The sequence below is a fragment of the Phoenix dactylifera genome, chromosome 4 (genome assembly GCF_051530095.1).
Source record: "Phoenix dactylifera cultivar Ajwa chromosome 4, Ajwa_hap1_PhDact_Kaust_v1.1, whole genome shotgun sequence".
In the NCBI taxonomy this organism is placed as follows: Eukaryota; Viridiplantae; Streptophyta; class Magnoliopsida; order Arecales; family Arecaceae; genus Phoenix; species Phoenix dactylifera.
The window spans coordinates 39,617,727-39,689,815 of record NC_143193.1 but is presented as its reverse complement, the minus strand read 5'-3'; the positions used below and the strand labels follow the sequence as shown (position 1 = coordinate 39,689,815).

Sequence of the window (72,089 nt, the reverse complement as noted above, 5' to 3'; positions counted from 1 at the left end):
CCCCAATGTGGCTAAGCCCTAATCTAATTAGGCTTAGTCCAAGGGGAAACCAAATTGGATCCAATCTAGGTAAGTCCTAATCCAATTAGAACTTAAATCAATTTTGACTCAATTGAACTCTTCAATCCTAATCCAATTAGGAGTCTTATTGATTCATTAGATTAATAATTAATTGTGACTTAAGAAACCCTAATCCAAATTAGGATATATTTAATTTTAGTCCTAATCCAATTAGGACTCTATTTGAATCCGAAGTCCTAATCCAATTAGGATTTCTAGGAATCCTATTCTAAGTAGGAATCCAAAGATGAATTCAAAATCCTAATCTAATTAGGATTGTAGGAATCCTACTCCAAGTAGGAATCCCAGTCCTACTCCAAATAGGATTCCCAGTCGTAATCCAATTAGAACTCTAGGAATCCTACTTCAAGTAGGATTTGTGTTTTAAGTCCAATTAATCAATTCCCATTCCTTCTTCAACTTCTTATCAATCGAATTGATTACTCGTGATTCATAATCACTTTTCAACCATCGGATCGGTCAATACTTCTAGTGTGTGTGACCCCATAGGTTCTATTCTGACTGGTAGTGAGATATATTGCGATCTCTATCACAATATCATTGAAAACTCCTTTCAATGGGTTGGAACGATTCCAACTCAACTCATTAGGGTTTATCAATCATCGAGACAATCCCTATGAGTCCCACCATCCACCAGTGACACCTAGCAGCATGTAGTGGCTACCCAGTAGAATAGAATGGTGAACCTCTAGGTGCAGTTATCGTGTGATACAGTCCTACTATCGTGGATCCCTACAGGACGGAGGTCATGGATAACTCGTCAAACCCCTTCGTCTGTCATATATCAAGATTTATTCGACTTAAGTTCGAGAGTGAAAAACTCTTTCTCCACTGTGCATACTGCCCCGGCCGAGGTCTTACGAACTCAGTCTTATAAATCACATAGGATCTCTCCTTATCTATCAAGGTCGATAGATTCCTTATAGGTGCATACCCTACTCCTACAGTAAACTTACTGCAGCCAATCTACACTGCATGGACCCATATGGCTAGAGACCATGTATGTGTGCAGTCAAACTACAATAACCTCACTGTGAGTAGCCGAAGCACCGCAGGTCAAAGGACCAGTCACACTACTGCAACATCAAGCAAGTCACTGACGAGTGGATAGACATCCAAGTGACTTTTTGTATTGGTCACGCTCAGTACCCTTGTTCTTAACAAGCACCTGCACTATTACTTCAGTGTCGCTACATTGTGGACTCGAGTCTCGTCCATCCATAAGGAAAGTAATCTGTGCACTGATCTCATCGAATCGATCACCGTCCTCGTGATGATCCATCGATCAGGAGCGTTTAGAAATTAATCACTAATGATACATGGCTCAAATTCTCAACTCTTGAGAATATGCATCATCATCTTATTAATTCCTTGGACGATTCATAGACACAATAATAATATGAATGAAAAAGATGCCTTTCATTTATTCAATAATAATAAAGTCAAGTACAAATTATGTCCTAGAATTAATAATGTGTCAGCCAAAATTGGCTTCTAGGGCATACATCTAACAATCTCCCACTTGCACTAAAGCCAATCAGTCATAAACCTAAGCCCCATCTTCTCAAGATGCGCTTTAGTTTTCTGCCGACTTAGCTGCTTAGTGAATGGGTCCACCACATTTTCTGTGGAGTCTACTCTCTGATCCTCTACTTATTTTCTTTCGAGGTAGTTGCTTATTAGGTTAAACTGCCGCTCTATGTGCTTCGATTTCTGGTGAGACCTTTGGCTCCTTAGCTAGTGCTATGGTGCCTTTGTTATCGCAGTAGAGTGTTATGACATCTGATGACATTACACCTAACTCTGTAATGAACCTTTTTAAACCAAAAGATTTCCACTGCACCCTTAGAGACGGCTTAACATTCAGCTTCTAAGGTAGAATCTATAATGATCGGTTGTTTGGAACTCTTCCAATTTACTGAACCACCATTGCACATATTCTGATGTAGACTTTCTATCATCAATATGTGTGCATCCTTCTACCTTCAACTCTGATCTTCTTCCAAAGATCAAGAACATATCCTTAGTTCTTCTCAAGTACTTAAGACTGTTCTTCACAGCTATCCAGTGCTTTTTGCCTGGATCTGATTGACATATGCTCGTGACATTAACAGCATGTACTATATCAAGTTATGTACATAGCATGGCATACATGAGGCTCCCTATTGCTGATGCATAGTGGATCTTGCTCATGCGTTGAATCTCTTCAGATGTGTTGGGGCACATCTTCTTGGAAAGATTAATTCCATGCCTTAGGGGTAAGCGACCCCTTTTAGAGTTTTCCATGCTGAACCTCTTCAGCACCTCCTCTATGTACATCTTCTGTGAAAGGTCAAGCATCCTTTTAGATCTATCTCTATAAACCTTTATTCCCAAAATATAGGATGCTTCCCCAAGGTCTTTCATGGAGAATTCTTTTGACAACCAGACCTTGACCGAGGTTAGCATGGAAATATCATTCCCTATCAGGAGGATGTCGTCCACGTACAGTACGAGAAATACGACAGCGCTCCCACTAACCCTTTTGTAAACACACGGTTCCTCTTCGATTTTGATGAAATCAAACGTTTTGATTGCGTCATCGAAACGAGTGTTCCAACTCCGAGATGCTTGCTTTAGTCCATAGATGGACCTTTGCAGCTTGCAGACCTTGTGATCTCCATCACTGGAAGTGAAACCCAAAGGCTGTTCCATATAGATGTCTTCATCAAGATATCCATTCAGGAAAGCTGTTTTCACATCCATCTGCCAGATTTCATAATCATGAAATGCTGCAATGGCAAGCAATGTTCGGATGGATTTTAGCATGGCTACAGGTGAAAAGGTCTCTTAATAGTCAGTGCCCTCGCGCTGACTATACCCTTTCGCCACAAGCCTTGCCTTATAGGTCTCTACCTCTCCATCCGAACCTATCTTTCTTTTTGTAGATCCATTTGCATCCAATAGGTACAATACCTTCTGGTGGGTCTACTAAGGTCCAGACTTGGTTGGAATGCATGGAGTCTAATTCTGACTTCATGGCTTCCAGCCATTTCTCGGAATCGATATCAGATATCGCCTCGTTGTAGGTTTTGGGATCCTGTATATGATCCCTATCTTCCACTAGGAACATTTCCTCGGTATCCTCTTCTAGTATACCTAAGTATCTATCGGGAGGATGGGAGACCCTACTAGATCTACGAGGTGGTCGAGGGACATCGTGTACTGGCTCTTTATGAATGGGTTCTATAGGATCCATGACTCGTTGCTTTTCAGAGACTTTCTCTTCAAGCTCAATTTTCCTCCCACTGCCTCTATCAAGGATAAACTGTTTTTCCAAGAAGATGGCATGACGGCTCACAAACACATTGTGATCCTCTGAGACGTAAAAATTGTATCCTAATGACTCTTTAGGATATCCTATAAAACGAGCACTTATGGTCCTAGCCTCTAGTTTGTTCGCCTGTAGTCTCTTGACGTGGGCCGGACATCCCCAAATCTTGAGATGACCCAGACTTGGTTTCTTACCATGCCATATCTCATACGGTGTGGTAGGAACTGATTTAGAGGGAACTCTATTCAATAAATAAATCGCTGTGAGTAAGGCATCTCTCCAAAGAAACATAGGTAAATCAGTGAAGCTCATCATGGACCTGACCATATCCAATAGGGTCCGATTCCTCCTCTCTAACACCCCGTTGAGTTGAGGTGTTCCTGGAGGTGTCCACTGTGAGACTATGCCATTTTCTTTGAGATAGTCCCGGAATTCTCCACTAAGGTATTCTCCTCCTCGATCTGATCGAAGAGCCTTAAGAGGTTTTCCAGTTTGTTTTTCTACTTCATTCTTGAACTCTCTGAACTTTTCAAAAGATTCAGACTTGTGTCTCATAAGATACACATACCCATACCGTGAATAATCATCGGTAAAGGTAATGAAGTACGAATAACGTTTTCTGGCTAGCACATCGAATGGGCCACATACATCTGTATGTACTAGGGTAAGTATTTCAGTGGTCCTCTCCCCTTGTCCTACAAAGGGCAATCTAGCCATTTTTTCTTGAAGACAGGACTCACAAACTGGATATGACTCGGAAGTCAATGAGCCGAGAAGCCCATCTTTATCCATCTTGTTCATCCTATCCTCTCCAATATGGCCAAGTCTGAGGTGCCACAAATATTTTTAGTTTATCTCATCTCTGGATCTCTTGGATCCTTTGGCACTCACTTCTTGCTCGGTAACATTCATAGATACATCCATATGTAAATGATAGAGACTGTCAATCATAAAACCACGTGCTACTATTTTATTTCTGAAATAAATAGAACAGCAGTCTTTGTCAAAAGTAAAAACATGACCTTCCTGTGCTAGACATGAAACAGAAATCAAATTTCTGCTAGCAGCAGGTACATAATAGCAGTCTCTAAGTAATAAACTAAAGCCAGACGGTAGTCGTAGATGGTAGGTGCCCACAGCCACAGCAGCAACTTTTGTCCCGTTGCCAACCCAAAGGGTTACCGCACCTTCCGCCAACCTTCTACTTTCCTTTAGACCCTGCATGGTAGTGCACAAATGAGCACTAGAACCAGAATCTATAACCCAACTAGAAGTAGAAGAAACCGTTAGATTAGTTTCAATTATGAGCAAGTCTATACCTTCTGAAGGTATGTCACCTTTCTTGTTCTTCAGGCTCTCGAGGTATGAAGGACAGTTCCTCTTCCAGTGGCCGTCGACATTGCAGTGGAAACATTTTTCTTTGTCGTTAGCCTTTTTTTTTTTGAACTTCCTTCTTTGGCTTTTTGTCTTTCTTCTGCTTCTTAGCAGGCTTCTTTTTCTTCCAAGTAGACTTTCTCTTGGAACCAGAAGTCAACTCAGCAGCAAGGACATTGCCCCTTGAACTTTTCAAGGCTCCCTCAGCAGTTACCAACATGTTTATCAGTTCAGTCTTAGTGCATTCAATCTTATTCATGTGGTAGTTTACTATAAACTGACCAAATGAATCAGGAAGGGATTGTAGGATCAAATCCACTTGTAATTCCTTGTGCATGTCCATACCGAGCTTCTCAAGCTCCTCTAGGTCCTTGATCATGGTCAGACCGTGATCATGGATAGACTGCCCCTCGCGCATCTTCGCTTTGAAAAGCCTCTTGGATACTTCAAAACGAGCTGTGCGACTCTGCTCACCATACAACTCTTGCAGGTGTGCCAGTATGTCCCTAGCAGTCTTCATATTTTCATGCTGGCATTGGAGTTCATTTGACATGGATGCCATCATATAGCATTTAACTCTAATGTCATCATCCATCCACTTTTGATGCATCTGACGCTGAACATCAGTAGGACGTGTTGGTAGTGTGGGGCTATTTGAATCGAGTATGTAGCCTATTTTCTCACAGTCCAAAACAATTTTGAGGTTTCTGAGCCAGTCCTTGTAATTGGTTCCGGTCAGTCGGTTGGTCTCAAGAATACGGATTAAAGGGTTTGAAGCTGACATTGTAACTGCAGAGAGTAAAGATTCTAGTTAGACTTTTGTACTTGATCCTAATCTGTTCTAAGGTCTTTTAGAACAAATGTAACTCCCACTATTTTCTCGAATCCCTCACACTCCCCTGGTAGGAAAACAAAAATCCCACACGACTAGGGTTTCTAGTGGGTACTGCGGTCCCACCAATTTACATGCCACCTCACCTAACAGTTATTGGTGACACATAGATTGATGAATGTACAACTCTTGTACAATGCTTCTCAAGCATGTTGCAGTGTAACTTGGTCTCTAAGCCATGAAAACCTCACCTAACAGTTATTGGTCCCATTTCTTAGTTAAGTCAGACCTACCGTATAACCGTAGGAATAAAGTCGTCATTGGGTCCTCACCTAACAGTTATTGATGCCCAACTCCACCTTTACCCTACAACATCTCATGTCTATAGAGAGGTCCAGCCCCCCGATGCAACTTGATCACTGTGTCCAGCCGAGACAAATCAACATCAGAAAGATCTTAGCAGCTCTACTACAGTGGAAGACCTATTGACTTAATATTGGTTAATCAGGTCTTAGTGTTTGCAACTTGAGCCCTTCATAAGAGATAATCGAATAATTGGCCAGGTAAGCAGGTGGGAGGCTCCCCTTACTCAGAGAGTAAGGTCCTAATTAAGTAACCACCTTTCATGCTTTCCTAGACACCAATTAGATCAATTAATCTAATATGACTTGCTCATGTCGGTTCACTCTCGACTTGATTGAGGAGGTTTTAATTTAGGTCTCAATTGGGTTTGCTACATCACATGTAAACCTATCTACCCGACTCGCATTCATATCACATGCAAACGGCACATCACAGGCAGTTATAATCGCAGCAATAATTAAAGCTAAACTTTAAATGGGTGATGATCATGGATTCTAATTAGGTCGTATTACAAGCACATGCACGTCAATTGATCAATTGGTCTTCAACTTTTGAATTGGTTCCAAGCCTCCTTGATTCGATCCTTGACCAACTCTTGATCCAATCGCCATCAACCGCTTAGACCCCTGTTCATCTCATGCCTTGTCTTCAACTTGATCGTTGACGTACATCACATCACAGAAATACAACCAGATGTAAAATAAAAATAATAATAAATTACATGTTCTTTTAGGAGGCACGCAGGCCTCTCAAAACATCAAATAAGATGCATGCAAGCATCTGAAAAATTACATGACATTACAGATCACATCGCAGGTCATTACATTTGATACCAAAAAGGTTTGAATCCTATGATCATCACCATATGCAGCAATTATAATTTTCAGATCTGAAAACTAACTGATTATCTCATGACATAGGTTGCTGATCATGCTAATCATGATTCTAAACTTTGTAATCCCATTAACAATGCAATTAGAATCATCTTTTTATCACATAAAAATCAGCATGTAAAAATCAGCACCCTAGGAAAAAATCTGCATGCAGAAATTTTCAGCATGCATGATCATTCAATTTTCAGATCTAATAAGCCTTTAGATAATTAATTCTTATCTTAATCTACGATGCCTAGGCTCTGATACCATTGTTGGGAACCTGCCCATGCCGCTGATATTTCAAAAAAAATTAGATGGCAGCGGAAGAGGCATGTGCAGGATCGACGTTCATCGCATGAACGTTGTTTCATGAACCGTTCGTAGTTAGATAAGAATTAAAACTTTTTAAATACATTAGAAGATCAGATCTTCACCTTGTGCGGGTAGATGATCACCGCAAATCTGAGTTCATGGTTTAGGAAGAGGGTTTGCTTGAAGCCATTCAAGTGTCCGGCCTCTACGGGTATCCACACGAAGCAGAGATCCGATCAAAGCTCTCTAGTCTTCCCGGGGTGCTAGCTTCCTTGCAAAGACTCCTTTTGATGGCTGATTTCCTCTCTTTCTTTCAACTCTTGAATGTATTTGAGAGGAGGAAGAAGAAGGATGAAGAAGAGAAGGAGGAACGAACCCCACGCAGCCTTCTTTTCTTTTCCCTGCGTTGGAAGGAAGAAAGGAGAAGGAAGAGGCCGCCAAGGTTCTTTTTCTTCCTCTTCTTGCTTGCGGCTGAACCAAGGGAGGAAGAGGGGGGGCCACGGCTTGGAGGAGGAGAAATCACATTCATCTAGGGCGCCGACCCCTTGTCCTCTTTTATAGCCATCTAGGGCTCCTACAAATTAGGAGCCCTAGACAAGTTTCCAAAGAGGGGGCGCCGGCCCCCTCTCTTCACCCTTCTCCACATGGAAAAGGGAGGGGCATATCTCCCTCCTCATGGTAAACCCTAATCCACATTAGGTAGGGTTTGGTTGCCCCAATGTGGCTAAGCGCTAATCTAATTAGGCTTAGTCCAAGGGGAAACCAAATTGGATCCAATCTAGGTAAGTCCTAATCCAATTAGAACTTAAATCAATTTTGACTCAATTGAACTCTTCAATCCTAATCCAATTAGGAGTCTTATTGATTCATTAGATTAATAATTAATTGTTACTTAAGAAACCCTAATCCAAATTAGGATATATTTAATTTTAGTCCTAATCCAATTAGGACTCTATTTGAATCCGAAGTCCTAATCCAATTAGGATTTCTAGGAATCCTATTCTAAGTAGGAATCCAAAGATGAATTCAAAATCCTAATCTAATTAGGATTGTAGGAATCCTACTCCAAGTAGGAATCCCAATCCTACTCCAAATAGGATTCCCAGTCGTAATCCAATTAGAACTCTAGAAATCCTACTTCAAGTAGGATTTGTGTTTTAAGTCCAATTAATCAATTCCCATTCCTTCTTCAACTTCTTATCAATCGAATTGATTACTCGTGATTCATAATCACTTTTCAACCATCGGATCGGTCAATACTTCTAGTGTGTGTGACCCCATAGGTTCTATTCTGACTGGTAGTGAGATATATTGCGATCTCTATCACAATATCATTGAAAACTCCTTTCAATGGGTTGGAACGATTCCAACTCAACTCATTAGGGTTTATCGATCATCGAGACAATCCCTATGAGTCCCACCATCCACCAGTGACACCTAGCAGCATGTAGTGGCTACCCAGTAGAATAGAATGGTGAACCTCTAGGTGCAGTTATCGTGTGATACAGTCCTACTATCGTGGATCTCTACAGGACGGAGGTCATGGATAACTCGTCAAACCCCTTCGTCTGTCATATATCAAGATTTATTCGACTTAAGTTCGAGAGTGAAAAACTCTTTCTCCACTGTGCATACTGCCCCGGCCGAGGTCTTACGAACTCAGTCTTATAAATCACATAGGATCTCTCCTTATCTATCAAGGTCGATAGATTCCTTATAGGTGCATACCCTACTCCTACAGTGAACTTACTGCAGCCAATCTACACTGCATGGATCCATATGGCTAGAGACCATGTATGTGTGCAGTCAAACTACAATAACCTCACTGTGAGTAGCCGAAGCACCGCAGGTCAAAGGACCAGTCACACTACTGCAACATCAAGCAAGTCACTGACGAGTGGATAGACATCCAAGTGACTTCTTGTATTGGTCACGCTCAGTATCCTTGTTCTTAACAAGCACCTGCACTATTACTTCAGTGTCGCTACACTGTGGATTCGAGTCTCGTCCATCCATAAGGAAAGTAATCTGTGCACTGATCTCATCGGATCGATCACCGTCCTCGTGATGATCCATCGATCAGGAGCATTTAGAAATTAATCACTAATGATACATGGCTCAAATTCTCAACTCTTGAGAATATGCATCATCATCTTATTAATTTCTTGGACGATTCATAGACACAATAATAATATGAATGAAAAAGATGCCTTTCATTTATTCAATAATAATAAAGTCAAGTACAAATTATGTCCTAGAATTAATAATGTGTCAGCCAAAATTGGCTTCTAGGGCATACATCTAACAAGAAATCCTTGAGAAACACTGACTTCTATAACGAGAGCACACTACATAGGATGGAATTTCACAAGAAAAATAGGTCTTGGGTTAAGGTCTGTAAAAGAAAATCCCAAACTGTAGAGCTTGAGATCCATCATCAGGAGCCTGTCCACCTCTCTCCTCCACATAGCCCTATACCCTTTACTGATCATATGGAGAGCTTTCCTTTTTCTGATGTACCTTCTAGCTCGGCTGGACCATCCACTTCCATGCCTCCTCCTCCAGTTTGTGGATCGACTCTCTTGTCGGATGAGCAGATGCACACCCTAGCATCCATGGTGTGCCAGCAAATAAGGGAAGAAATGAGATCAGTGATTTCTGCTGAGATAGCTCCCATCCGCACTTCACATGAAGCACTCTTAGAAGAGTTGAAAGAAATCAGAACTCAAATGGAAGCTATAGGGTCAGAATTGGTTTGTGTGGCATCAAACCAAACTAGAAGATCATGTGAGATACAAGCTGAATTGAAGATCATATCGGATAGTCTTAAAGAGCTGACAAGCCCTGAAGGCAATTTGGGCAGTGTGGCTGCCCAGCTTAGAGGGAGGATTGATAGGGCAACCCATGAAATTGAAGCATTAGTGACAGCACTCAATCAGTCTCAGGGCGATAACTTTAGAAGTTTAATGGAAGCAATAAATAGGTTTGTGGAGGCTGCTGCTGCGGCTATTGAGCGTGCTCGCCGATGAGGCACATTTTGTGGACATCTAGGGTTCATCTTTTTGTATAGCCCTAGGCTTATATGAAACTCCTTCTTTTGTGTTTGCAATCAATCCTTGTAAGGGCATCAAATGTTGTAATACTATATGAATGCCATATCCCTTCTTTTTGAATCTTGGAGTATGTTTCTAATATTGTGATGTGCCATGGAAATGTCATAATATACCTTGAATGTTCAAACTTGACAATGTGCAACCATTTCACTATTTTGCCTACTTGACAATGCATATGAAATAGGGGGAGCACAACTTGTAATAATTAAGTTTAAATGGTCTGAAATGAATTCCAAAACAAAGGGGGAGTAAAATTCACCTTCCCAAATCATTGAATGTTTCATGTTAATATGAATGCTGAATTCTAATATGCAAATCTGAAAAAGGAAGTAGAACCATTCAAATAGGCATCGCGTTTTGGGGGAATAGGCAAAATTTGTCCCCTTCATTGTTGATGACAAAAAGGGGGAGTAGTATGGAATGCAAAATGCAAAATGAAAAGATAAAATTGAAGAATATTGACTTAAAGACAATTGTCCTTCTGGAAAAGAAAGGGGGAGTCAAAAGTATTTGGCTTTTGATTGTCTTTAGCATCAATATTTCATCGATTTACACTTTAACTTGATTCAAATCTAAAAGTGATAGATGATATGCCAAAATTGCTCAAAGAGCTACTAAGATCAATGCTTATGCATAAGGATAGAACTGACAGTTGACTATATTGATTTATGCATACTGTATCTAGCTCTAACCAAAACACAATACTTGTACATCTGATCAAATACTGTGTATATGTTTAATTTTAAATTTTGCATATACTCAGTGTTTTGTCATCATCAAAAAGGGGGAGATTGTTGGCCCCCTAATGAATTTTGATGAATACAAAATAGTAGAGTATAATTTCCGTTATATTAACAATTTACTTAAGCATTTCAGGTGTTTAACTAAGAATATTGTTAAGGATTGTCAAGGCATGTTCCCATATTTTTCGGTGGATTTATTGAAGATTTTTGAGATGAAGAAAACAGATCAGGGGCAGCCGAGACGTCTCCGGTTTGTTCCAGAGACGTCTCTGGCACGCAGAGAAGAAGCTGGGACGTCTGGAGACGTCCCCAGCACCTGCCGAGGCATCTCGCAGGGTCGGAGTCGACTCCCGGCTTTTCAGAGTCGACTCTCTCAGAGACGGCAGAAAGGCCGATTTCAAGGGATGCGCGCGAGTCGTCTCCGAAGGACGCGGAGCCGACTCTCTCAGGGATTCCAGAGGACCTGCTTTTTGGTTGAGAAAATGTCGGAGCCGTCTCCGACGTCACGGAGTCGTCCCCACGCATAAAGCACAAAAATTCCGAGACGTCCCCCGAGGCATGCGAGCCGACTCTCTCAGAAAAATAGAAAAACAAGAAATCGAGCTGTTCTTCATCGGAGTCGTCCCCAGAAAGCGCTGAGTCGACTTCAACATTATCAAAAGATTTTTTATACAGCCGAGACGTCTCTCGTTCAAGCGGAGACGTCTCCGAAATGCCTGGGACGTGACTGACACATTTTTGCAGGTTTGTTTGAAATTCTAACGGCTATATTTTTGTGTCTAACGGATCTATTGCTTGTAGAAGTATAAAAAGGAGCTTTTAAGTGCATAACAAAACACTTCTCACCAACCAAACACAAGAGCATTCAAGAGAGAAGAAAGAGAAAGAGTCTCAAGGGAGTTGGTGCTTTCAAGAGGAGAAATCAAGTGCATTCAAGTCTACTTCATCTGATTTCGTGCTCATCTACTCACTCCCACTCAGCAATCAAAGCTCGCATTCAAGCCGACGTAATCCACATCGGAAGAACCACCATCATCCACGCTTTCAACGACAAAGAGGGTTCTTCTGGTTTTGTTGTTCTTCATCATTTTGTTTGCTTTCATAGAAGCTTTTAAATTCTTGTAAAACACTTGAACATTGTGCTTGTTCCAGTCAAGAGACTTGGAACAAGGGTTAGGCATCCCAAGCCTAGTTTAAATTGGGGGATTGTAGGATTCGTTGTTAGCCCGGGTTAAAACAACGAGTTGGGTAGTTCACTCGAAAAATTACCGGACTGTAATCGCCGATTATAGTGGAAAATTTCCAAAGGTATTTGGGGAGTGGATGTAGGAGCAGTAGAAGCTCCGAACCACTATAAACCTCTGTGTTTGCGATTGATTGTGCTTACCACTTTAATTTTACTTTTGCACCTACACTTGTGTGTATTGTTTAATTAGACAAAAATTTTTAAAACACCCAATTCACCCTCCTCTTGGGTGACCATCTCTGGGCAACAAAAGGTTTAGAGGTTACCAAAGAAAATTTCCCCAGCAATTTTTTTTTTTATTTTTTTAAGGCAAACCTCTACAGCATTCCTTTTCCAGCAGTTCCCTTTTTGATCGTCCCAGACTTCCTCTTCGATTTTTGATCAAATAATACCAAGAGAAAAATCAAAAATTAGTAAGAGAGAAAAAAAAGATAAGGAAAGTAACAAAAATAGAAAATATTATGATGCACCTACCACAGAGACTAGTGATGATGAGGATTGGCAGGACTGTGTTAAAGAGAAAAATGAAGCATCTACAATGGAGATCGTGAATAATCTGGATGAGGAAGATATATCTGTAAGATGCCAACTGTTGTCGAATTTCTGTTTACCTAAAAATACGCTAAACAGATCGTTGTTAGAACCGACAAACAAAGTTTAATTTAATTATACTCTTACCTTTTCTACTCGAAGAATAGTGGTCGTAAGAGGTCGATCCACAGGGAGGCGATTGGAGTTGCATAAAAATTAAAACGTTCACTCGGTTTCGAAATCGATTCTTGAATAACAAAAGAAAAACATTAATTCGAGGATGTTTGAATGATTCTCTGGGCTACCAGAAAATATTTTCTACTTAAAATTGATAAAAAGATAGGTATTTAAATTCTAAAAGCATTTATATATTTAACTAATCAAAGAAAAGCTTTGGCATAAATTAAAATGGATGAAAACAGTGCTAAGAAGATTGAAACCTGGAACATAAATTGCATAAAAGAAAATTTTATATATTGCATGAAAAAGAAGAAAGATTATAGAATTTGAAGAACGGAAATTAAAAACAACAGAAATTACAACTTTAGCATAAATAAAACTCTCTATTAAAATAAAACTAAAAATCCCAAAACACGTGCTCTCAAAATAAAACTCTTAATAAAACTAAAAACTAAAAAATCATATTAGAACATGCTCTGTTTTCAAAAGAGAAAACAGTGCATTTCCTTCTTCTTTTTTTTTCTTTCTCTCTTCTCTCCCAAACCGAACCCTCTCCCCTATTCCTTCTTGAACCAGCCGACCTCCCCTATTACTTGGCCCCAATCCCAGCCGACGACTTCCCTTGGTATCTGCCCTCCTCCCTCTTAAATAGGTCGTCCACCCCCCTTGATTACGTTGAGAGGATCGTCCGGGCTGCGCAGTCTTGGGATGAATCGCGTGATGCTGGGAGACTGAAACGGAATGGTTGGGAGGAGGACGTGGATCCGGATGAAGAGCGCCGTGGGATCGACAGGAGGAAGGAGAGGGCGGACGCATGATCGCTGGGAGGATGAATGCCGATGGACTCTTGGGCTGCTGGGAGGTGCCGATCACGACCGCGGTGGAGGCTGGGATCACGGAAAGAATCACGGGCGGCTGGGATGCTGCAGATGGGATTCGCTGGCTGAAGAAGAAATGGACGTGGCCTACAACAGATGGAAGAGACGGAAGGGAGGAGACGCAGAAGAGGCGGACTCGAACGGGCGCGTGAGCTTCGTGGGATGCTAGGAGGAGCTGATCCAGAATGAAGAGTGTTGTGGGATCTTTGCTGGGAGGAGACGGATGCGGCTGGATCACGGCTTGCATCACGCTTGCAGTCCGGGTGTGGGAGGCTGGATCATGGAAGAGACTGGGACATGGGCGTTGAATGCCGACGGCTGGAATGGAGCTGGGGTCTCCTGTGATCGCATGGACTGGCTGGACTTGAATTGAGCTTGGGCTGCCGCGATGGGGAAGGAAGCTAGGATTTTGATGTGGCTCGGACGCTGGAAAATTCTGGGAGCACATTGAGTTTGAAGGCTGAAGACCGTTGATGACGGAAGAGATCCGGTTGCATTGTGGGGCTGAGCTCCGTCACATGAAGATGCTGGCTTGACTTGAGCTCGGGCTGCTGGGCATTGGGCTCAAACCCAATGTTGATTGGTTTCTTGGATTACTTGCACTCAAGCACAAATACAACGTTAATTAATTAATTTTATTATTAATGATTAGCTATAATACTAATTAAGATGGTATGACGATTGCACTTTTGTGCTCTCATCACCAACTATAAAACTAGGTGAGAATGCTTTCCACCAATGGCTAGGGATGAAGCACATATATATGAAGATAAATATCGAATATTAAATTTTTGATTAAAGTATTTGTGAGACCCAAGCCTTTCGGCCTCACGTGCGTCGCACGTGAGGGCACATGATGAAGGGGGATTCATCGCAATCGCCCGAGGAAGATGGGAACCCCTATTTTTTTAGGATTTCTTCCTCCTTCCATTGAGGCCACCCGAGGAAGAGCCGCCATGCCCCAGTTTTCCTCAGGTTGGAGCTTCTTCTTACTCACGTTGCCGTCCGTGAGAGAGGGAGAGAGAGCCAAGAAGCCACGGCACGGGTGATCCTTTTCCTCCACTACTGCCGGAGAGGAAGAAAGCCGCCGAACCTTTGTCGGGGCTGAGGTAAGGCCTTCTTCTTCTCTATTGGTGATTAGCCATGGTGTATGGTGGTTTTGAGTCGGCCGATCGCCGGAAATTGGGGTCGGAAGCTCTTGCTACCGGCCTTGTTCGCAGCTGCCGGGGGTGGTCGGGCTTGCTCCGCCGCCTCCTGCCGCCGTCGGGGCCGGCCACTCGGTCACCCCTAAGCCTGACTGAGAGGGAAGAAGAAGGGGGCAGGGGGTCACAGATCCCCTGTTTCACCAAAGGAGAAGAGAGGAGCCGGGAGAAGAAGGGAAAAGAAAAAAAAAGAAAAGAAGGAAAAAGAAAAAGAAAAAAAAGAATAAAGAGAGGGACCCGAACTCGGGGTGCTAGGCACTTCTACAGGGTCAGCCATGGAAGGATATTAAAATTTAAGTTTTTGTATACATATATTGTGATGAATTTTAAAAGAAGAATATGATTTTTGGATATTAGGTTCTGCGAGGGATTTGTGGAATTAATTGGATTTATTGTGGATCGTGTTTGCAAGATAAGTAATGTAACCTCTTTACTAGATTTATCGGCAAACTATATATGTTTTACGAATCGAATTATTCTTGATTACAAATTTGATGCATGGGTTATATGTATATTTTTAGAATATTGTATGACTCTGATTGAACGTATTTGCTTATGATTTGGATTGTGTTTGATTGCTCTGATACCACAAAAGTTGTCACGCCCCCGGCCCGATATCGCGAGCCGGGGGTCGCGCCAACCGCCGCACACCTATAGGAAACTCTTTCCCCGAGCATGCAAGGCATCTTAATTAAATATCTCAATTATATAAATATAAAATAATTCAACTAAATAAATGCAATCTTATTCCATTGACTAACTTAAGTTATAAAATTTCACAGTTCTAAATATGAAGCGGAACAATAATTTACCAACATGCAAAACTTAGTTCTTATAATTATAAAACCTTGCAATGTCCAACAATTATAATGAATGTCCAAGATAACAGTTCAACTTAAATAACCCTATCTAAGATAGCTTGCGCCACAATCCTTCTAGTCGCTCTCCCATTTTGGAACCTCAATAGACTAGTTCTCGGAATCTGTAAAATCACAAGAAATTGTATAATGAGCTAAACAGCCCAATAAGTAATGAACACTCTAGCTAGATAAATCAAGCAATAATATGTAGAAAATATATATATATGCAATTCCAAGGTACAAGTCAAATATTTCTTAAATTCTTAAGATTCTTTTCACGGTTTCAAGATTCTTTCATATATTCAATTCGTCTTGTCGATCCGGAACTATGACCCTGCCATAGGAAACATAGGTTTAAGATTACTTGGAAATCATGATTAGTCATATCAGAGCTTAGCTTTTAGGATTCTAAGTATTTGTCGGAAAGTTTGAGAGATGGGGTAAGAAGATAAATATCTTTGTTTACTTTTGTTAGTGGTAAATTTGTGTTATCTTATCTAAATTTTGTGATACTGAAATCAGAATGCTAGCTAACTGTGTTTATAGCCAAAGTATGAATAGACTATTTTGAGAGTTTTTTTGGTGGAGTAATTTGTATTTCAAGATATTATTAATTGGATTTTGACTAAGTTAAGTGAAAGAGTATTAGTCTTGGAATATTATCGTGCAATGTAAGTATTTTGGATGTTCAAATTGATATCGGGTACTATGATGTTACTTCTAGCTTGAAGTTAATTAATTCGGTGACAAGTTAAGGTTCACATATGAAATGTCATTTAAGGTTTGGGCCAAAAAAAATATATTTGATGATATTCATTAAAATATTCTTCGAGGATTGAAAACTGTATGTGGATCATGTATGAAACTCCTGTGTAGATGGAGAATATATTTGAGATGAAATTCTAGAATTATTCTTTGGCTTTATCTAGAATTTGAAATTTTAGATCTTTCCAAATTACAATGCAGATTGGGATTTTGATTGAAAGTGATTTAGTAAATTATGAGAATATTGGTTGTTTAAATTATTTTAAGATGGTCAATGATATTAACTCTGTGATTGAGAAATATTTTTTGATGGATTTTCTTGTTAAGGAGAATTTCGTTGTCAAAGAAAAGAACAATGTTTTTGATTTTGACTGATATGGATATTATCGTGTTATTAGTAGGTTCTTCTATTTGCTGTAAAAAAAAAGAGATAGAAAGAAATCTGGCATCCCAAGTCTAGGATTAATTGTTCCTGCATTAGCTGATCTTGGATTTGGAATGTTTTAGCATAGATCTCTTTAGTTCTTGATACAAGATAGTATTTTGATCAAAAATTATTAGTGAATCCAGAGAATTTTTGGTAGTTTGAATCAAAGTGTGCAGTGAAAGCATAGCATTTTGAATTGTTCTTCTAAGTTGGTCAAAAGTATTATCTTTTTAATTTGGCAGGTTATAACTTGATCTATTTCCTTGTGTAATAAGATTTCTTTGATAAAGAAAAAAAAAGAAGAAAAATGTTCTGATTTTTAGATGTTGCTGCACTATCGTAGGTTCTCTAATTTTATGTCGTGCTAAGAAAATTCTTAGTATCTTGAGACTAGAATTAATGGGCTATCAATCTTGACCATCGGTCTAGAATATCTTGGTGTAGACCTCTTTTCTTCTGTATTGGAAGCTTGAACTTCTTCAATTAATATCAACCCTTTATCTGATTAAAAAGAAATCGAGGTTATCCATTGACTTTGATGAATATTCTACAAGGAGTGGGTTAGAATTGTTTATGATCTAATCTTGCGATTGATCGGTTAATTAAGAGCAGTTGATATTTTGACAAAAAAACTTGATGTTCTTATTCAAAATTAAGACGCTGATTTTTATTGATGAGAGACAGAAGTTTGATTTACAACATCCACAAAAAGAACCAAATTTGGAGGTATTGGATCTTTCTTATGATAAGATGAAGTTGTATTGATAAGTAGAATTATTGGAAGACTTAAGTTAATTTTCTAGCAGTGAAGAATGTTGTTGATTCTATGAATAATCTGGAGGTAGCTATGTAATTTTCACCCGTGGGTTTTCTATTGTTGACAGTGCTTGGAAGAATCTTAGGCATCCTAAATTTAGCATTAACGGATTGATGGTTACTTGATTGGACTTAGATCTGGAATACTTTAACATGGATCTCCTATTTCTAATTCTGACATTATTAATCTATTTGAAAGGGCTTGAGGTTTTTCTAAGACAAAGGTTGATCACTATTTCATGGGAAAAAAAAATGAGGAGCATTTGATGCTAAAGCTTTCTCCTACTTACATTTAACCGATTAAATTTCTATGTAGAATTAATCAAGAGTAATTAATTGCTTCGGAAAAAGAATTATGGCATTTTAATCCAAAGATGAAAGATTAGTTTTAATTCAAAAGAGATCAAAAGAACTTGCTATGAATCGTAGATGGAAAGGACTGAGTTTTGAGATGCCATATTTTTGCCAAAATTTTGTGAGCTTGCATTTCGAGATGGGGATTGTTTAGAAGCTCGGGAATGATATGATGTTTCCATACTTTCAAAATTTGAAGCCTTAAGTGAGTTAATTTCGAGGACGAAATTATTTTAAGAGGGGAAGAATGTGAGACCCAAGCCTTTCGGCCTCATGTGTGTCTCACGTGAGGTCACACGATGAAGGGGGATTTATCGCAATCGCCCGCGGAAGATGGGAACCCCTATTTTTTTAGGGTTTTTTCCTCCTTCCATTGAGGCCACCTAAGGAAGAGACGCCATGCCTGAGCTTTCCTCACGTTGCCGCCCGAGAGAGAGGGAGAGAGAGCCGAGAAGCCACGGCACGGGTGATCCTTTTCCTCCATTGCCGTCGGAGAGGAAGAAAGCCGCCGAACCTTTGTCGGGGCTGAGGTAAGGCCTTCTCCTCCTCTCTTAGTGATTAGTCATGGTATATGGTGGTTTTGAGCCGGCTGATCGCTGAAAATTGGGCTCAAAAGCTCTTGCCGCCGGTCTTGTTCGCCGCCGCCAGCCACTGGGGGTGGTCGGGCTTGCTCCACCACCTCCTGCCGCCGTCGGAGCCGGCCACCTCGGTCGCCCCTGAGCCTGACCGAGAGGGAAGAAGAAGGGGGCGGGGGGTCATGGATCCCCTATTTCACCAAAGGAGAAGAGGGGAGTCGAGAGAAGAAGGAAAAATAAAAAAAAAGAAAAGAAGGAAAAAGAAAAAGAAAAGAAGGAAAAAGAAAAAAAATGAATAAAGAGAGGGGGTGGTTTACAGGTATGAACCCAAACTCGGGGTGCTAGGCACTTCTGCAGGGTCAACCATGAGAGGATATTAAAATTTAAGTTTTCGTATACATATATTGTGATGAATTTTCAAAAAAGAATATGATTTTTGTATATTAGGTTCTGCGAGGGATTTGCGGAATTAATTGGATTTGTTGTGGATCGTATTTACAAGGTAAGTAATGTAACCTCTTTACTAGATTTATAGGCAAACTATATATCTTTTACGAATCGAATTATTCGTGAATTTGATGCATGGGTTATATGTATATTTTTAGAATATTATATGACTTTGATTGAACGTATTTGCTTCTGATTTAGATTGTGTTTGATCGCTGTGATACCACAAAAGTTGTCACGCCCCCGGCCCGAGATCGCGAGCCAGGGGTTGCGCCAACCACCGCACACCTGTAGGAAACTCTCCCCACAAGCATGCAAGGAATCTTAACTAAATATCTCAATTATATAAATCTAAAATAATTTAACTAAATAAATGCAATCTTATTCCATTGACTAACTCAAGTCATAAAATCACACAGTTCTAAATACGCAGCGGAACAATAATTTACCAACATGCAAAACTTAGTTCTTATAATAACAAAATCTTGCAATGTCTAACAATTATAATGAATGTCCAAGATAACAATTCAATTTAAATAACCCTAATCTAAGATAGCTTGCGCCACAATCCTTCTAGTTGCTCTCCCATTTTGGAACCCCAATAGACTAGTTCTCGGAATCTGTAAAACCACAAGAAATTATATAATGAACTAAACAACCCAGTAAGTAATGAACACTCTAGCTAGATAAATCAAGCAATAATATGTAGAAAATAAATATATATGCAGTTTCAAGGTACATATCAAATATTTCTTAAATTTTTAAGATTGTTTTTACAGTTTCAAGATTCTTTCACTTATTCAATTCTTAAGATCCCTACGGTCATAGATCAGGATCGGCAAGATGAATTGAATATGTGAAAAAATCTTGAAACCATGAAGAGAATCTTAAAAATTTAAGAAATATTTGACTTGTATCTTGGAACTGTATATATATTTATTTTCTACATATTATTGCTTGATTTATCTAGCTAGAGTGTTCATTACTTACTGTGCTGTTTAGCTCATTATACAATTTCTTGTGGTTTTACGAATTCCGAGAACTAGTCTATTGGGGTTCCAAAATGGGATAGCGACTAGAAGGATTGTGGCGCAAACTATCTTAGATTAGGGTTATTTAAGTTGAACTGTTATCTTAGGCATTCATTATAATTGTTGGACATTGCAAGGTTTTGTTATTATAAGAACTAAGTTTTGCATGTTGGTAAATTATTGTTCCGCTGTGTATTTAGAACTCTGAGATTTTTTGACTTGAGTTAGTCAATGGAATAAGATTGCATTTATTTAATTGAATTATTTTAGATTTATATAATTGAGATATTTAGTTAAGATGCCTTGTATGCTCGTGGGGAGAGTTTCCTACAGGTGTGCGGTGTTTGGCGCGACCCCCGACTCGTGATGTCGGTCCGGGGGCATGACAGTATTATGAAAAGTTTAGTTTAATTAATATGTATAATTCAAATTTGTGAAAATTTCTGCTGGTATGACAACTGCAAATTTTAGGTGTTGTACCTATGCATAGAATGATACCTCTGAAGAATTGAAGATTATTAATTCATTAATTAAAGGGTTGTCGGTCGAATAAATGCAAATACTGGCCGGGGAATGTGTAACTTGGGGTGACACACGTGGAGCATCAAATTCTATCAAAAACAAAAAAGGCAGTAGGAACATCAAAGGGCACACGTGTGGCACCAGGAGTTTCCCCAGCAATATAGGTTTATCCCATTATAATTAAGCTTAAAAACGGAGTACGGCACATAATTATACGATAAGAGAATGGACACCAAACCAAGCAAAACAATAAGAAAGTAGTCCTGGTTCACCTTGAAGGAGCATTTTTGCACCACCATCACCATTCATAGATGAACATCTATCAGATATAATATCAGTAAGAAACAAGGCATCAAAGCATATGTAAATTATGTTTATTATTACACAGCATGTCCCAAATTCACCTTGGTCTTCTGGTATTAGCATATTATATTGATATATCACACAAACCTTATTATTGCAACAAAGCTTATTCTAGTAATATCCTCTATCCAGAAAACCGCAACCAGTGCATAATTATTAAACTCATAGACGTACCACGGCCATAGATATTGGCCAACCCGATACCAATGCTCGCACTACTAAACCTTTATCACTTTTTTGAGAGCAAGTGCCAAGCCTTCATATCATACCTGGAGTAATCCAAATGAGAGACCTAAGACCCGTCTTTGCTCCCAGGTTGGGACCAGTGCTGATGCTTCTGTCTTCCAGGTCAAATACGCGCCAAGCAATGCTGTCGTCAGGTTCTATGAAATATATGCAATTGCTTCGGCAACCAGCAGTCTCCACTGTAGCAGCCACTGACGGCAAATCCCCCAGGAACAGTGCATGGTTCCCCAGATTGTTCACTTTCACCAATGACTTCTTCGAAACATCCAGCCGGAAAACCTTGAAGTCATGACAGGTTGCAAGCATACGTCTCTGAACTCTGTACCTTGCGAAAACTACCAGCATGTCAGTGCCGCACTCAACCAAGTAAGTAGTCACCAATCCTCCCCCACGCATGTAGGGTTCTGTGTCCTCCATTACAATTCTGAATTTGATGGGATTAACTGAGTGCACAGCAAGCAGACGTGTGCCATCTTCGATATAGAACTTCCCTTCTGAAGAGGAGACGATTTCGAAGGGATGGGAGATGACCCTTCCATCTTCTTTGGTCCATTCTTCATCCCCTGGTCTACAAGATAGCAGGCTCATCCTGTCATCGATGATGCTTCTTGCTAAACCCATGCAATCAGGTGCTGTAGGGGAAGATGAGAGAAAGACAGACACAGAACCGTCTTCGCGCCATCGTGGCAGTGCAACGCGAGCTCCTGTGACCACATTCACCATGCACATTTCATCCGTAGAGGGGTACCTCATCACCAACCAGCACTTATAGGCACCGCAGCACTCACCAATGAGCTCAGGTCGCCTGATCAAGGAACACTTCTTCTCTGTTACACTTATTATGCGATGGACGCCAGGTTCCACCGCGCCAATGTGCAGGAGACAGGGGCTCCGTGGTGTTTTCGGGTTGTAGCGCTGTCCTACACATCTCCACATCTTGCTCACTTCGCCGAGGCTTAGAGCTTCAGGCCAGCTCATGCGATTGAGGATCCCTTCAACTAGGTCCTCTGTAGGTTCAGGACACAATAACAATTTCTCTGGATCATTTGTGTTGCTGCTTTCTCCTCCATCGAGCTCAAGTTTCCTCGTTTTATTGTTGTTAATCATGTTCTCTTTCATGTCACTGTCTTCTAAATTCTCAGCAGTCTTGACCGTCTCTGAAACTGAAGTACTTATTGTTAGTACTATGATAAAACAAGGAACTCCATATTATTTTTGCGCTCATGCCCCTCCTTCCAGACTTGAGACTCTAAAGAAAGTTTTGTTTGTTATGGAGTGAATTCTCAGTTTAGGTTGGATCACTTGCATGAAAGAGGGAAATTTCATTCTTGAACTAGGGCATCTCCTCTAAAAGATAGAATTTACTCACTTGGTTGGCACCAGTCAGATAAAATGAGATTTTTGGCTCAAACTATCCTGACCTACTTGGAGATCGGTCGATGATGATAACTTTGATTGAGAGATACAAGAACAGGTTCAGACTTGAGCTCCGGTAAGAATATTATGGACCGGCCAAAGTTTCATAACTTTATGAATGGATCTTCACTTTTTTTTAAAAAAAGAAGAAGATATCTGTTGAACAGACATTGAACCAAATAATTCTTCATTTAAGTCACGAAACTAATTATAGAGATCTGATATCCTGTTAGATAGTTTTGCCTCAAGACAGGGCATTGTCAGAAATCAGAAAAATACCAATATCTGATCTAGAAAATAATTTGAAGTAAAGTATTTGAGAATTTAGGAGCCCATAGGACTTAAGAAGTGAGAATTAAAAGAAGCGAAGGAATAATTATAAGGAGATGTTTGCCAATTTTGTCTTACTAAATTGTGACAAGAGTCAGAATTTTTGCTGCTACTTAATGCTAGAGGAAGGGTTAAAGTGAATATTTAGAGGTATAAATAGTGCATAATGGTTGCATCTTGTTCTAGATGAGGAGAAAGGCCATCAGACAAATTGTGCAGTAAAAATATCTGCAAGCTCTCCTTTTTGCGACCCCATACATAAATCATCAAGGATATTATGCATACAGATTGTATTTTCTTAACTTTCCAGAAAGTTTTTTTTAAAACATCTACTAAGGGTTTTTTTCTTAATGATCTAATGCATTGAAACAAAAGGTTTAAATTTGTGCAGATTGTAGGTCCGCAAACAAGCTCGAGCAATAGCCAAAAACTGTTAGCAGCCAAAGATATTTTCTACTTCGTAGATTCAAAAGGTATCCTGTTAAATAACCGGGAATTTCTTTTGTTCATGCAGATGTATGAAAGGTTCTGCAACCACTAGGAGTGCATAAATGATAAGCTGCTAAATGCCTTCAAATCATCAAAAAGTATCTTCCTAAGCTTTCAGTTTGTTGGACCAAGCTTCTATATATTTGTTCACTGATGCTAAGACAAGCAAAAATTCATTTTGCTAACCGGACCCTATGTTTCTTTATCCATAGGTAAGGATAAAAACCAGCATTCTACGAATGTCATCAACTTTTGTAAGATGGTGAATTGAGTGAATCTGCTTTGGTTGATTGGAGCATATCTCCAGATGTTACCAATATTTCCATATCTTTCTATTCAAGAGGACCCTTAGTGGTCAAATTGGCTTTCGCAAGTGTTTCATTTGAATAATTTCTGATGTCTCAAAGTAAATTCTACATCACAACACACAAATTTTCATGGCACAAAATTGAATGTAGCATTTTGTGAAACGATACATTATTTTCTTAATGCATAGGAATGTCAAATCTTGATGACATCAATGGTTGATCAACATCTCTCTAGGATAATTTATGCTAAAGAGTTCTAGAGTGTGATCAAATCCCAATATGATGACCCATTGAACATGAAAAAACCGTTATATTTTAAACTTAACATTGGGATCAAAATCCTCAGATGAACTATCTTACCAACAAACAGCCAATAACACGTAAATGAACCGGCAAAAAATAGGGAAAAGCTGATAATCTTAGGTTAATGAGCAATGAACCACAACCATTCATTTTCAGACAACCACTAGCAGATACAATCAAACGACTCACAATCACTTTATATGGTGTCCTTTTCAGCTTCATTACTTTATTTCAAACACAATCCATAATGAATTCCCGGTACTTTGGACGTACAAAGGCTCCCATATTATTCAAGTGAATGCCCATAATATTATCCCCTCAGGCTTCTTTCTGCTAAGTGAAACATCATTCTAGAGACTCATCATTATAGTCGAAAGCAATACTTCATTGTTAATTAAAGGATCAAATAACATTTATACAGGATTGAGTTACCAATTGGTGTTGATTTGTCCTGCCCGGCACATACTATGCTAGGTTTGTCTGGCATAGGATACAGATGTGGTACTGGTTATTGAAATGTGTTGAATATGTTAAACTTCAGCGTGGATTAGTATAATTTGTTACCAAACTTGGCAGACTCCACTTTGTCCCATTTTTGCTTTGATTCAATTAAAGATCTCAGAAGTGGGTGTAGTGTAGGATAAGACTATGGATCACTAACCAAAATACTGAAAACAAGGTTTATCTATATGAATATTAGATTATAAAGAAAAAAAGCACCTTGCAAGCCTAAAGTCATGTTTGCAGGAAAGTGGGGAACTTAGTTTGAAAGTACTGGAAAATGTTGAAATGGTTCATATTTATTTAGATAAGAATCAATTAGATATACATTCATGTGCTTAGATTTATAAAAATTCATAGTAGTAATAATCCAAAATAGTTTATATATTTAAGTTATTCAACAATAACTGAAATATTCCATCTCCTGTAGTTGATGTCTGTCTCATGAATTTTGTTTGAGCATGAGCTAATATATAGGTGAACAGAGTATTCCTTTATCTCTCTTGCAAGCTAATATATAGATGAATAGAGTATTACTTTAACCCTCTAGTGTTTGTGTTCTTCCAAAATCTATAGTTATTTAAAATATTAAATCCATAAAATTGGAATAGCTAATAACTGATGCACCCAAATTGACAAGCATGTGAATTAAAAATGATAATTCACAAGAACTGTAACAACAAATATATGGCTAGAATCTTATGAGCTAATAGAATTTGAAATCCGTAGTTTATTAAATATTATCTGAATATATAAATCAATTCAAGGTTCATGTAACTAAAAGAAAATTAATAATTTAAATAGGGTCCCCAGTGGCTAAGTCTCGAGCAAGAAGAGAATGAAGTGAGGGAGAAGAGGTCGAGTCTCGAGTCTCATTTACTTTTCAACCAAGGAAATTTATATCTTCCTAGGATTTTGGTTAAACTTAACTAGTGTTTAGTCAATGAAAACTAGAGAAAGGATTGATTAGCCACCAAGGTAGTAGCCTGGTGGTAAGGAGGCGATAATTCTACCCGAGTTGCCCAGGTTCAAAATTCGATTAAATTAGGAAACCGGATTGTTGCCCAGATAGACAACCCAAGAGGGGGGGGGGGGGGGGTGAATTGGGTTTTAAAATAATTTGAATAATTAAAACGATGTGGTTGACTAATTAAAAACTATTGCAAGTTATTTAATTAATGCTAAGTGCTGTGAGTGATGTGAGGGGAAGAAGAAGAGAGACAATCCAACACAAACACAAGGTTTTATAGTGGTTCGGAGCTAACCCTTGCTCCTACGTCCACTCCCCAAGTCTCACTTGGGAATTCACTATAACCCCCTTGGATTACAGCCGGTTGTTTTCCAAGCTCACAACCAAACTTGTTGTTTTACGAGCTCACAACGAACTCGGTCGGTTTTCCCAGGCTCACCGACTAGAACCGCCCCGATTGTTTTTCCGGGATCACAATCAAACCCTTACACACGTTGGTTTTAACTCGGCTCACCAACCAACCTCAATCCCCTTGATTCAATCCCCGATTGAACCAAGTAAATACAAGATGTAGAAAGAAACAGAAAATGAGCTTCTCAAAAAGCAGATGAAAACAATATGAACAATAAATGAAGTTAAGAAGCCTCAAACACTTTTAGATTGGAGATGAGGAATGGCTTCTTAAACTTCTGGTCTCCTCTTGAAAGAGTAGTCGACTTGAATGCAGGAGAAGGAGGCTTTAATTGCTGGGAAGATGTAGTTGGAAGCAGTAAATGCAGATCTTCCTCTTTTTCGTTGAAGAGAACGTTGCAGAGCTTGAATGCTTGATTAGTTGGAGTGGAATGGTTGTTCTCTGCCTTGCTACAGTCCTCTGTGGCTATTTAAGCCAACCCCCACGGAAACTAGCCGTTAGAGTGCTTTTTCTGCCCGTTCTGAACACTCTGCGCAGCCTGACAATATGACCGTTGGTGGGTTGGAGTCGACTCGCGCGATCAGGAGTCGACTCGGCTGTAGCGGGAGTCGACCCAAGCTTTTCCGGAGTCGACTCGGCAACTGTTCCAAATTTGAATTAAAGTTGCCTTCACGACTGGGAGTCGACTCGTCTTGACCTGGAGTCGACTCGTCAACTTCTGGAGCTGACTTGGCAATTTTGGAGTCGGCTCATCCACTGAAGTCCGTGGATCCAATTTTGAATTTTGTCCACTCGAGTCGACTCGACTGTCCTGGGAGTCGACTCGAATCTCAGAGCCCGAACTCCCGATCCTCTATCTTTTGGCTCGTCCAGTCTTGGAGTCGACTCGAACTTCCTTGGAGTCGACTCGGCTCTCAGTTTCCGAAAGATGGTCTTCTGCCTTTTGACGTGAAGCTGTCTTGGAGTCGACTCGAGCTGTCTGGGAGTCGACTCGAATCTCAGAGGCAGTAACTTGGTTTTCTGTCTGCCTTGGGGTCGCGGTGTCTTGGAGTCGACTCGCGTATTGCGGGAGTCGACTCGAATCTCAGAGTCCATAAAATGCTCTCTGACTTTTTCTTTGTGTACCGCTGAGAGTCGACTCTTGCTTTCTCTGGAGTCGACTTGCCACCTATCGGAGTCGACTCGCGTTCCACTGGAGTCGACTCGAATCTCAGACCCGAAAACTGTTCTCTGACTTTTCTGCCTGTGACTGCTTGGAGTCGACTCTTACTTCCTTGGAGTCGACTCGGTGAACATCGGAGTCGACTCGCGCACTTCGGGAGTCGACTCGCTGACAGGTTCTGAGTTGAAGCTTTCTGTCCTTCTGTCTGTTCTCAGTCGGAGTCGACTCGTACTTATCTGGAGTCGACTCGAGCTCGTCCCAGTGAACTTGATACGCTTGGAGTCGACTCGTGATACTCGGGAGTCGACTCGAGTCTCAGACATTGGTTCAAACAGACTCCTTAACTTATCCAAAAATTATGAACCAAGTCTTGGGATACTTAGACAGGATTTTTACTGAAACACTCAATTGAATTCATTAGTAATCAAAAGATATACTCAAATGCTTTGAGCTCATCAAAATCAAATGGGGTTTTAATCAATCACTCCACAATCTCCCCCTTTTTGATGATGACAAAACTTTGAGTATATGTAAAATGAATTGCTCAATAAATAATGAAATAAAATCCATAAATGAATTCAAATGTCTGGTAATTCAATTTATCCAAGCTTGAAAGGAGTGAAACAATAAATTTCGGAGTTAAAGCTCCCCCTTTCATTTGGAATTATATAAGCCTTCATATTATGCAATCAATTATTTGGCTTATATGTCATTAATGATTTAGTTTGATTAAAATTCAGATTCTCCCCCTCAACATATGCATTCAACTATATTTTGATTCTCTGAATTTTCTTTTAATGCTTTGAAGTTTTTGAACTGAATTTTTTTTTGTATTTAGAGGGAAAATCTGTCAATTTGTTCTTGTGTAGGATTCAGCTAATCTCCGAATATCCCTTGAATAGATTCTGGAGATTACTCCATTAGGAGCCCCAAAAGAGAGATAATGAGCCTCGAGGTACCGAATCCACTTAGAACAAATTTGTGTGTTTTTAAGAGTTTTATGTTTTTATTGATTTCCATTGATTTCTTTTACATATTTCGCCCCTTTTACATACTTTATACATATTTCTCCCCTTTTTTTTTACATATTTTATTTCTCCCCCTTTTTGTCATCATATCAAAAAGGAGGTAATCACACACAATCAATGGCACAACCAATCATCAAATGGCACATAATTGAAGATAAAATGTCTACTCATTGTATTGATATGAATGTGAATACATGTGAGAATACAATAAGTAAAGTAAAACAAGACAAAACACAAAAACATCTATGGCCTCCTCGAGGATGAGGCACCTCCTCTCGAGGATGTGGGTCCTCCTCTCGTGGATGTGGCTCCTCCTCTCAATCGGCTCTGCTCCATGAGGAGGGTGACTGCAACTGTAACATGGCCAAGCTGCGTGATAATAGACGTAGTGGCTCTGCTATGTGTAGTGGAGAGCTCAGTCACCGACGTCTGAAGCCCAGTCACCGACGTCTGAAGTGCGTCCAGCTTGTCGATGAGTACATTCGACAAGCGCTCGGCCCCCTCGGTGGTGGTGTGCATGTCACGACCTATGTCCTCTCGCATCTGTCGAGTGGTGCTCGTGACCTCACTCATGCTGTGGAACTGGGCCTGGACCAAACTCCGGACATTGTAGATCTCTTCCCGTACATGAGCCGTCATGTCAGTCACGGCTGTCAAAGAAGGGACCAACTGAGAAGATACGGGTGCAGGAGTGGGAGCAGGCACCGCACCTCGAAGCTCCCGAAGCAGCTCATCCCTCACATCTCTGACTATCTCCTGTCGCAGCTCCCGGAGCTGCTCAGGATCAATCCGGACTTCCATGGATGGTGGAGCCGAGGAGGAAGGTCCGGCGGAGGTGGTAGGAGCAGGAGGAGTGGATGGAAGGTCTGGATGGTCTGGAAGGTCTGGGTAGTCTGAATCGGGCTCAGGACTGGGTGAAGGTCTGGTGGTCTGAGCGGTGAGGGTAGACTTCCTAACCCATACCCCCTCTCTCTTCCGAAACCCCATCCTATGTAGGGTCCCCGCACGCGTGCGATCAGTCCATCGCAAAGCGCGAAAGGGCTCCCCCTCAGGAATGGGAACCTCGTACTCCCTAAAAAGAAGGGTGAAAATCATGCCGTATGGGAGGGTGAGCCTAGGTCTATCTAGGGGCTCACACATATACCTATAGATGAGCTTAGGGAAGTTGATTGGGGTGTCCTGAAGGATATAGAACATAAGAGCTAGGTCTCTCTCATTTACAAAATCAAATCTCCCTGTCTTAGGGAAGATGGACCTAGACAAAATACTCAAGAGGATCCGCACCTCAATCGGTAGTGAGCTCGCGGATACCTTGTCTAGAGGTGACTGGGGTGGATGTCCTAGAACGGCCGTAAGGGCCTCAACCCTATCCTCAGGGTGTGCGGGAGCCACCCCTGCTAATGGAAGGTGGAGGATGTGGGCAATAAGATCCTCCGTGACACGCAAAGGGGCACCGGCTACTGTGCCCTCGATACCTCCATCTCCCCGATGGACGGTACCATAGAACTCTCTAATAAGGCCCGGGTATGTGGGGAGGTCCAGTGTAAGGAAGTACTCTAGGCCCTGGGCCCTAAGTCTATCACCTATGGTGAACCCTTCCCGGGAGAGGAAGTCGAAATCGACATACCTCCCGGTGGAGACGACCTTCCCGGCCAATGGCCTCGCGGGAACCGCCCTAGGCGGGGAACGAGCTGGAGGTGGTTGCCTCGCGGGATCGTGCCGCGCCTTGGAGCGCCGCTCGGGACCGGCCTCGGGTCGGGACCTCTTCCTAACTACGGTCTTACGCGGCATTTTGACCTAAACTGAGAGGAAAAACCTAGAGAACGGTGAAGGACCGACGGAAAAGACTCGGAACCGACCGGGAATGACCTAGGAAGGGAGGAGAACTCAATGTCTGGCGAAGAATCGACGGAAAAATGGCTTGGAGACGATCGGGGACGACCTAGGAGTCGGCTCTAGGGCTTTTTGAACAGTGGCGGCTTGAAAGAAAAGTGTTTTCGAAACGACAAATCTATGGTTAAAAAGTCGGATCCCGACTGCGAGTCGACTCCACTGAGTCGCGAGTCGACTCGACCTCGAGTCGACTCCAGAATATGCGCGAGTCGACTCTCCTTATGCGCCTGTGGACCTCGAGTCGACTCACGACAGTATGCGAGTCGACTCCCCCTCTGCTGCCATCTTTGCGAGTCGACTCCCGCCAATGCGCGAGTCGACTCCCCCTTAGGAGCCGGCTCTGAAACTTACTCGAGTCGTCTCTAACTTTGGCACGCACCTAAAACTCATGCTATAATCGTGCCGAATGACGGAAAATCACTTAATTAAGATCTGATTTGATGATCATTGGAAAGAAACTCTATTTTTAACCACATTGTAATCATCAAAATCAATGTATCTAGTGGAACCACTAGGATGGATCAATCACTCCTAATCCCCTCCTAAGCACACTAAACCTCTCTTCACTTAGGGGTTTTGTAAAAATATCTGCTAATTGATTATCAGTACAAACAAATTGGAGTGTCACATCACCATTCAATACATGATCTCTTATGAAGTGATGTCTTATCTCAATGTGTTTAGTTCTTGAATGTTGAATTGGATTTTTAGTTAGATTTATGGCACTTGTATTATCACAATTAATGGGAATTTTATCTTGTTTAATGCCATAATCTTCTAATTATTGTTTAATCCATAAGATTTGAGCACAGCAACTCCCGGCTGCAACATATTCAGCTTCAGCAGTAGACAATGCAACCGAGTTTTGTTTCTTGCTAAACCAAGAGATAAGATTTTCTCCTAGAAATTGACACGACCCGCTGGTACTTTTTCTATCAAGCTTACATCCAGCGAAGTCTGAATCTGTGTATCCTATTAAGTTTAGGCTAGATTCTTTAGAGTACCATAGCCCTATGTTCTTAGTTCCTATTAGGTATTTAAAAATTCTCTTAACTGCAGCTAGGTGTGATTCTTTAGGATTAGCCTGATATCTAGCACACATGCACACACTAAACATAATATCAGGTCTACTTGCAGTAAGATACAGTAAAGATCCTATCATACCTCTATAAAGTTTTTGATCTACAGATTTACCTGATTCATCTTGGTCTAACTTGCATGATGAGCTCATGGGGGTGCTGATTGATTTGTTTCCCTCCATATCAAACTTCTTGAGCATCTCCTTGATATATTTGGCTTGATTGATGAAGATGCCTCCTTCTGACTGTTTGATTTGTAGCCCGAGGAAGTAGTTCAGCTCTCCCATCATGCTCATCTCAAACTCACTCTGCATCAAATCAGCAAACTCTTCGCAGAGGCGATTGTTAGTAGCACCGAAAATGATATCATCAACATAAATCTGTACTAATAACATATCTTTATTTTGTTTTTTCAGAAATAATGTTGTGTCTACATTTCTCCTAGAGAATTCATGTTCTAATAGAAATTTGCTAAGCCTCTCATACCATGCTCTAGGTGCTTGTTTTAAGCCATAAAGTGCTTTGTTCAGTTTATATACATGATTAGGGTATTGATGATTTTCAAAACCAGGAGGTTGTTCTACATATACCTCCTCATTAATATACCCATTTAAAAATGCACTTTTTACATCCATTTGAAATAGTTTGAAGTCCTTAGAGCATGCATATGCTAATAGTAGTCTAATCGCCTCAAGTCTAGCTACGGGAGCAAAGGTTTCATCAAAATCTATACCTTCTTCTTGATTATACCCCTTTGCTACTAGTCTAGCCTTATTCCTTATAACAATTCCATTTTCATCAAGTTTATTTTTATAAATCCATTTAGTACCAATAATTGGATATTCAGAAGGTCTCTCTACTAGATTCCACACTTTGTTTCTAGTAAATTGGTTTAGTTCTTCTTGCATTGCATTTATCCAATTTACATCATTTTCGGCTTCTTCTATATGTTTGGGCTCAAAGTGTGAAACAAAAGCTAGATGGTTATTCAAATTCCTAAGGGATGCTCTAGTCCTAACGGGTTGAGATGGATCATCTAGGATTAGTTCCTTAGGATGCCCATGAGCATACCTCCAAGCTTTAGTTAGCCCATGATCCATAATAGCCTCTTGGCTTGATGATTCTCCTTCAATCAACTTTTGATTATCATCTTCTAATCCCATCTCATCTATCTTTTCTTCAAGTATTTCAACATCATCATCAAAATTAACCTTCTTACTAGACGAGATGTCACTAGAGTCATCAAAAACAACATGTATAGATTCTTCTATAACTAAGGTTCTTTTATTAAAGACTCTATAGGCTTTACTAGTTGTAGAATAACCTAAGAATATTCCTTCATCAGATTTAGGGTCAAATTTCCCTAGATTATCTTTCCCATTATTATGCACAAAACACCTACATCCAAAAACATGAAAATAATTAACCTTTGGTTTTCTGTTTTTCCACAGTTCATAAGGTGTTTTCTTTATAATGGGTCTCAATAGAACTCTATTTAGTATGTGACAAGAGGTATTAATGGCTTCTCCCCAAAAGTACTTAGGGAGGTTACTTTCACATAACATAGTTCTAGCCATTTTCTCTAGTGTTCTATTCTTCCTTTCCACCACTCCATTTTGTTGTGGTGTCCTAGGTGCTGAGAAATTATGGGTTATCCCTTTCTTACTACAAAATTCATTAAATGACTGATTTTCGAATTCGGTACCATGGTCACTTCTAATGGCTATGACTGAAGACTCTCTAGCATTTGTTACTTCCTTATGGAACTTCTTAAACATAGAAAATGCTTGATCCTTATGCATTAGGAACATGACCCATGTGTACCTAGAGTAATCATCTACTATAACTAGACTATATTTATTTCCACCTAGGCTTGTTGTTCTAGTTGGACCAAATAGGTCCATGTGTAATAATTCTAGAGGCCTAGAGGTAGAGACACATTTTATGGATTTAAAAGAGTTCCTAGATTGTTTGCCAAATTGACATGCTTCACATATTTTGTTCTTTTCAAATTTTAATTTTGGCAAACCTATCACGGAGTCTCTTTTAACTAGTTTAGTTATTGTGTCCATGCTTGCATGACCTAACTTACGGTGCCATAACCAACTAGCATCATTATCTTTAGTTTCATTTACAACTAAACATTGGTTATGTTTTGCAAGATCTTCTAGGTCTACAACATATACATTTCCACGTCTAATCCCTTTAAAAACTAAACTATTATCATTAGGGTTTGTTATAATACATAGTGATGGCTTAAACATAACATCATACCCTTTATCACATAATTGACTAATGCTTAATAAGTTATGCTTAAGACCATCAACATATCTAACATTATCAATAAAAATAGAAGGAGTGATTTGAACTTTACCAATACCAATGATGTGACCTTGGTTGTTGTCTCCAAAAGTCACAGCACCTCCCTTCTTAGCTTCAAGGGTGAAAAATTGATCTTTGTCACCCGTCATGTGCCTTGAGCAGCCACTATCCAAGTACCAGCAGTTTTTGTTGACCTTGGCTGCAAGACACTCCTACACAAGCAAATCATGTCATCTTAGGTACCCAAGTTTTCTTGGGTCCTTCATGGTTAGTCAAGTTGGTTCCTTTTGGAACTCATACCCTTTTAATTTTCCTTTTTGTTTTATTTTTTCTAAAATTACACACATTTGCTTTATGACCTATAGTACCACAGCAAAAGCAAGTTATTTTCTTAGTTTTAGTTTCCCCAGCTTTAACAAAGAAGTTACTAAGAAGTTTTTGTTTATTTCTTGGTTTATACCCCAAACCCGCTTTATTAAATACGGCTCGTTGACTATTAAGTATCATGTTTAATTTTTCAGAACTATATGTAAATTTTTCAACTAAGGGTTTGTATTTGTTAAGTTCTTTAGTTAGAGTTTGATTTTCTGCTTTTAGGTCATTAAGTTCTTTTGTGAGATCCTTATTTAAGATTTGTTTATGATTTTTAAGTTCTGAAAGTTCCTTAGTTAGTTTTTCATTATCTTTAGTTAAGGTACTATTCTTTTGAGTTAGAAGTTGGTTGCTTGTCTTAAGTTCTATATTTTCTTTGATGATTAAATCCTTATCCTTAACTAATTTATCGTATTTATGTAGGTATGATTGATTAGCTATTTTTAGTTCTTTATTCTTAAGATTTATGGCCTTATATTCTACCATTAATTCATTAAATGCATCATAAAGTTCATCAAAAGAAAAATCAAGATGCGTATCGGAAGTTACCTCGTTTTCGTTGGCCATGAAGCAGAAATTGGCCTTCTCTTCTTGTTCATCATCTGATGAGGAGGATGATGAGTCAGAGTCGGATAGTGTAGTGACAAGAGCCTTCTTCTTCTTGTACTTACTCCCCTTCTTCAGTAGGGGGCACTCTGCTCTTATGTGACCCGGTTTCTTGCACTCGTAACACCCAATCCCCTCATTTTCCCTTTCCTTACCTTTGTCCTTGCAGTAGGAATTTGAGGGGCCTCTCCTTTGATGATACGCCTTCTTGTGGTTGATAAATTTTTTGAACTTGCGCACAAGAAGTGCCTCACCATCATCTTCCTCATTCTCTTCTTCGTCACTGCTGCTACTGCAAGACAAGTCCTTGTTAGATGAAGTAGACTTAAGAGCTATTACCTTTTTCTTGTGGGAGGACTCCTCTTCGCTGTGTTGCTTCATGGTTAGCTCGTAAGCCATTAGGGATCCAAGGAGCTCTTCAAGTGGAAGCTTGTTCAAGTCTTTAGCTTCTTGGATTGCCGTCACCTTGGCTTCCCATGACCTTGGTAGGCAGCGAAGTATTTTCCTGACAAGATCACTGTTAGTATAGCTCTTGCCAAGGCTTTTTAGGCCATTGACAATGTCAGTAAACCTAGTGAACATGCTAGTGATTGTCTCATTAGAATCCATTTTAAATAGTTCATACTTATGAACCAATATATTAATTTTGGATTCTTTAACTTGATTCGTGCCCTCATGGGTCACTTCAAGTCTATTCCAAATCTCTTTTGCAGAGTTGCAAGTAGAGACCCTATTGAATTCATTTCTATCCAAGGCACAATAAAACACATTCATAGCTTTAGAGTTTAGTTGTGCCTTCCTCATGTCATGTTCATCCCAATCCTTTTCTAGTTTGGGTACCTTGACACCCTCTACATATATAGATGGGATGTATGGGCCATTTACTACAATGGTCCACATCTCATAGTCTTGGGCTTGGATGAATATTCTCATCCTAGCCTTCCAGTATGAGTAGTCGGATCCATTAAAGAAAGGGGGTCTTTGGGTGGACTGACCCTCAATGTGGGAAGATCCAAATGGGGTTGTCATTTTGATCTTTTAACTCTTGGGTGGAAGAGTTTAGGCTCTGATACCACTTGTTGCCCAGATAGACAACCCAAGAGGGGGGGCGGTGAATTGGGTTTTAAAATAATTTGAATAATTAAAATGATGTGGTTGACTAATTAAAAACTATTGCAAGTTATTTAATTAATGCTAAGTGCTGTGAGTGATGTGAGGGGAAGAAGAAGAGAGACAATCCAACACAAACACAAGGTTTTATAGTGGTTCGGAGCTAACCCTTGCTCCTACGTCCACTCCCCAAGTCTCACTTGGGAATTCACTATAACCCCCTTGGATTACAGCCGGTTGTTTTCCAAGCTCACAACCAAACTTGTTGTTTTACGAGCTCACAACGAACTCGGTCGGTTTTCCCAGGCTCACCGACTAGAACCGCCCCGATTGTTTTCCCGGGATCACAATCAAACCCTTACACACGTTGGTTTTAACTCGGCTCACCAACCAACCTCAATCCCCGATTGAACCAAGTAAATACAAGATGTAGAAAGAAACAGAAAATGAGCTTCTCAAAAAGCAGATGAAAACAATATGAACAATAAATGAAGTTAAGAAGCCTCAAACGCTTTTAGATTGGAGATGAGGAATGGCTTCTTAAACTTCTGGTCTCCTCTTGAAAGAGTAGTCGACTTGAATGCAGGAGAAGGAGGCTTTAATTGCTGGGAAGATGTAGTTGGAAGCAGTAAATGCAGATCTTCCTCTTTTTCGTTGAAGAGCACGTTGCAGAGCTTGAATGCTTGATTAGTTGGAGTGGAATGGTTGTTCTCTGCCTTGCTACAGTCCTCTGTGGCTATTTAAGCCAACCCCCACGGAAACTAGCCGTTAGAGTGCTTTTTCTGCCCGTTCTGAACACTCTGCGCAGCCTGATAATATGACCGTTGGTGGGTTGGAGTCGACTCGCGCGATCAGGAGTCGACTCGGCTGTAGCGGGAGTCGACCCAAGCTTTTCCGGAGTCGACTCGGCAACTATTCCAAATTTGAATTAAAGTTGCCTTCACGACTGGGAGTCGACTCGTCTTGACCTGGAGTCGACTCGTCAACTTCTGGAGCTGACTTGGCAATTTTGGAGTCGGCTCATCCACTGAAGTCCGTGGATCCAATTTTGAATTTTGTCCACTCGAGTCGACTCGACTGTCCTGGGAGTCGACTCGAATCTCAGAGCCCGAACTCCCGATCCTCTGTCTTTTGGCTCGTCCAGTCTTGGAGTCGACTCGAACTTCCTTGGAGTCGACTCGGCTCTCAGTTTCCGAAAGATGGTCTTCTGCCTTTTGACGTGAAGCTGTCTTGGAGTCGACTCGAGCTGTCTGGGAGTCGACTCGAATCTCAGAGGCAGTAACTTGGTTTTCTGTCTGCCTTGGGGTCGCGGTGTCTTGGAGTCGACTCGCGTATTGCGGGAGTCGACTCGAATCTCAGAGTCCATAAAATGCTCTCTGACTTTTTCTTTGTGTACCGCTGAGAGTCGACTCTTGCTTTCTCTGGAGTCGACTTGCCACCTATCGGAGTCGACTCGCGTTCCACTGGAGTCGACTCGAATCTCAGACCCGAAAACTGTTCTCTGACTTTTCTGCCTGTGACTGCTTGGAGTCGACTCTTACTTCCTTGGAGTCGACTCGGTGAACATCGGAGTCGACTCGCGCACTTCGGGAGTCGACTCGCTGACAGGTTCTGAGTTGAAGCTTTCTGTCCTTCTGTCTGTTCTCAGTCGGAGTCGACTCGTACTTATCTAGAGTCGACTCGAGCTCGTCCCAGTGAACTTGATACGCTTGGAGTCGACTCGTGATACTCGGGAGTCGACTCGAGTCTCAGACATTGGTTCAAACAGACTCCTTAACTTATCCAAAAATTATGAACCAAGTCTTGGGACACTTAGACAGGATTTTCACTGAAACACTCAATTGAATTCATTAGTAATCAAAAGATATACTCAAATGCTTTGTGCTCATCAAAATCAAATGGGGTTTTAATCAATCACTCCACACGGATGCCCCACACCCGATTGGCTCGTTGGCGGTTATGCTTTGCTTCCACTTGTATCAAGGTGGCGCTGAGGTGACATACCCACACGTGAAGGCGATGAGCCCAGTGGGGTGAGCCCACGGGTCAGGGAAGGCACGCGAAACCTGCGACCTGTATCGAACATTCTCTGGTGGAAGGGGGGCTCAGTGGGGGCTGCTACGCGGGTGGGCTAGTCCCCCCCTCCTATTCATTTACCAAAAAAAAAGGATTGATTTAGAGAACTTTACAAGGACTTTTATATAAATATGAAAAAGGAAGGGATTAATAAGGGAACACAAAATATTTTAGGGAATAATATGCAAAAACCATATATATATATATATATATGTATGTATATGCCTTTTCTTTTCTTATTTTGTCTTAAATCATACAGCCCTAGAGAACCAACATCAGATTTGTATGAAAACAAACAATGAGAAAAAGTGAAAAGAAGAAAAGATAATTATAAATCATTAATTCATAAAGTTATCACCCTATAACATATATTATTATTTGCATCTCCTCAAGGATCTGTGCAGAGATATAATTCACAAATAATTTCCACAAACACGAAATACCTTCAAACATAAGTGATGAAGTAATGAATTTATGTTAATTATAAGACGTAGTTGCACTTCTTTTTTTGAAAAATAAAGCTAATAATTGATATGGTGAAGTAGAGCTTATCCTAGTAGTCACAATCCTTTGCTTATCAATCAAAATTTTTTGGTTCAAGTCCTGGATGGTGCATCGCTAAGAATTTTGGCTTAGATAACTATATATAGGTTAATCTCCCTCCTTTTCTGTCAAAATATAATTTTTTCGATGGAGTTACTTTTTCTTTGGTAGATGTCAAAAAATAATTATTACTAATGGAATTCAATTTAATTTATAATATTTGTCATTTACTCTAGTTAGACTTTGGAAGTACCACTAAACTTCTTAAAAAGAAAGCTATAGAAGTAAAATAAAAAATTGTTTGAGCCATAGAGCAAGAAAGAAAACACAATTTCAAGCACAAAAATCTTTCATTATGTATATGACAAATTTTAACAACAATATACTGATCAAAGCTACTTTGTAAATATTTATTTAGTGTTTAGTAAGGATAAATGATATTTACATCTTATAATTTCGAGTTCTTATATTGTAATCTAGTCTAGGTCTTCTAAACTTGCCAACAACTACTAGCTCAGCCACACATGCCATTGCATTTATCAGCCCAAGTCTTTTACCATTGTGCGAAGCAGTGACCCCTATAGCCAACATAATATATCTTTTTGTTTAATTGTATAAATTCATGATAGTATATTGCTCCGATGATTCAAACTATTCTTTAGGACCTTTATGGTCTTGTGTACAAAATTATACAATCTATTATGATCATTAATATAGAAAGTTGTCACCCTGTAACATATATTATTATTTGCATCTCCCTAAGGATCTGTGAAGAGATATAATTCACAAATAATTGGCACAAACATGACATACATACACACATAACTGATGAAGTAATGGATTTATGGGAATTATAAGATGTAGTTGCATTTCTTCTTTTTATTTAAATAAAGCTAATAATTGATATGGTGAAGTAGGGCTTATCCTAGTAGTCACAGCCCTTTGCTCATCAATCACAGTTTTTTGGTTCAAGTCCTGGATGGTGCATCTCTAAGAAGTTTGGCTTAGATAATTATATATAGGTTAATCTCCCTCCTTTTCTATCAAAACATAATTTTTTTTGATGGAGTTACTTTTTCTTTGGTAGATGTCAAAAAATGATTATTACTAATGGAATTCAACTTAAATTATAATATTTGTCATTTATTCTAGTTAGACTTTAGACATACCAGTAAACTTCTTAAAGAGAAAGCTATAGAAGTAAAATAAACAATTGTTTGAGCCATAAAGAAAGAAAGAAAACCCAATTTCAAGCACAAAAATCTTTCAACATGTATATGAAAATTTTTAACATGAGTATACTGATCAAAGCAACATCGTGAATATTTGTTTAGTGTTTAATAAGGAGAAATGATATTTACATCTTATCATTTCAAGTTTGTATATTGTAATCTAGTCTGGACCTAGCTTTTATCTTGTTTAGGTAGATCTACTTATACTTTCTAAACTTGCCAACAACTATTAGCTCAGTCGGTCAGCACCATAACCTTAAAGGCTACCCTTAGAGGAGATCCGGAGTTCAAAAGTCCTAATTATAATATAGACTTAGGGAGGGACAAATTGAGGATAGACCTAAACTTTGTAATATAGACTTAGGAAGGGATGAATTGGTGATAGACGTAACCTTTGGCATTTTTTGCACCAAATGATTACTTTAGGACTCAAACACATGCCATTATATTTGTCAACCTAAGCGTTTTACCATGGCACCAAGCAGTGGCCCCTATAGCCAACATAATACATCTGTTTGTTTAATTTTATAAATTCATGACAGTATATTGCTATGATGATTCAAACTATTCATCATGACCTTTATGGTCTTGTGTACAAATTATATATTCTATTATGATCATTAATTTAGAAAGTTGTTTTTTACCTAAGCTTTGAATTACATCTATTTAAAAAATATAGAAACACATAGTGAATAGCATGAAGAGAAAGTGACTCAATCTTATCGGCATAAAATAGATGACTAAATATAATACAAAAAATTAACACCATTAGGTATGTTCAACATTTTTAAAAATTTGTTTAGATACAAAAAATTAAAAAAAGATGATTTCCTACTTATGCATCAAGGATTCTGAAAATAGACAATTTTTAACGCAGCTTTGATTTAATTTATATTTTAAAATAATCCATGTCATAAGTTTTTGGGTTTATAAATATTAAAATTTTCGAATTTTGTTTTCCCGAAAATATTTTCTGAATTTCATTCAAATTTTGGATTCTTAGTTTATATGGTTAGTTCACTTGGCATGTTGTTTTTGTTACTAGATTTTTTTTCTTTACAAGTTTGTCATGTGGTTTATATACTATAATGAAAAAAGTATATTAGTAACTTATCTTATCTAATTTCATCTCCAAAACATAATCACATACCAAACATATGAGGTCAGATTTAAATCAAAGTGGAGCAATAATCTAACTTTGTGACACTAGTAGATCCCAAGTTGGACTAATAGGCCAAACCCCTCTTGAATTTATATATAGAATTGGTGTTATATAATTGTAGAACCATTTATAAGTATGGTAGGAATTGTGTTGAATAAAACATGTCTCGTGAACTACAAGAGCAGTATAGATAGTAAAAGAGAATGAAAACTTGAACAATCTAAAGAGATTTTTTCAAATTCCTTCATAAGAAAGACAAACTAAAATAGGAAGACATATAAAGATAATGAATTCATTATTAATCTCCACTATCATTGAAGATGTAGCTTTGTAATCAAAAAGTTACTAGTGAAACTTACATGGCAACAATTATGTGTATGAAATAAGATTTCATTTTGATGATGACGATGATGGTAACGATGATAATGATATTTTGATTCTCTTATTTAACACCCTAAATCTATGTAATGGTCAAATGATATTGTATTATTGTATTTTCTAAAAAGTAATGAGCAAGCCAATGTGAGCATGTCCATTAATTAGGTGAACATAGTCACTATCATATAATGTTTATGTAAGTTAATTTCTTTTTCCTTTCAAAATTATTTTTGCATGGTTTTGGATTTTATTTTCAGCCTAACTACTACTACTATTTCTACTACTAATAATCCTAAAGTTGTAATATTATATTATTGATACTGCAACTATTTATGATTATTAGTACTAAAACTAATGGAGCAAGTATAATAATGATGGTAGATTAAATGATGACGGTGATGGTGATTATTGTGGTGATAATCCAAACATCTTTTAGTCAAAATTGGGTTCAATAAGCAAAGAGACTTACAACTAAGAAGGTTCATCAGGAGAATAGAGAAAAACCTCTTCGCGTAAGCTATCAACTTGACATCAACACTCTAATAATAAGAATTCCATGCATAACCATTTTAGTCCTAGTTTATCTTGAAATTACTATTAAAGGAGGAATTCCATCCCTTTTTGCACAATAGGTCCCTAAATATATTAAATACGATTTTTTAGTTATAGGTAAAAAAGTATGAATATATCTTCTAATTTCATGACCATAATGAGGCCAACTTACAAAAGAAAGTGTATTCATGATGTAGTAATAGCGGTTAAGACATGAAGTCTACGAAGGCATCAAAAATCTAGAAACAAATATTTATAAGATTTGCATTGATTCAATATATTTTGATGGATCATCTAGAAATAAAACCTTGGCTTTTGTAAACAGGTCAAAAAAATTGTAACGTATATCTTGTATTGATTTGTTGCAAATTCCTTAAATAACTCATCTAGTGTAATACCCAATATATAAAAAACAATACGTAGAAGCTCCAAGCAAGTTTTTCTCAGTTTAGGCAGGGGCATGCAACCTTTTTTGATTCCACACCCGCTCTCTAGTTTACTTCGTGAGAAACCAAGTTCTACTCGATTTATAAGGGGGTTTGCTACGCTTTAATTCCTATGCCCCCTCCTCTCTGGTCACTCTTTGTGAAAAACCAATACTAATTCCTTATCTCTAATCATGTCTCTATTTCTCTCTATCTCTCTCAAGAGATTCAACTCCATCACCCTCTTCCTCTCTTGCAAGAACCCTATAAGGTTTTTCTCTCTATGTGATCTCTATATCTCTTGTAAGGAACTCATTGCTACCATCCCTCTACTCTTGCTTCATTGCACGTATTGATCCTCACGTCTTATAATCTTCTACAATAGTTTTCTTCTTTTCTTCCACTCTCACCATATTATTTTAATAATGAAATAATTTTCTACATACATGAGTTATCTTGTTTCGAAAAGAAGAATCCTAAATAAAATATTTTTACAATTCAATAAGACAAAAATCTATTTTAATTTCTATAAATTAATGCTTTAGAAATATTTTCTACTTTTTAAATATCTATGTAGTAGATTTCTATTTACTAAATATTTGTAATTTAAATAAAAATTCTATGACTTAATTTCTATTTAATAAGCAATAGTAAAGTGAATACTAATTACTATTTCAGTAAATATATAATTCCAAAACTAAATTTCATAATGCTAAAAATTCTGCACATTAAATTTTGTATAACAAATTACAAGAGGAAAATTTGATTATTTAATTTTTGTACATATTATATTTTAGTATCTTAAATTCTTCATAATAAATTCTTGTACATACTATATTCGATATTTTTTATTCTGCACATTAAATTTTAGGCACTTTTTTCCTACTAAATAAATTTTTATTTATTAGATTTTATACATAATATTTCCATTGTTAACAAGAAAACTTCTATAAAGCACTAATATAAATATAGACATAACAATGTAACTAGACTTAGCATATTTTATGATATACTATTTTGAATAAATAAATGTACAAAACTAATTTTGATGTTACATATTATTGAAGTTGGTTAATTTTTTGCAGGCTTAGGGATGGATCTTGTTTGTGCCAAGTAATTGTTATATTTTGTCTAGATCCTAGGGGTATAGAAGACATAGGAACTTATTTTCAAATTTATCATCATTGTATTTTGATAAAAATATAATTCTTGGATATGAATAGCATTAATATACTTTTAATTTTTGACTCTTAAATTGACTATATTTTGGACCTGCTAATGGGGGGTATGTCTTGCTGCTTTGTCTATTTTAGAACTCAATATTCTACACCATTCTACAAGGCATAAATATGAATTCTAGCTCACTATAGAAGGTATAAATGCAATATTGATCTTTTCTGCAAGATAATTATGATATTTTGGCTCACTCTATGAACATGATATGAATGTGGTTCTCTACTACGTTGTTGACTTGAAATAGAATCCTTCAAAATCATTTCTATTCATATGAATGCTTGAGCAACCCTGAATGTTTCTGATTAAAATTTTTCTTATAAAAATATAATGATTTTGCCCTATATACTTGATATTAGCGAGGAAAACCTACTAAGCTGTTACTTGAGTAATCTATTTAAGATATTCATTATTTCTGGGTTGTCAAGCTCATTATTTGGTCTCTTCCTTCTTTATATATCATGAGAACTAGTAGCTAATGGGGTACCATTATATTGTATTTTGTTAGTTTTCTTTAGTAGATTACATTGAACATTTGGAGAGCTATTCAAGCAAGATTCTTGTTAATGAATTTCTTATAGCTTCTTGTTAATTTTTGGACTTATTCATTATCAAATTTGGAAACTTAGTTGCTCTAATTTTATCTCGTTCCCTATATTGAACCTATTATGCTATGATGTTTATATTGATCAATCACAAATTTGATGCCTCGAATGCTTGTAGAGCAATGCCCTATGAGTATGCCTCTAATCATCATTTCCACTCTGGGTTATGATAATTAAAATGGTATCAAAGCCAGGTTTGATCTATAGAGCTAGATATAGGATGAGTGCAGGTAGGGTATTCACTAGGTACCTTGAGACATATTTCTTTATTAATTAAAATATATATTTATTGCAATATACTTTTACCTAGTAAATTGCAAATTGACGTTATATGTTTGTTGCTATCTGATTCATGTAGGTTTAAATGCCTCCATGTCGAAGAAAAATGGTGGCTAATAACATTGCTGGGGCATGTTCAAACCAACATATCTATAGCACTGATTAGCAGGAGGATGTCAATAATCCTTCTTGGAACACCCAAATGGAGAGGCAACAACCTAAAATACTCCAACTAATGCAACATTGGTTGGAATATTGCAGTTGCAAAATAACAAAAGCAACAACAAATGTAGTAGCAACAATAAATGCATTTGCAGTAGTAGACACAACAATATTTGGCACAAAACAATAGCACAATATTGGGGCTTAACAAGAGTAGTCAATAGTATCTTAGAGTTTGAAAGATTGGCCTCACTGGCTTTCAAGAGGTCCCTAGAATCCTTAGAGACTGAAATTTGGTTGAAGGAAATGGAAAAGGCATTAACAGTTTTAGCATGTCGGGATGTAGAGAAGGTGTTTTATGCCTCCTATATGCTGCAAGAAGAGGCATATCTTTGGTGGCAAATGGTGGAGTGCGAGCATGAGCATGACATAGAGCCATTCATTTTGGAGAGGTTTCATGAAGCATTCTATGAGAAGTACTTTTCTTGAAGCATGAGAATTCAAAAAAAGCAGAAGATCATCATAGTAAGACAAAGATGCATAATAGTGACTCAACATGAGGCCAATTTTACCAAGCTAGCTAAATTTGCATCAAAGTAGTAGAGGATGATAAGAGCCGAACCCCCAAATTCGAGATATGATTGAGGTCATAATTAGTAAGTGATACAATTTGAGTTAACAACATATATAGCTATCATGAATAAGGCTTTGTTAATTAAGAAATAACTCAATGAAGCACCGGTAGAAAGGGAGAGGATTCAAAGGAAGAGGATTAGGCCGAGTGAGTTTCGAGGGAAACGTAGTACAAACATTGAAGGTTCAACCAAGAGGAATGTTGTTGCGGGTGATAAGATGAGAAGACTATGGTGAGAAGGACTATCGCTAGATCATTGTTGTGCTTTTTGGATATAGCCAAATAAGCCATAGGATAGCAACATGTCTGCCTAGAAATGAGAATCATATTGCTCAAACACCTCAAACAACTCAACCCACAGTTTATATAGCCCCTCTAGTTGGACAAAAAAGGAGGAAGATAGAGACTCGAGACTCAAGAAGGGTCTATGCTCTCAAACAGCAATATTTTAATTTACAATTTGAATCATAGCATATCTATGGTTTCCAACATTCACTTCATATAATTGATAGAAGATTTACCATATCAAACATTTGGAGGACTCCTAGCAAGGTTGGAAATGGATCCTCTTGCCAATGAAAGTTGAGCACAATACTAGGCTATAGCCCTATTCCTAATAGGCTCTTTCTAATTGAATTATCATTGTTACATCCTTCTAATATTCTTATGTCTGTCTTAAGCTAATGGTGAAGAAACCACTAGAGTGCTTCATGATCATCTAGGCTAAAATTGCATCTAATCTATGGTCTTTGGATGGTATATTCCATGGCAACTAAGGAAATAGCAATACCCTAAAAAAACAATGGGTGATGATTAGTAGGACCAAAAAATATGTTAATACCTGACGTATATAGCAAAGATTCTAAAAAGGTTTAATGTGATTGTTGTAGAATTGAGAGAATACTAATACACTCCATATTAATTAATATTCTATAATTATATGCAAAATGATGAATTTATATGACATATATTAATAGATTTCAATCCATTAATTTTGAAGACAAGAAATATGGTTTAAAAACTGCTATAGAATTTGGAAATAAATTTACATGACCTAAATAATCTTGATTTTTTATATTGAAATCTTTTTATATTTTGCATGTTTCGACAAAATCAAGATGGCTTTTCCAAAATAAACAAGTAAACAAATAAATAAATTTAGGTAAAGTGGATTTCAGTCCTTAATTAGCAAGATCTAGAATTCTTGAAAAGTTGGCAGTAACCATCTTCATTTCCAATTAAGCAATAGAAAATCGGTTTAATATTCTTAAAATGATTATAGAAATCAAAAATAGAAAAATGAATTTGAGAAAGAATAATTTATTTGCATCAAAAGAAAGACATCGAAATAGAGGTCTCAATGATAATTGCGGTTACCATGCTACATTCATTGATAATCATCTCTAAACATTCAGATCAAGTATTTGTAGTGAATATTATATCCCAAATTCTCCTTATCATATATGAATACAATAAACATTAAATGAAGGAAATATCATGAATGTACCTTGTTGGGGATTCTCATTAACACAGATCAATCTTTTTGCAACCTCCATCAGATATCTGAAGCACTATTTATCATAAATAATCACCCTCTCTCTTAGAGATGCTATCAGATCTGCTCCAAGAATCGCAAATAAGTCCTTTGAGAAGGAGAAAGGGAAAGATGGAGAGTAAAGAATGTAAAAATGAGTACAAAGAGACAGAGAGGAACGAAGAGTGTAAAGTTGGAGACAGTTGTCCCTCTACCGAGCACCATCTGTCATAACGATCTTTGTTGTTATTGATTACTTGTCTTTTCCCCAATGTATGTATACTTATCAAAAGATGTAAACGGATCAGAAAATGATATGTCTTAACCTAGTTGCAACTTAGCTAGAGTTGGGCGGATGTAAAAAATGCTAGGTTAGATTTAAGTCTTGTATGATCTATTCCAACTTATGGGCTAGCTAGGTTTAGAATGGATCAAATATTAGATAACTTGTCCCTACCAGTAAATTCAACTCAATTCAAAATATTATTATTTTGGAGTTTCTAACCCCTTTGTCATTTTTCACCTAGATTTGCATATTGAGTGTAAATACATTTTATTGGTAGGTGGATGGCTTAATTAAGGTTGAATCACAATGTTGAGACAATTTTACTCAAAGAAAAAATTGAGATAGTATTACTGATAGCATTCTGGACAATCAATATTTTTGAGTTTTTTCTACTTTTTACCCATCTTATAACTATTTTTTTCTTATATATAAAAATAGTTTAGTCTTTTTTAATATTAAATTAGACATAAATCTAGATTCAACTAGTTGGATTGGAATGCAATAGGCTATGCTCGGCATGGCCTCTCTCAAATGACCTAATGGGTACATATTAGTTTTTAGACTTGAACTAACCCAAGCTTGTTAATGAATAGGCTGATGATTAGGGCTAAATATACAAAACAAAGGGAAATTGGGTAGGTTTAAAGCGTCAAATCTTAGGATATTAAGACTCAACCAGAAAGGATCCAGAAATTGGATATGGTTACGAGGACATGCTTCGCTACCATAAAAAAGATTACAACAAAACTTAATTTCTAGAGCCTATTTTATACTTTATGCTTATGAACACACTACTGTGCTTTTTAATATACATTTATGTATGCTCTATACACTTATGCTTTGTTTTATATCCAACCCAAGGATTAAATGAGATAGAATTAAAAAGAGGGGGCAATAATAAAGTTTTTTGATCAATAGATGTTAAAAATTAAGCAGCCGACATTCCAAGGACATATGATAATCTTTTTATAAAAATATTCTATATAGTGGACAAGAGCCATGTCCTTGCATAGGCAGCAACTAGACTAAAAGCATCCTAATCTCTTTCTCTCAACTCTCAATACTAAATTGACTATGACCTCCACCTCCTTCTCCACCCAACCTCCTCTCTCCACTACCATTCTTCACCTTTCTTTATGATTGTTGTCCTCTATGGCTCTGTCTATGAGAGCTAACACACCAATTGCCTACTTCATCTTATATATGTAGTTATCTTATAGCTTCTTCTCTCTCTCTACCCTCTCCCTTTCGCTCCTTTGGCACCTCCATCTTCCACTCTTCTCTCCTACTCTCTACTCCCCTTCTAAGTAGTTAAATTTTGTGTCTAAGGCTTTTCCTGATGGCTCCAACTTTGTACCCCTAACTACATACTAAAGTGTCAAATCAAAATGTTCTAGTGTTGATTTGACTAATTAATATTTTTGAAGATTATTTGACCATTTTCAAAAGTTTAGTTTCAATTCAAAAATTTGACACAAAAGTTAGTGGAAAACCATAAATTTGGAATCTCCCCCTTGGTTCCTATCCCTAAGTCATGAAGTTCCACTCTATTTTTACTATGTCTTCTTTGTGACTGGGTTTTATTGCTTGAAGGCACATTAAAAGAAATTGAGACATATCCCCATATAGGTTTTATTGCAAAGTTGTTTGAAAGCATCATCTTCAACTACTTCCTGAAAGCTTACTTTTTCTTGCTCTGTCCTTGTCACGTCCTTAACTTGGGGGCATTAATCAAAGACATGGAAATTACCACACACTTAGAGAGCTTTTATCCATAAGCATGCAAGGCTCAACCATAAATCAATGCTAATAAATGGAAAGGAGTAATATTCCTAACAATTTAAAGAGGTGGTGGAAATCAAAGCAATTCAAAATCTCCAAGAATAATTTCAATCACATCCAATAAACTATAGGCGATATAACCACATATTTCCTATCAAATAACCTCTCAAATAATTAACAAAAGCCACAAGTTCTAGAATAAAAGAAAACTATCATAAAAGTCTGTAAAAAAATCTACCTGTTGCCTAGATATGCAGATCAAGAGGGGGATGAATTGGATTTTTAAAAAAATCTTTTAACTAAAATGCAGCGGATAAACAATAATTTCAATATGAAAGATATTGTGTGCTTTAAGCAATGAATGAATAATAGCAGAGATTAAAGTGCAATAGTGTAAAGAGAAAAGCACACATAGACACAGAGAATTTATAATAGTGCGGTGTAATCCACACCTATATCTACCTTTCAAGACTCTTGAAAATTTCACTATAACCACCCAGATTACAGTATGGTTGTTTTTCGAGCTCACAATCCAACTCGTTGTTTTTTTGGGATCACAATGAACCTAGTCGGTTTTCACAGGCTCACCAACCACAACCTTAATTAACCCGTTTATTTTTCGGGTTCACAAACAACTCAGTCGGTTTTTACAGGCTCACCAACCAAAACCTTTAAATCTTATTGAATCTTCTGATTCAACAATTTTCAATTTAGGTTTGGAAGAACCTTTACCAGTTTCAGAATTGATGGACACTGATACAACAGAGTTTAAAGCAAAGAAATAAATGTGGTAACAAAGTAAACAAAGCTTCAATATAAATGAAATCAATAAATATGGATAAGAAGCTATCAAGATGATCGTTGGCTGCAAATGAGAATCTTGATTGCACAGCAGCACTTCTCTATTGAATATCCCAACTGATTTCCTCACAAAATGGTTTTTCTCTTTGAAAGCTCTCCTGTGAGGATTTGATCTTTGGAAGCTTGGATTTGGAGTTTTGGATTCTCTCTCTTGTTTCTCCCTTTTCTCCTCTGGCGCTCCTTTGAATTTATAGACTTCATGCTGTCCAAAAAGTACAACTAGCCGTCTGATTAAAAAAAATATCCGTTGACACCAAAGAAAAAGCCTGTCGAAAGTATCTGTTGGAACAGTCAGGATAACATGAGTCGACTCACCTGGTTCAGGGGACGTCCCATGTAATCAAGGGGACAGCTCACTAGGCATAGGAGTCGGCTCTTTCCTTCAATCCATATAAAGTTCCTACACTGGTCTTAAGGGTTGACTCTTCAATGTCGGGAGTCGACTCTTGTAGATATTGGGTCATCTCTTCAAACACAAGAGTTGCCTCATTTCTTTAGCGCACAGAAGTTTTCTACGCTCCCCCAAGAGTCGACTCATTAATGTCAGGGGTCGGCTCATGTATAAATTAAGTCGCCTCCTTAAATATAAGAGCCGGCTCATATAGTTGGTCTTAGACGATGATTCTTCTATGTTTTTCTTGAACTATACATGATGCAGGAGCGCGAGCCCAAATCATAATGGATGTACGTCGAGTTTGGATTCTTGCTTGGGAGTGCCCGAAAACACATTGGGTTCATAATTTCTAGCATTTAATTGGATTGAGTCTATTTTATTTTGGTCACATTGAGTCCTTTTATTTTGGGTTTATTTGAGTTCTTATTTTGGGTTTGCAATTTGCTGATTTATGTTTGTAATTGAATGCCAAGTGGCATCAAAAGAGTCCATGTTATGCAAGGATTGAGTCAAGTCATATTGGGTCATATGTGGAGAATTTAGTTGAGTCGTGTGAGTGAAATTGAGTCCTTATGTGAAAAGATTGAGTTCATGTGTTTAAGACTGAGTCCTTGTAATTGAGTGCCATTAAGAAGGATTTCTAATGTCGTGAAGATCATCACTCATCACGTGGAGAAGTTCAACCATGAAGATCTCTCACATGTGGAAGGAATTCAGATTTTAGATCCAGTTGAAGTTCGTGATAGATTGAATACTATATAGTATTTTGCAGATTTTGAAAGCTACAGAGGTTCGATTAAGTTGATTTGAATTTTTTTGGAAAGTAGACATCCATAGCTTTCAAATGACTATAAGAACATAAAATTTAGAGATCAGATGAATTTTGAGAAGTCTCCCGAACTTCATGCTGATGCTGGTACTCGAGGAGTTTGAGTCATAGTAGGAATTGTATGCGGTTGAAGATTATCCATTTAAACTCCAACCTGCACACAATCAAGGGATGACACTTATCCAACCTTTATTTGACAAGTTGTTTAGGAAGTTTATCATTTGATTTGAATTTTAAAAAGTGTCCTTACTTGGTTTTGAGTCCAAGTAAAGTCTGGTTGTAGTCTTTATCTTTTCCAACCTTCTTTTCTATATAAAGGAAGGTATGAAGAATAAAATGCAGAGAGTTTTAGATGACGAAATTGGTGAGAAATCTCTGGGTATTCCAGTGTTCTTTCGTGAGGAGAGATTCCTCTACATGCTTGGTGAGATTCCAAGTAAGATTGGAGAGAAGGTGAGACTCCTTCCCCTCTGAAGGTTGGATCTTTTGGAGGTGAGACTCTTCCATTGGTCCAATAGTTATCCTTTTTTTTACTTTAATTTCTTGTTTTCTATAGTCTTCTTCAATATCATATTCTATTCCATTCATCTATCCCATCAACATAATTTATAGATTTTAGTTTTCTTCGAAATCCAAATAATTCAGCCATACAACCATCTCTTCCTTATCTTTCTTTTCAATTCAAGTTTTTCTTTGTTTAAATCCTTTGAGATCATTCCATCATCATCCAGCCTTTCTCCCACGTCTTCCACGATCCAAATCCCATCCTTTTTCCTTGAAAATCCACGTCCGGATCGAATTCTACAAGTTCAGCCTATCAGAGAATTCCCGGAATTCCTACAAGAGTCGACCTCCCCGATCTCGAGTCGACTCCACGTCGTCTCGAGTCGACTCCACGTCATCTCGAGTCGACTCCTTTCCCATCGAGGCGACTCTGAAATCCATCCAAGTCGACCCTAGAGCTTCGCAGGTCGACACCGGCTGAGACGACAGAGAGCTTATTTTCCTGATATGCCCAGCGAGTCGACCCCAACTTGCTCAAGTCGATCCCAAGGAAACCCAAGTCGACCTCAATTGGAAAACAGACGAAATTTCTCTCTGGATTCTCTGAGAGGGTCGACCCTGCCTAGCTTGAGTCAACCCCAGCTCATCTCAAGTCGACCCCTCTTTACCTCGAGTTGACCCCAAGCCTGCTGACAGCCTACAGCGAGTTTGCAGAAGTGTTCGCCGAGGTTTCATCTTCCTTCCTTCCATCCACAAGAAGTCTTAGCGTCCATTGCCATTACCAGAGGAAAGAAAAGAGGAAGAAAAAGACATCAAAGAGAAGTTTAGCCCTCGCCTATCATCAAGAAAAAAAATTACAGCAATCCGCTCCCGATCTGTGTCAAGTGGTATCAGAGCCCACTGCATCTCCTTCCGATCTGCATCAATACAGGGGTCGATTCAGTTTCTGTATGGGTCGATTCATTAAATTTTTCACAGATTTTTCAGAGATCTTTAATTTTTTCTGGATTCTTGGAGGTTGTAAGTGCAACTTTTGTCTAGAGTTCTAACCCTTCACATTTAAGCCAACATCATTAGAGTACATATTTAACTCAATTATTTTTGTGATCATCAAAATCCATCCTTTAGGATTAACACTACTAAAGATAAATAAGGACTTCACTAAGATCACTACTGTCGCACTAAGTATGAACGGATTATCTTGCCAGCTAATAAACCTCTGTATCTAAAAGTAAAAGGTCAAATAGGGATTTCAATAGCCCAATAAGTAAGAACAACTTCAACCAGTTGGATTAAGTATGAAAGAAAATTGAACAAAATATGCTCATAAATTAATTCAACATATTTTAGCAAAAATAGAGTTTAACTAAGATTTCATATTTTCAAAATTCTCTAGATATATAAATAGTCAAAAATAAAATTTAACTCAACAATTATACTGACTATGACTACACTTGCAGAATCAGCTTTATTCCTTCATCTCTATCTTCCAGCTCTTCTAAACTTTCTCCATTAGTTGGTGCCCTAATCACATTCCCTAGGATTTCATCCGTGATTAAGATGGGAATGTCCCTGACCTTTGACGAAATCTGACCAAGGCCATACCTAGCATTGCCGTAGAACTCTTTTACAAGGTCGGAGTTGGTCGGAAGGTCTAGTGAGCATACATACTTTCAACCCATCTTCTTCAAATTTGTTCCTATATGAAACCCTTCCCTTTCTAAGAATAGGAAATCAACCTTTCTTTCGGTAGACACCGTTCGGATGGACAACGTAGTGAACGGTATAAGCCTAGGAATGGAAGAAGATGGTGACAGAACAAGAACAAATTCTTGTTGGGATGGTGACGAATTTGTGGGTTCCACCGTTCTATTCGATCGTGCTTTAGATCTTCTTTCTTGTTGCACGATTGGTTGTTTTCTTTTGGGACCGAATGTGATTTGCTTCCTAGGAGCCATGAGGGACCAGCCGAGACCACACTAGGGTTTTAGGGTTTTTAGTTTTTGGAAAGAAAGAAGATGAAAATAGAAATTTTGGAATGTCTGAAACATTAAGTGGAATGGGGGTCAACTCTCAACTAAGTGAATAACGTTTCGGGAGAAAACTATTTTGGAATAGCGGGGGTCGACTCATTTGTTCCATGAGTCGACTCAAGTAAAGCAGGGGTCAACTCTCGACTTAGGTGAGTCGTCCCTTCTATCTGAGACAGTGTTGTATCAGATCCCTGGATGATTCAAACTCTCCCCCTGACTTCATGAGTGGACTTCTCATTACCATGAGTCATCTTCTCATTACTCAAGAACTAAAATTTTCAAATTAAAATCCTCTGAATATGTTTTAATCAATGAGAATAATCGGAAATAATCATGTACGCATTCAATCAAACAATGTTTGTACTACAATTTTAATCAAAATGGGTCATAAATACATAGTTCTCCTCTTATTTCATTAATTTTTTCTTCACTTAAAGGTTTAGTGAAAATGTCAGCAATTTATTTTTCAGTATTAACAAATTCAATTATGATATTTTCGTTTTGAACATCTCTTATGAAATGATGTCTTATTTCTATGTGTTTGGATCTTGAGTGCTGAATTGAATTTTTGGTTAAGTTTATGACACTTGTATTATCACATCTTATGGAGATTTCATTTAGTTTAACACCATAGTCCTCAAGTTGTTGTTTGATCCATAAGATTTGAGTACAACAACTTCCAGTTGCAATGTATTCAACCTCGGTTGTTGACAATGCAACTGAATTTTGTTTCTTGCTAAACTAAAAAATTATATTAGCTCCAAGAAATTGATACGTTCCACTTGTACTTTTTCTGTCTAATCTACAACCGGCAAAATCAGCATCTGAATAGCCAATTAAGTCAATTGTAGAGTCCTTAGAGTACCATAGGCCTAGATTTTGTGTGCCTAATAGATATCTCATGATTCTTTTAATAGCAATTAAGTGGGATTCTTTAAGATTTGATTGATATCTTGCAGATAAACAAACACTGAACATTATATCTAGCCTACAAGCTGTAAGATAAAGTAGAAATCCTATCATGCTTCTATACAGCTTTAAATTAATAGATTTACCTAGCTCATTTTTGTCAATCTTACAAGATGGGGTCATAGACATACCTATTGGCTTTGTATCCTCCATGCCAAACTTTTTTAAGATTTTTCTTGTATACTTACTTTGGCTAATGAAGATACCCTCTCTTGTTTGCTTAATTTGGAGTCCGAGAAAGAAGGTTAGCTCACCCATCATACTCATCTCAAACTCACCCTGCATGAGCTTAGCAAAATCTTCATACAAAGCTTCATTAGTAGCACCAAAAATGATATCAGCAACATATATTTGAACAATCAAGATATCAAAAAAAAAAATTTTGATAAAGAGAGTTTTATCAATATTTCCTCTTAAAAAGTTAATTTTTATCAAAAAATTACTTAGTCTTTCATACCATGCTCTTGGTGCTTATTTTAAACCATATAGTGCTTTGTTGAATTTGTAAACATGATTTGGGAATGTATGGCTTTCAAATTCGGATGGTTGTTCTACATATACTTCTTCAGTAATATAACTATTTAGAAAAGCACTCTTAACATCCATTTGAAAGAGTCTGAAGTTCATATAGCAAGCAAATGATAATAGCAATCCTATGACTTCTAATCTTGCTACAGATGCAAAGGTTTTATCAAAATCTATTTTCTTTTCCTGATTATATCCTTTAGCAACCAACCTAGCTTTGTTTCTTGTCACTAATCCTTCTTCATTAAGTTTGTTTATGAAAATCTATTTAGTTCCAATTATAGAGGAGTTTTCAGGTCTTTCAACTAAATTCCAAACATTATTTCTTTTAAATTGATTAAGTTCATCTTGCATTGCCATTATCCAATTACTGTCTTGTTCAGCTTTTCTAATATCTTTTGTGTTGCCCAGTAGGCAGCCCAAGAGGGGGGGGGGGGGGTGAATTGGGGCTTAATTAAAAATATGAAAATTCAATTTGTACTTAATATAAAGTGTTAGTTAACGATATGAAGACAATGAGACAATGAAAAGCAAAGCACAAAGACACAGGATTTATAGTGGTTCGGAGCTACCCTTGCTCCTATGTCCACTCTCCAAGTTTCACTTGAGATTTTCACTATAATCCTAGAATTACAGCACGGTTATTTTACAAGCTCACAACCTAACTTGTTGTTTTCACGAGATCACAACGAACTCGGTTGGTTTTCACAGGCTCACCAACTAAAACCAATCCGACTGTTTTCACGGGATCACAATCCAACCCAGTTAGTTTTCCTGGATTACCAACCATAACCTAAAACCTTCTGATTCAATCTCTTGATTGAATCAATCAACCAAATATGAGAATAAATATTTAAGTACAAGCTTCTAGAAAAGCAGATAAAAATAGTTTTAAATGAATAAGGAAAAAGAAGCTTCTCAGATGATTTTAGCCGATCGAGACAGTGCTTCTTTTCTTCTGAATCCTTTCCTAGATCAAACAGCAATAAAGGATTCTTCTATTATGGCTCAGGTGTAGAGAAAGAATGGATTCTTGATGATGACTTGCTTTCTCCTAATTTTTCTTTGAATATTCCTTGAGCCCTTGTTTCAAACTAATTTGATTTTTCACTTTGTTTTGGATTTTTCGTTCTTGTTCTTGTTTCATTCTGAATGGTATTTTTATAGCTTAGTTTTGAAAAAACTAGCCGTTATACCCAAAAACTAGCCGTTCTGTCGCGCCTGTCATTTCTGACAAAGAGCCCCGTTGAAGCTCGAGACGGCTCGCCTATTCAGGAGTCGGCTCGACTAAAGTGGGAGACGTCTCATATGAGTCTGGAGTCGGCTCTTGCTGGGAATCCTTTTGTCAAGTTATCGATCAACTTTTCGTTAGAGTTGGCTCGCGTGGTTCGGGAGTCGTCTCGTAACTTCGTCCGCCAAAAACAAGTTTTCTGTCTTTGTCTGAGAGAGTCGTCCCGAACAAGTGAAGAGGTGACTCGCGCTTCGTCCGTGGATAGGAGATGATTCGCACCTAACTCGGGTTGACTCATGCTTTGCGACTCGAAATACACTTTCTGTCTGCCTGAAAGAGTCGTCTCGTAACTTTCGGAAGTCGTCTCGTGCTTTGTCTGAAGGATGGAAGATGGCTCGCGCTTGATTCGAGTCGACTCGCGCTTTGCAACCGAAAATATTTCTTTCTATCTTTCTGAGAGAGTTGACTCGTGCTTTGTGGAGATGGCTTGAAGGTGTGCTAATGTTCTATGCTTGTGCCGGAGTCGACTCGAACTTTCTGGGAGTCGACTCGAACTCGAAAAAGTGCTTGAGTGGTTCTGAAGCTTGACTCTAAGATCCATGAACCATTTCTAAGTTATTCTTTTGAAGTTGTAGCATTGTTATCCTGAAGATACTTGTTTAAAGCTGTTAGTCCAATAAAGAATACACTCAAAATATTTTGGCACATCAAAACCAAATTAGGGATTAATCAATTACTCAACAATCTCCCCCTTTTTGATGATAACAAAATATTGAGTGTTTTCAACCAAGTATAAATTGCATAAGTAAATTCAATCAAGAATGTATGCTCATTTTTTTAATTTATCCGAGATATGAAAGATATGAGCAATAAACTTTAATATTATAATGCTCCCCCTTTCACTTGGAATTGTATGTAAACTTTATTGTTTAGCCATTGTGAGTCTTTACATTGATGAATTAGTGAATTAGTGGAGACATGTGAGTCCTCAATTTGTGTAAACATCGTTTACTTAGCTCCCCCTAGATTAGTGCATTTAATTTTACTTGGCTCCCCCTAAATTTGTGCATTCTTTACCAGTTTTACTTGGTCCTTGTTTTCCTAACTCTTCTCCCCCTTTTTGTCATCAGCAAAAATATAATAGAAGAGAGCAGCAAATATAAAAGACTGATAAGAAATGGAGCATTTCATTTCATCAAAAGAGTGTATACATTTTTGATGTAGGAGTAGGTTTAAGAAGTACATCACTTGTGAGAGAAAAAAAAATGACATGAGTTAGTAGTTCAAGCAGCAGGCACACCAGTAATCCTATTCTTCTTCTGAGGTAATATATTCAGGACTACTAGCCCTAGAAGGAGGACCTCTAGGAAAATGCCTAAGGCATCTAGTACGGGAGGCAATCTGTGTATGCTGAGGGGGTCTAGAATGCTTGTTGGCTCTCCCTCTAGAAGCACGACCTCTGGAGGATGATGCTGCTGGCTATCGTCCTAGACTATTAGCAATCCTTTCAACTTCTATCTCAAGGCGCTGGAGTTTGGCTTCTATGGCCTCAATCCTCTGGATACCCTGTTCTATCTTTTCGGTGAGTTTGGCGCTCACTTCATCTGCAACCATTTTGGCCATTTTCTTCATTTGATCATCATCAAGTCCCATAGAAAATTTTGCTGGCTGTCCAGATGATTCAGAAGATGAGCTATAGGGAGGTGCAATCTGTGCTTGTATTTGGCTAGACTCACCTTCTTCCAAGTATCTGGAACTTTTTCTTTGCCATTTTCTCTTTATTTTACTGAAACCCATTCTGTGCAAGGATTTTTCATTATATACCTCAGCATTGTGGAGTACTATCTGTGGTTCATTTTTAGGAATGACAACCCCAAAAGCTCTAAACAGCAAGGTGAGAACCATTCCATAGGGTATATACTTAGTCTGATTTTTGTGGCTGCCTCTCTCATATAGATCATCATCATTCTTGGTATATTTAATTGAATGTCCGTTATCACATAGTACATAACCACAATGTCTCTTTCGGTTAGCCTCTCAAAATGTTTCTGAGGATGATAGTGTTATTTCGATGATTGACACAACCATTGAGGAAATATCAAATTAGAAATACAATTTAATGTGATACATCACTAATGAATACGACACCCTCGATACATTAAGAGAATGAGAACAAGATGTCTTCCAATGATTAATAACGAGATAAAATTTGTAATAGAAAAGGAATAGAGAATTCTTAATTCTAATTCAGCAAGGTTTCAAGTGAAATATACTCTTAAGAAAAAAACAGTGATTTTCATTGTTAAGAGTATGTAGCACTACCATAGCATACACTCAAAATTGCTTGAAATATATTTCATTGATTATATGGATTAGTCTAACCTCAAGATGCAGCAAAGTGTGGAATGAGTCGACCTCAACTTTAGTGGAGTCAACCCTGGCACATCATGGAACCATCTGGCACACCCCTGCAAAAATGGCACAGATGAACAGTAAGTGGAGTCGACCTCATGCATGCTTGAGTCGACCCCAGGAGTGGAGCCGATCCCAAAGAACCTTGAGTCGACCCCAGCTTCAAGCCTCAAGAAAACAACTCTCTGAAATTTACTGAGAGGGCCGACTCCAACCTTCCTTGAGCCGACCCCAGCTGGAGCCGACTCCAGAAATACTTGAGCCGACCCCAAATGAACATGAGCCGACCCCAACTGAACATGAGCCGACCCCAAGGATATATGCTCAAAAACCATATCTCTGAAATCCCTGAGAGAGTCGACCCCAATGGAGTTTGAGTCGACCCCACTGTAGTATGGGTCGACCCCAAGAAAGCTTGAGTCGACCCCAATGAGAACAGCCGGAAATTCAAAGTTCTGTGATTCTTGAGAGGGCCGACCCCACTGTAGCAGGAGTCGACCCCAGTGAAAGTTGGGTCGACCCTAGAGGAAGCTGAGTCGACCCCAAGTCTGATGAACAGTAAGTTGAGTCGACCCCAGAAAAGTTTGGGTCGACCCCAGCACGGGCAGAGGCATAACGGCTAGTTTTGCAGAAGTACTTTTTGACCTCTCAACGGCTAGTAATGGATAGTTTTTCAAATCTAACCAATGAAGAGTGATCAAAAGATGTGAAAAAGTATTTAAAGTGACACTATTCATCAGAGCAAGTATCCTTTTGCATAAAAATCAAAGCTCATTCAAGAAAGAAAAAGTCCTAGCATTCTTCATTCAAGTGCTTCATTCAAAGAGCCAAAAGAAAGTGGTTGAGCAGATTCTGAGAAACATTAAGAGCTCCACCAACCCTTGAAGAGTGAAGCAATCTTGACAAAGAAGAGAAAAGTCTTATCAGAGCGATAACTACATTCTAAACTCTTTTTTGTAGCTCATAATTGTTATATTTGCTTATCTAGAAGTTTCAACTTTCTTCTTCTTAATCATTTTGTAAGGTTTGTTGGTGAGCCCGTAAAACCAACGGTGTAGATTTGTTGGTGAACCCGTAAAACCAACGGTGAAGGTTTGTTGGTGAGCCCGTAAAACCAACATAGGTTTTTGTGTTGGGTTGTGGAGCCTGATCCATTCCCTTTTTCAAGACCCCTATGTGCACTATGGTGGTGGAGGATCAAGGAAAGACAAGTCGGAAAGAGTTCGAGAAGATTCAGAGTTGAATCAGCAAAGAAAAAAAAAACTTCAGCAAGGTCCGGAGTCGACTCCAGCAGACTTGGAGTCGACTCTGGCACGCAGGCAGACTTGGCACAGTTTTGGAGTCGACTCCAGATCCATAGGAGTCGACTCCCCAGGGTTGGAGTCGACTCGAGAACTCCAGGAGTCGACTCCCACAGGCAGACAGAGAGGCGTTTTCTGTGGACTGTGGCCGAGTCGACTCACAGAATTGTGGGAGTCGACTCGAGCACGATTTTCACGCGAGGGTGAGTTATGAACCGGGTTCAAGCCAAGATTTTTTAAGCCCTAATCAAAGTAAGAGTTTGGGAGGTATATATAGACTTCTTGAGGGACACGAGAGGTGTGTGGCAACCTTGAGAAACCCTAGAACTCATCAACGAGAAGTTCCAAAAGGAGATCCTTTGTGTGCATCAGGAAGACGACACGTTGCTCGTCTTGAGAGAGATTGTTTGCTATAAGAAAGAGAGTTTGTTCTCTTCTCTTGAATCTCTGTAACTTTCTTTGATCATATAGTGAAATATTGATCTGTGCGGCTGTGGACGTAGGAGCAAGAGACTCCGAACCACATAATCTTGAGTGTCTTGTGCATTTTTTTTTTTTTGTTTCTTGCCGTGTTCTTGTTTCTCCTACTATTCCTTATATTCCGCAATCGTAGGGTTGATTCCCTAACAACTGGTATCAGAGCCATCAAGTTCAAAGAAAAAGGTGGGAGCAATGGCGGCTGAAGAAGGCAAGGTCAAGATTGACAGATTTGACGGCAAAGACTTTGGTTTCTGGAAGATGCAGATCGAAGATTATTTATATCAGAAGAAACTTCATCTACCTCTTGAAGGTATGAAACCGACAGATATGTCACAGGCCGACTGGGATTTAATAGATCGTCAGGCTTTGGGAGTTGTTCGCTTGACGTTGGCTCGAAACGTTGCGTTCAACGTTTTGGAAGAGAAGACAACAGCAGGTTTGCTGAGAGCATTGTCGAATATGTATGAAAAACCCTCGGCCTCCAACAAGGTGTACCTGATGCGCCGTTTATTCAATCTGAAGATGAGTGAAGGTTCCTCAGTTACGGATCACATTAATGAGTTCAATCTGATTACGAGCCAGTTGAGTTCGGTGGAAATTAGTTTTGAGGATGAAGTTCGTGCCCTAATTCTTCTATCCTCCTTGCCAGAAAGTTGGGGTGCAACGGTGACAGCTGTAAGCAGTTCCTGCGGCTCAAACAAACTGAAGTTTGAGGAGGTCCGAAATCTGATACTCAGTGAAGATATCAGAAGGAGGGAGTCTGGTGTGAAATCTGGTTCGATTCTGAACACATCTGAAGGCAGAGGAAGAACTGTGCAACGCAGTGAAAACCGTGGCAGATCGAAGTCTAAGAGGAGGAGCAAGTCTAGATCAAAAGGCGATGGCTGCTGGCATTGTGGCAAGATGGGCCACACGAGGAAGAATTGTTGGCTTAGAAAGAAGAATCCAAGCAAGGGGCAGAACGAGGTGTCCGTGAATGCAACCACAGATGAAGCCAACGATGCTTTGATTCTCAGCGTGGACAGCCCTATGGAATCGTGGATACTAGACTCTGGAGCTTCGTTTCATTCTACCTCACGGAAGGAGTGTATGCTAAACTACACTGCAGGAGACTTCGGAAAGGTTTATCTCGCTGATGATGAGCCTTTAGATATTGTGGGGACAGGTGAAGTTCATATCAGGATGATGAATCAGTCAGTGTGGAAACTGAAGAATGTGAGGCATGTCCCAGGCTTGAAGAGAAACTTGATTTCTGTTGGGCAGCTTGACAGCGAAGGCTATGTTACTACCTTCGTAGGTGGTTCATGGAAAATCACCAAAGGAGCTATGGTGATAGCACGTGGGAACAAGTTGGGGACTCTCTACATGACCAATGACACCAAGGATACGGTGGCATTAACAGAAACAGGTGCAGATAGTTGTCTTTGGCATCGCAGACTTGGACATATGAGTGAGAAAGGTATGAAGATGATGGTGAAGAAGAACAAGCTAGCAGATCTGAAAACTGTTGATGTAGGTCTCTGTGAAGACTGCATATTTGGGAAGCAGAAAAAGGTTAGTTTCTCAAAGGGTGGAAGAACACCGAAGACAGAAAAGCTAGAGCTTGTACACACAGATGTGTGGGGGCCTTCACCGGTTGCATCTCTTGGAGGCTCACACTATTATGTCACGTTCATTGACGACTCTACCAGAAAGGTTTGGATTTATTTCATGAAGCACAAATCAGAGGTATTTGTCACCTTCAAAAAGTGGAAAAGTCTGGTGGAGAATGAATCTGGTGCAAAGATAAAACGACTAAGGTCTGACAATGGCGGTGAGTATGACAGCAGTGAGTTCAAGGAATTCTGCGCAGTGAATGGAATCCGAATGGAGAAGACAATACCGAGCACACCGCAGCAAAATGGGGTGGCTGAGCGAATGAACAGAATCCTGAACGAGAGAGCCAATAGTATGAGGATCCATGCTGGTTTGCCCAAGATGTTTTGGGCTGAGGCAGTCAACACCGCAGCGTATCTAATAAACAGAGGCCCGTCGGTTCCCCTAGATTGCAAATTGCCTGAAGAAGAGTGGACAGGAAAAATAGTAAATTTGTCACACTTGAGGGTCTTTGGGTGTGTCTCCTTTGTGCACATTAATGTAGAGAAAAGGGACAAGCTAGATGCAAAGTCCAGAAAGTGTTTCTTCATTGGATATGGTACAGATGATTTTGGTTACAAGTTTTGGGATGTGCAGAACCAGAAGGTCATCAGAAGCAAGGATGTGATATTCAATGAGCGAGTTCTCTATAAGGACAAGAATACTTCAGATCTTGAGAGTGCAGGGGAGCAAAGCAAGGAAAAACAGCAAGTTGAGCTGCAAGAGATTACAGAAGAAGATGTTGCCAAAAGATTTCAGAAAAATTCTGAAAATTCAGAAACTGTTGTGGCACAACCTCAACCAAGTATACCACAGCTGAGAAGATCTACAAGAATCTCGAGACAACCGGATAGATATTCATCCTCTTTACATTATCTGCTATTGACAGATGGAGGTGAACCCGAGTGTTATGAAGAAGCCATGGAAAGTGAAGATTCGGTGAAGTGGGAGTTAGCCATGAAGGACGAGATGAAGTCCTTGGATAGAAATCAAACTTGGGAACTCAGTTCACTACCAGAAGGCAAGAAGGCTTTACAGAACAAGTGGGTCTACAAAGTTAAAGAGGAACATGATGGCAGCAAAAGGTACAAAGCAAGGTTGGTTGTGAAAGGCTTCCAACAGAAGGAAGGTATCGACTACACTGAGATTTTCTCTCCGGTAGTCAAATATTCAACAATCAGAGTGACTCTGAGTATTGTGGCAGCAGAAAACCTATATTTGGAGTAGTTGGATGTTACGACTGCATTTCTCCATGGAGATTGATGAAGACATCTACATGCAGCAACCTGTCGGCTTTGCAGTCCCTGGCAAGGAGAACCTTGTATGCAAGCTGAAGAGAAGTTTGTATGGTTTGAAACAGGCCCCGAGGTTGTGGTACAAAAAGTTCGATGGATTCATGATCAACAATGGTTTTGTAAGATGTCAAGAAGATCATTGCTGTTATCTTAAGGTACTTGATGGCAGTTTTATCATCTTACTTTTGTATGTTGACGACATGTTGATAGCCGGACCGAACCTACAAGAGATTGAAAGATGGAAGAAAGAGCTATCAAGGAAGTTTGCAATGAAAGACATGGGTGCAGCAAAACAGATGCTTGGGCTGAGGATTGAAAGGGATAAGGTGGCTGGAACACTGAAGCTTTCTCAAGCTAACTACATTGATAAGGTGTTGAATAGATTCAATATGACAGATGCAGATTTTGTGAAGACACCTTTAGCGAGCCATTTCAAACTTTCAAAAGAGCAATCACCCAAGGATGATGAGGAGCTGAAGAAGATGTCAAGGGTACCATATGCTTCAGCTATAGGCAGCTTGATGTATGCTATGATATGCACGAGACCCGACATTGCACATGCAGTGGGAGCTGTGAGCAGATACATGGCCAATCTGGGTAGACAACATTGGGAGGCTGTCAAGTGGATCCTAAGATATTTGAAAGATACCAGAAATGTAGGTTTGTGTTATAGAAAAGGCAGTCAAACACTACAAGGTTTTGTGGATGCAGACCTGGGAGGTGATACTGACACTAGAAGAAGCACCACAGGGTATGTTTATACCATAGGCGGAACAGCAGTGAGCTGGTTCTCACAATTGCAAAAGATCGTTGCTCTTTCGACAGCAGAGGCAGAATATGTTGCCATTACAGAAGCCAGCAAGGAGATGATTTGGCTGCAGAACCTTCTGAAAGAGCTGGGCAGAGAACAGAACTGTAGTGTACTATTCTGCGACAGTCAGAGTGCTATTCACTTAGCTAAGAACCCAATGTTTCATGCGAGAACGAAGCACATACAACTGAGGTATCACTTCATCAGGAAGTTGCTAGAAGATGGCAGTTTGTTACTTGAGAAGATTCAAGGAGCAAAGAATTCAGCTGATATGTTGACTAAGACAGTCACTACAGAGAAATTGAGGCTATGCATGGCCTCAATTGGCCTCCAAAGCTAGTTGAATGGAGGTGCCGCACAGAGAATACAGATCAAGATATAGAAGTTTGTTTATTTTTTAGATAGATGCACAATTGGATGTATCAGTCTCCAAGTGGGAGAGTTGTTGGATTGTGGAGCCTGATCCATTCCCTTTTTCAAGACCCCTATGTGCACTATGGTGGTGGAGGATCAAGGAAAGACAAGCCGGAAAGAGTTCGAGAAGATTCAGAGTTGAATCAGCAAAGAAAAAAAAAACTTCAGCAAGGTCCGGAGTCGACTCCAGCAGACTTGGAGTCGACTCTGGCACGCAGGCAGACTTGGCACAGTTTTGGAGTCGACTCCAGATCCATAGGAGTCGACTCCCCAGTGTTGGAGTCGACTCGAGAACTCCAGGAGTCGACTCCCACAGGCAGACAGAGAGGCGTTTTCTGTGGACTGTGGCCGAGTCGACTCGCAGAATTGCGGGAGTCGACTCGAACACGATTTTCACGCGAGGGTGAGTTATGAACCGGGTTCAAGCCAAGGTTTTTTAAGCCCTAATCAAAGTAAGAGTTTGGGAGGTATATATAGACTTCTTGAGGGACACGAGAGGTGTGTGGCAACCTTGAGAAACCCTAGAACTCATCAACGAGAAGTTCCAAAAGGAGATCCTTTGTGTGCATCAGGAAGACGACACGTTGCTCGTCTTGAGAGAGATTGTTTGCTGTAAGAAAGAGAGTTTGTTCTCTTCTCTTGAATCTCTGTAACTTTCTTTGATCATATAGTGAAATATTGATCTGTGCGGCTGTGGACGTAGGAGCAAGAGACTCCGAACCACATAATCTTGAGTGTCTTGTGCGTTTTTTTTTTTTTTTTGTTTCTTGCCGTGTTCTTGTTTCTCCTACTATTCCTTATATTCCGCAATCGTAGGGTTGATTCCCTAACATTTTGGTGATCCCGGAAAACCAAAGTGTAAAGATTTTTGGATTGTGAGCCCGAAAAATAATCCAACTGTAATCCGTGGGATTATAATGAATTCCCAAGGGGATGCTTGGGGAGTGGACGTAGGTGCTTAGGAGAGCACCGAACCACTATACTTCTTGTGTGTTTTCCTTGTGTGTCTTTCTATTTTCACTACACGCACTTAATTAGTATTAACTAAGCGATTCAATCTTCTAACAATTTAATTGGGGAACCAAAAAATTTAGAAGAACCAATTCACCGCCCTCTTGGCTTGTCACTTTGGGCAATAAGTGGTATCAGAGCAAGGTGCTCTCATAGTATTTGTTGATCTTACGATCAAGAGTCAAAGATTATGATAACTCAAGTAGGATGTTCTATGAGCGAGGGACAATCCACAAATAGATCACCCTTGTTTAATGGCACTAATTACACTTATTGGAAATCTAGGATGAGGATATTCATTCAAGCACTAGACTATGACTTGTGGAATATCTAACTAGAGGCCCACACACACCCACAATTAGTATAGAGGGCACAATCATTCCTAAACCTGAAATAGATTGGAATGAGAGTGATAGAAGACTAGCATAATTAAATACTAAAGCAATTAATGCGCTTTACTGCTCACTAGATATAAGTGAATTTAATAGAATATCCACATGCATCTCCGCGAAAGAAATTTGGGATAGACTAGAGGTCCCACATGAAGGAACTAATCAAGTTAAAGAGTCAAAAATAAATATATTGGTACATAAGTATGAATTGTTTAAAATAGAGTCCACAGAGTCCATAACTGAAATATTCATTAGATTCACGGAAATAATAAATGGACTAAAGAGTTTAGAAAAGTCTTATACTAACTCTGAACTAGTGTGAAAAATTCTCAGGTCTCTACCAAGAGTTTGGGAGGCCAAGGTAACTGCAATTCAAGAAGCAAAGGACCTCAATATACTACAATTGGAAGAACTTCTAGGATCACTCATGACCCATGAGTTGACCATGAGGCAAAATTCAGAAGATGAGGCCAAGAAAAGAAAGACCATTGCCTTGAAGTCTACAACTCCAAAATAGGAAATTGAATCAGAAGAATTTGATGATGAGGAAGAATATGATGAAGAAGGAATGGCTATGCTTGCAAGAAAATTCAAAAAATTTATGAGAGAAAAGAAAAAATTTCATAAAAGGAAGCCCTTCCTCAATGGTAGCTCGAGCAAGGAAAAGAAAAAGGACAAAGAGAAAGAAAGGGAAACGCCAATTTGCTATGAGTGTAACAAGCCCGGGCATTTCAAGATAGATTATCCAGAATTGAAATGGATGGCAAGAAAACTTAAAAAGAGGAACCTCATAGCTGAATGGAGTGAAAGTGAGGAGTCAAGTTCGGAAGAGGAAGATCAACAAGAGACGGCTCAAATCTACTACATGGCCAATGACGATGAGGAGTGTCTTGCAGCTAATAAGAGGGATAAACAATGGTATCTAGATAGCGGCTGTTCAAGACACATGACAGGTGATATAGAACAATTTGTCACTTTGGAATCTAAGGAGGGTGGAGTGGTAACCTATGGAGACAATGTAAAAGGACTTATCATTGGAAAGGGTAAAATTTATATTACTCCATCCACTTTTATAGAAAATATTTTATTAGTTAATGGTTTGAAACATAACTTACTTAGCATAAGTCAATTTTGTGATAAAAGTTTTAAAGTCACATTTGAAGCCTCAGTATGCATAATTATAAATCCTAAAGAGAATAACATTGTACTTATGGGACATAGGCATGGAAATATTTATATGGTAGATATTCATGATTTAGGCAAGAAAAATGGATTATGCTTAATTACTAATGAAGAAAGAAAAAGTGAAACAAGTTGGCTTTGGCACCGTAGACTAGGACATGCTAGTATGGACTTAATATCAAAACTAGTCAAAAAGGATTTGATAAAAGATGTGCCAAAATTGATCTTTGAAAAAGACAAAATCTGTGGACCATGCTCATTAGGAAAGCAAACAAAATCATCCTTCAAATCAAATAATATAGTATCAACCACTAGGCCCTTTGAACTCATACACATGGATATATTTGGGCCTACTAGAACTACAAGTCTAGGAGGAAAAAAGTATGGACTAGTTATAGTAGATGATTTCTCAAGATATACATGGGTTTCATTTCTTGCATATAAGAATGAAGCATTTTCTGCATTCTTGAAATATTATAAAAATATCATAACTGAAAATAAGCTCATCTTAATTGCAATTCGAAGTGATCATGGAACTGAATTTTTCAACACTTTGAAGAATTTTGTAATGAAAATGGTATCTCACATCAATTTTCAGCACCTAGAACGCCTCAACAAAATGGGGTTGTTGAAAGAAAAAATAGGACCTTAGCAGAAATGGCACACACAATGTTGTGTGAGTCAAATCTTCCAAAGTACTTTTGGGCTGAAGCTATAAGTACTGCTTGCCATATTCTAAATCGTATTTTAATACGACCTATAACTAAAAAAACTCCTTATGAACTTTGGAAGAATAAGAAACCAACTGCTAAATATCTTAGAGTATTTGGATGTAGATATTCTATTTTAAACAATGGCAAGGAGGATCTAAGTAAATTTGATGCCAAGTCAGATGAAGGTATCTTCTTAGGATACTCTACATCTAGCAGGGCATATAGAGTGTTCAACAAAAGAACTCTTGTAGTTGAAGAGTCAATTAATATCATTTTTGATGAGTCTGATAGTGAGTCTCCTAGGAGAGAAAATACTTTTGATGATGATGCAGGAATTATTGCGTTTGAAAAATTGAATCTTAATGACGTGCCAAATCAAGAAAAGGATGATGATCGTGTGCCACCACAATCATAAGACTTGCCAAAAAAATGGAGGTACGCACATGGACACCCTAAAGACTTAATCATTGGTGATCCAACTCAAGGGATAAGAACTCGATTCTCTCTTAGAAATTTAAATGACTATCTTGCTTTTGTTTCACAAATAGAACCTAAGACTTATGAAGAAGCTGAAAATGACATAAACTTGATTAATGCTATGCAAGAAGAATTAAATCAATTTAAAAGAAGCAATGTCTGGACATTAACTGAGAGACCAAAGCATAATTCTGTAATTGGAACAAAATGGGTTTTTAGAAATAAACTAGATGAAAATGGGGTAGTTTTAAGAAATAAAGTTAGACTTGTAGCTAAAGGATACAATTAAGAATAAGAGATAGATTTTGAAGAAATATTTGCTCCCGTGGCTAGATTAGAAGCTATTAGATTACTTCTAGCATTTGCATGCTTCATGGACTTCAAATTATATCAAATAGATGTAAAAGGTGCCTTCTTAAATGGTTATATAGAAGAAGAAGTATATATAGAGCAACCGCCTGGTTTTGAGAATCATGAATTTCTTGATCATGTATTTAGATTACATAAGGCACTATATGGATTGAAACAAGCACCTAGGGCATGGTATGATCGACTAAGCAAATTTATGTTAAATAATGATTTCAGTAGAGAAAATGTAGATAAAACACTTTTTCTCAAGAGAAAAGATAAAAATTTGCTAGTAGTACAAATATATGTAGATGACATAATTTTCGGTGCCACGAATGATAGTCTTTGCAAAGAATTTGCTGAATTAATGCAAGGAGAATTCGAGATGAGTATGATGGAAGAACTGAATTTCTTTCTTGGATTGCAAGTCAAGCAAACTAACGAAGGCATCTTTATTCATCAAACTAAGTACACAAAGAAAATATTAAAGAAGTTTGGAAATAAAAATTATAAGGGAATAGGCACCCCAATGAACCCCACTAGTAAGCTAGACAAAGATGAAAAAGGAAAAAGTGTAGATATGAGGCTCTATAGAGGCTTAATTGGATCTTTGCTTTACCTTACTGCTAATAGGCCAGACATAGTATTTAGTGTGGGAATATATGCTAGATACCAATCAGATCCTAAGGAGTCACATCTAAGTGCATTCAAAAGAATCCTTAGATATTTGAGAGGAACCACAAACATAGGATTATGGTACTCTAAAGACTCCTGTCTAGATTTGCTTGCATATTCTGATGCAGATTTTGCTGGATGCAAATTAGATAGAAAGAGCACTAGTGGAACATGTCAATTCTTAGGAAATAACTTAGTATCATGGTTTAGCAAAAAGCAGAATTCAGTAGCATTGTCAACGGCTGAGGCCAAATATATAGCTGCCGGAAGTTGCTGTGCTCAAGTACTATGGCTCAAGCAACAACTAGAGGACTATGGAATTAAACTAGATAATATTCCTATAAAGTGTGATAACACTAGTGCCATTAACCTTACTAAAAATTCGGTTCAGCACTCTAAAGCCAAACATATTGAAATAAGGTATCATTTCATTAGAGATCATGTACAAAACGGGAATGTATATATTGAACATGTATGTACTGATGAGAGCACAAAAGTGCGATCTACACGCTGCTTAAATTAATATTATTGCTAACAAATAATGATAAAAGTGCTACATTAATTTTATATTTTTATTTGGCACAGATTATCGTAAATTAGAGTTTAAATGTGCATTTGGTACAATTTGGATTGATTCATGACTTCAAGCCTAATTACACTGGAGCAGAATTGAACCTGGTCAAACACACTTGCACTCGAGCAACACTTGTCTACTTGTCACAGTCCCTTAAGTGCATTGGAATTCAAAATAAAGAAAGAGATCAGCAGCATGTCTAGCTTCCTTCTCGTCTCATCCCGTGCGGCCATTTGAAGAAGATCACGATGCAGCCGTCTAAGTCCAATCCCCCGCGTCCGCCCGCATGGAAGAGATCCCGATCCTTCTCAATCGGACCACATAATTAGAATCCCACGCATCTCACGTGCATCGTCAGCATTCCCCAGCCGTTTGTGAGCTTCCACTCAGCATCCCGAGCCCAACATTCAGCTGTCCGTGGTGATCTCCTTCCATCCGTGCATCCACGCTTCTGCCTTCCAGGAGTCTCTCCATCGTGTCCATTCTCAACGCCGGATCCGGCCGCGATTACCTCCCAGCCCCATTCATCTCGTTCGTCCGCTCATCCCGCGATCACCTCTCCCATGATCAACGTCCAGACCTCCCGCATCCGCAGCAAGTGTACAGCACCCTCTCCGCGTCCAAGGCCTTGCTACTAGCTCCCGTCCGAGTCCAATTCCCCCGCGATTCACTCGTCCACGCTCCAGCTCCCACGATCGCGAGCCATCCCAGCGTCCGTGAAGCATTCCGACAGTCCGTGAAGCGTGCCAAGCCGTCCACGATCACCACCCAGGATACTCCGCGTCAACCTTCTTCTTCAATCGATTCCAGCATCCCGAGATCATCGCTCGAGATGCAGCCCTTCCATCGATCTCCATCGCGTGCAAAGGGGGGATCGAATGCTACCTATATATTTCCCTAGGCTGATGATGAGAGGGGCGGTTCTGGTTCCCAAAAAAAAACAGAGGAGAGAAGGTGACTGTTTTCAAAAGAGAGAAGGGAAGAAAGAAAGGAAACAGGGTATGCCCTGTTTTCGAAAAAAAAATATATATATATAAAAGAGGAGGCTGCTATTGTAATGGGAGGCTAACACTTTTGGTCAAGGGTGATGGAAGAACCCGTGACAGTTTGCTTTCTTCAAGTAAATTCTGAACGATTATTCTCTTTGATTTACATCTATTATATGCTCTTGGTTCTTGCATACTTATTTGTTAGATAGATCTTGCATGGTTTATATTTATTGATGCATGGATTGTTTCGATTTTTGATTTGTTGTAGACGTAACCGGCACGATAAATACTTGAATGTTGAATTCATGTTTTCAAATTATATATTCCATGTTTAGAACTATTCTATCTAATTAATCTTTAATCAAGAATCGCAAAAATTTAATTGTTGAAAATAACATTGTCAAGGGGGAATCCAGATCCCTAGCCTTCTCTATATTCTTGAACTTTGTTTAATTATCTATTAATCCTCTGCTTTTAATTTTTGAAAATCAACTGAAAATTACATCTAAAAATTACGTTAATAATCGATAGATCGTTTCCTGAGGAATCGACCTCGGACTCCCGAGTTATACAACTTGTGCGATTCTCCTGCACTTGGGAGAGCAGTTTTATTTTTGCACCAAGTTTTTGGTGCCGTTGCCGGAGAACGGCTGAGTTATTAGTATAATTTTAGATTTAATTAGTACCTTAGTAGTTAGTATTTTTCTTTTGAAAAAAAAAATTTACTACTATTTTTAATTCCCTGCACAGTTTGCATCAAACTCTGATAGCATAGAAATTAACCGTCTGATTGGACTCAAATTTGGTCAGCTAGTGCAAGACACATTGTTCAATAACCTGAACCGTCTGATTGATATTCGGAGACTTTTAAGACCATTAGATTAATACGAAACCTTGCTACTTTCTGCTTTGAATTTTCTACATTTAATTTTTTTAGAATCAGAATTTTATTGTTATTATATCTCATTAACCCTTGTTGCTAATTGAAAATCAATAAAAAAAAACTTTAAGAAAAGATCAAGGGTGATTATTCAAAAAAAATAAGGAAAATCTAAAATTTCAAATTTTAAATTTCAGAATTCAAATTTCAAACTTCAACTCATAAAATTTAAAAAGAAATAAATAAATAATTTGCTTGATCACCTATTCAATGAAATTTAATGTCATGTCATAAAACATTAAAAAAAATATCTTTATTGTTGCATATAGTATAAGGCATCAGCATAAAATATTCTAAGGACTGAACTCATTAAAAAAAGATAAGGTCGGGATTTCATGTCCTTAGCCCAAAAATCACCACAGTGCATAAATATCCTAAGCTTAACTAAAATCAACTAGACGTTGGCCCCTAAGGATATTCGAGCTCAATAGGACGAAGACCACTGAAAGTTGCACCAATTT

General features: G+C 38.6%; 1 protein-coding gene across 1 annotated transcript; it reads right to left on the bottom strand.

Moving 5' to 3' along the window:
* Positions 1-21,049: 21,049 nt before the first annotated feature.
* Positions 21,050-47,035, bottom strand: LOC120107635 (uncharacterized). Its single transcript, XM_039120989.3, has 2 exons — positions 46,539-47,035; positions 21,050-22,612 (listed from the first exon to the last, which is right to left on the bottom strand). Exons 1-2 carry the CDS (start codon positions 46,585-46,587, stop codon positions 21,462-21,464), a joined length of 1,200 nt encoding a protein of 399 aa, XP_038976917.2. The 5' UTR covers positions 46,588-47,035; the 3' UTR covers positions 21,050-21,461.
* Positions 47,036-72,089: the final 25,054 nt, after the last annotated feature.

Excerpts from the sequence above, each read along its gene's own strand:
- LOC120107635 (XM_039120989.3), bottom strand. The coding sequence starts at position 46,587 with ATGGAGGTTGCAAAAAGATTGATCTGTGTTAATGAGAATCCCCAACAA. Across the intron at positions 22,613-46,538 it reads TAATGAGAATCCCCAACAAG|TTTCAGAGACGGTCAAGACT; the intron begins GTACATTCATGA and ends TAAGTACTTCAG.